The sequence below is a fragment of the Mobula birostris genome, chromosome 2 (genome assembly GCF_030028105.1).
Source record: "Mobula birostris isolate sMobBir1 chromosome 2, sMobBir1.hap1, whole genome shotgun sequence".
In the NCBI taxonomy this organism is placed as follows: Eukaryota; Metazoa; Chordata; class Chondrichthyes; order Myliobatiformes; family Myliobatidae; genus Mobula; species Mobula birostris.
The window spans coordinates 199,407,606-199,479,694 of NC_092371.1; the positions used below are offsets into that span (position 1 = coordinate 199,407,606).

The following is a 72,089-nucleotide window of genomic DNA, read 5'->3' on the forward strand; positions in this document are numbered from 1 at the left end:
TGTTGACGAATTGTGATCACTGTTCCCTAACTGTTCACTCACTGAAAGGTCAGTCACCTGACCAAGTTCATTACCAAACACCACATCCAATACAGCCTCTCCTCTTGTTGGATTGTCTATACATTAATTTAAGAAACCCTCCTGGATATACTTAACAAATTCTGCCCCATCTAAACCTCTTGCACTAAGAAGGTGGCATTTTTTATATGGGAAGTTGAAGTCCCTCATGACAATGATCCTATTATTTTTAACACATTTCCTTAATCTGTTTACGTATCGATTTCTCAATGTCCTGGTGGCTATTGGGAGGTCTGTAGTACAATCCCATCAGTGTGATTGTACCTTTCCTATTCTTGAGTTCTACCCAAAGTGGACTCATTGTCTGAACCCTCTATTACATCTTCTGAGTGCAACTGTGATATTGTCCCTGATTAGTAGTGCAACTCCCTCCCCTCTTTGCCTCCTTTTCTAAAACTTCAAAAAAATGGTATATTTGTCACCCATTCCTGCTCCTCTCTCAACAGTCTCTATTGGCTACATCATCATTCCATGTACTGATCCCTGCCTCCTTCACCCCATCTCCTCAGCCACTCACTCATCTGTGCTGCCATCCCATTCCTACCTGCACTAGCCTGCGGCACAGAGAGTAATCCGAATATTACAACTTCGGAGGTCCTTCTCTTCTGCCTCTTTAAAAATAATTATACAGATGCTACTGGCCAGCTCAAATTTCCAGCAATTTCTATTTCTCATGTCTGCAAAAAAATTCTTGGATACAGATCATTATATGAGCGTATTGCCTCTGTTCTCGATCACTAAATATATTTCATTTTCCGGCACGTTTCATGATATGATCCCGGGTCGTTTTGGATTGGCTGCGTTTCGGATGGTGTTTTAACAGCGCAGGTTGATTTATTGTGAAAGTGGTGGCAACGTACAATCTACCATTTTAAGGATGTATTACATTGCCCACGTTGCGATTTCCACAGTTAACCGCATTCACGTTTCCTCACAGCCCACGTCTGCACAATCTGGCTCACAGCCGTGGTTAGTATAAACTGAGCCGCCTCACCACAGCTCCGTCTGCGCAACACCGGAAATGCAGCCGCTGCCGTGGTAATGCTTCCGGCAGGCGTTACTACTGCTTTGTTGAGGGGGCCGAAGGGTGAGTCAAGGCTGCCCGGAGCCTTTAGTGGTGGACGGATCACATTTAAGTTCCGGCCATTGCCCGGGAGTAGTGAAGCTAATCCAAAGGTGAAGGAGCTTCTATTGTCTCCAAACGCCCGGCTTCCCTTTAGGTCATTTAACGATAGTGGATGGGAGAGGTAAAACAGTGTCTGGGGAGGTGGGGTTTACACCCACCACAACATGCACACAGTGCACGCCACTTACACACACCCTTGCCCTCCTACGTACCCCACTCCCAATCTGCTGGACCAGTGATCCAAGTGAAAAGGCAGACGGTATCTATGGCAAGAGAAACAAAGTTAATGCTTCCCGTTAAAAAACTCAAGTCTACTCACTCACAACGCTGTAACATTTCTCCATTCCGTTCATCTATGCTAAAAGTCTGGTCTCTTAAGAAAATGTTAGGTTGATCATTTTGGGAGGCGGATGAAGATAGAGAAAATAGTAATTATCTGCAGCATAAAAGAACTTGGGGCGTTTTATAGACAAAATACTGAAAGCTTGGACAAGTCCAGCAAAGAGGTATTGGGATATTAGTATTAATTTCAAAGGGTTGCAGTGTAGAAGAAAGGCATCCCTACTGCAATTGTATGAGGCACGAGGGAGACTGCAGTAAACAGCTTTTGTACTTGTTTTTAAGGTTTATTTGCATGATTCTAGATGTGGGGCCAGGGGAGGGATTGACACTGAAGGAAAAATTAAGAAAAAAATGTTCGGAAGTTAGATTGGTAAAATATTGACAGGATGTTTCTCTTCAGAAGGAAGTCCAAAAACAGAGGGCATAATCTCAGAATATGGGGGTGCTCATTTAGTACTGATGTGAGGAAGAATTTCTTTGGAACTTATTGCCACAGAGAATTGTGGGTGTAAAGTCTTTGTATATATGTAAACGTAAGATAGAATTGCAATTATAAGGATATTGTGGAACAGGGAAGAAAGTGGTGGGCAAATCAGATTCACCAAGGTCTTTTTCAGTGACCTACTGTTCCTGCACCTTGTGGTCCTACGGGTGCAGTATTGAGGGCGTGGTGCACTGTCTGAGCTGAACATTAACTAATGACTATAATTCCTCTGGGTCACGTAAATGATCCCATATCCTTACCTAAGTTTATCCCTTAAATACTGTAATGTAGCAGAGCAGTTAAATCACTAGATCTTTAGAGACCCTCATATTAACTAAAACAGGAGAAATAGAATTGAAGTAATTAAATAAATTCAGATTTAAACATTCAGTGTCTATAATGATTGTGTGAAATGCCTGGACAGGATTGCTGTAAAAACCCATATGGTTCGCTAATACCATTCAGGCAAGGAAATCTGGCTGTTGTGTGATTTCAGGCTCTTTAATGTCCTTTCAAATTGTCTAGTGTACAGTTCATCTCAGCAGGCTTTCAGCAGTGACCTGTAAATGCTGCTGATGACCAATGGCATTCACATCTTGTGAATGTGCAAATTAAAATGATCTGGTCACTAATTTCACCACTGTGTGAAGAATCTTGATTATAAAGTCCTAGATTGTAATTCCTGAAAAGGAAAAGTAATTCCTTAGCTTTGGGAATTTTTGAAACAATTAAAAACCATAGGTTCTCAATTTGTAAATGCATACTGGGTTAGAACCAGTGATTTTTTTTAGATCAGGCAAATCAAAGGTTGGAACTGGGATTGTCTTAATGAATGATCTTTACTGGCATCACTTGAGTTTGGAGTTTAGAAAAATAGAGGGCTATGGGTAACGCTAGGTAATTTCTAAAGTAGGTACATGTTCAGCACAGCATTATGGGCGGAAGGGCCTGTATTGTACTGTAGATTTCTATGTTTCTATGTAACTCGCCCTGAGGAATTATTGGAATAAACAATGATTACAACAGCTTTATATTTAGTTTGTTACTTACTTGACAAACATGTATCTGTATAACATCAATGCAGTAAAATATTTCAAGTATTTCAACCAGTACTATCAAAGAAAATTTGCAGCCTAGCCAGACAAGTAACAATTAGGCCAAAGAAACAAAAGCTGTTGAAAAGGTGTGTTTTAAGGATTGTTGAAGAGAAGAGAGAGGTAGAAAAACTTAGGGAAGGAATTCCAGCTTTGGCTTTGGCATCCACCATAGTGGAATAGTTAAAATCTAGGATAAGCCTTGCACTGAAATTGGAGGAGCCCAGAAATATTTGTAGATTTAGTGGGAGGAGGGACCTGGTGGAAAATGAGAGGAGTTTTACAATTGTGGATGTTTAACCTTGAGCCAATTTAAATTGAACCTAGTTTTAGTAATGGCTACAGTTTAGGATGACCACAGAAGATCTGCAGGAAATCCAGAGTAACACACACAAAGCACTGGAGGTCAGGCTTCATCTATGGAAATGAATATAGAGTTGATGTTTTAGGCCAAATCCCTTCTCAGAGGCCGTAAATGAATTAGGAAAGTGATGTTTTGAGGCAACATCAACACAGGAGAGTTTCAGCAGTGGAAAAACCGAGACAGATGGAATTGGAGAGTCTTACAGAGCTGGATGTCTCTAGTATTGGTGATGGAAAGGATGCATAGAGAGCAGAGGTATCAGTGACTGGGATGTGGGTTTGTCACAGAAACCAAAAGATAATGACTGGGTTTATTTATTCATGGGAAGAAATCCATAGCTTACTGGATGCTGGATATTTAAGGAGTAAAGAGTGCTGGTGATCCATGATGTTAAAATGAATTCAATATGAATGTACTGGTGTAAACTAACAATTTCCCACAGTTTGAAGAAAAATATTTCTATTGGAATAATGCAAACGAGCAATGAATTTATTTAATTATTAACATCTTAATCCTGCTGTGTTCACCAGCAACTTTGAGTTGTGTTGCTAACATCTTAATCCAATTGTGATTCTGGACTGGTATCCTGTGCATTAAGAAATCTCAGAAAAATGCAGAGTTGTTCCAAAGTAGTGTCCTGGGGTCAGCGATACTACCAGTTAATTTATGTATTTCTGCTTTTATATGCTTCCAATGAATAGATTTGTGACCAACCTAATATTCCTACTCCACTTTGATTGGTCCTTGCTCAGAAAGTCCTCCAAATCGGTAGGAATGCTGCACTTCAATAAGAATTTGAGACATTTTGGGATCATTTCCTTTGTCTATTTACCAATCTACTCCCATGGAACTGTTTGGAATTGTCTGTTTCTGAAGTTTGATGCCATGCATGTGAATGATGACTGAGTATAATTAGGGACTCGGTGTTAGGATTGTTGATTTGGGAAAGGACACTGGTTTGTTTCGCTTATTTGGCAGTGGATTTGAAGGATTTCACAGAGTCAGCATCAATGTGCTTTAATATCCTTGCTATAGATAGGTACAGACGTGTGCAGGAGAGCAGGATTACTGCTGCCTGGTAGGCTGTAAGCTTTTATCTTCAAACACTTTTCCTTGGACAGCCAAAGGCTATGGTGATGCACTGAATACACTGGTGAAATTCCTCATCTCTATCAGCTTTTGCAACAAAATGGCTTCAGAGATATGGGAAGTAATCCATTTAGTTCAGGCTCCTGTTTGGACGTTAGTTATTGAAGGGTGATGTATACAGTCATGTATACATTCTTTTGTGAATGTTAGCATAAGGATCCTTTTTCTCACATGCTTCAGTGAATCAATGAACAATGATTTAAAGGTCAGTCCTCGTACAATTGCATACGTGCATCAGCTGTGCATTGCTGCTCAACAGTTGTTGTTGGAGTGAACTTGGTTGTGGATTGGAGGCTACATAAGGTGAACAGTTTTGGAAGATACATTTTTTAAATATTCTGACATTGAGGATTTAGGTACAGATCAATATGTATTAGACTTTAACGATTTGTGTTGTTACTGATGCTTAAGGCATAAAGGAATACTTGAGATCACTGGAAGTCACCTAGGACTTTCATTGTAAGAAATTGTGTAACAGAAGAACTCATCAAAAATTTAACAAAATTAGCTTTTCTGTTTTCTTTTTGCTCTTCAAAAAGCAGCTGAAAAATACTATCCCTGTTTAATGTGGCAGAAAGAGTGAGCCTTTCAATTATTTTGCATTTGATTGATTTACATGCTAATTCTATGTGAGAATTTAAAATATCCATTATTTTTAACTTGGGGGAAAAGAATGAATTTCTATTGAAGCTAATCAGCTCGTCTCATTCTGGATTAAATGATGTAGCTTACCTTTTTAGGATAGCTGTATTGAAGAAGTCTTAGGTAAGCAACAGACTGCTGCTTAGTGAAGGTTATACCTTTCTAACTTTCACCTCTGTAAGATAAACATTTTTTTGCTGTTTTTCAGACAGTAACAAATTAATTTGCATTAATCTAAGCATATATATGCCATACTAAGGCCTTTGTGAACAAGATACATTGAAGAAAAACAGTGGTTTATAGAAATATTCATTTGCTTTCTTATAACCTCCAGGATTCTGAAGCTGGTCAGCATGGAGCTTGGAAAAGCAAAATTGCTGCGAACTGGAATTAATGTATTGCATCAAGCTGTTCATCCAATTCATGGGATTGCCTGGACAGATGGAAAACAAGTTGCCCTCACTGCTGTTTACCTAGTCAATGGTGAGGTAAAGTTTGGAGATAGCAATGTTATTGGAAGTTTTGAACATGTGAATGGGCTTCATTGGGGTCCTGTTTGTTATACAGGAACTCTAGCATTGCTCGCTGTTCAGCATAAAAAGCACGTAACCGTATGGCAGTTACAAAACAGCACATTAGAACAAAATAAACTATTCGTTTCCCAAACTTGTGAACTTGGAGAGATTTTTCCGATTCTGCAACAAGGCTGTGTGTGGCATCCAAAACATGATGCCTTGGTAGTGCTAACAAAAAGAGATGCCTCTGTATTGTTTGCGGTACAAATTGATAATCGTAGAGTTAAAGTAGACATCAAAGGTGGTGGCTTGATTAATTGTGCTTGTTGGACTTCAGATGGAAATCGTTTAGTGATTGCCATAGGCAGCACCCTTCATTCTTATATTTGGAATAATACTCAAAAGACTCTTCATGCATGCAATTTTTGCCCTATTTTTGATGTTGGAGGACATATCTGTGCAGTGGAGGCATGTTTGGATTTACAAGTGGTTGTGACAACTGAACTGCCCCTTGATAAAATCTGCAGTCTTAACGCTGGCCTTGCTTTTGATGTTACACCCACATCAGAAACTGGATCTTTAATTTCACAGCCTACGATGCTATCTGTGGCTGAAACCCATTCCATGGATTCAAGAAGAAAATCAGTAGATTCCTCAAGATCATTAACAGAAGAACCAACATTTTCATCATCTGGTCCAGTAGATTTGACACATATTCTAGCAAATCATCGAAAATCAGATCCTAGCCCCCTTATTCACCTACAACGAAGGGATTGCCTTACTGGAAGTGGTCATGATTCTTCACATCTGATTCTTGTAACTTTTGAGAGAAAAGTGACAACAACTAGAAAAGTAAGCATACCTGGGATTCTGGTTCCTGATTTATTATGTTTTGACCCTCATCGATGCACTATTGCTGTATCATCCAATACGTGTAACATGATATTGCTCTACTCAGTAACACCTTCGAGTGTGCCTAATATTCAGCAAATCCATTTGCAAAAGAATGAACGGCCAAAAGGTTTGTGTTTTCTGACTGAAACACTGTTACTGCTTTTAGTTGGGAAGCAGAAATCAAATGATCCTGCTTTTCTCCCAACTTCTAATTCAGATCGTTATTTAATCAGACTTATGACTAAAAAGCTCTTGTTAGATGATTCTTCAGAAAATATGAAGACCTGGCAGCCAGGTATTAATATTTCTGGAATGAAGAAATATTTTGAAAATCTGTCCAAGGAAGAGGGAGTTACGGGAAAAGAATTGTTGTTGCCAGGGAATACCACAATTCAATCTCCAAATAGTAAAAAGCGATTAATAGAAGAAATAAGTAACAACAGCAGTGAGCAGAGCTCAGAAGCAAATACTCCAAAACCAACAGAAGGAGCTGCACTTCATGACTCTGCAATGATTTTGAAAGACTATGAAGCAGAACCTGTAAATAACTCTATAACAATGCATGGATTTGGACCAACAAAGAGAGACTTATGTAGCCCAGTCTTATTTAAGGAGAATCAAAATGAACAATCACACGCAAGAACTTCACTGAGCAACAGTGATAAAGTGAATGATGAAATTAAACAACTATCTATAAAAATGGAAAAGTTGCTTGATAGCTTTAAAGAAATGAAACAGTGCCTTTCTCAAATATCAGATTGTACAAGAAATGGAAAGAAGTCATCATTGTCCTATCCGTCTGATCCATCATTTCTATATGTCGTCTGTCAGGTATTTTATTTTTCACTTTTGGTTATTTGGTGAAAATTGATGCTTTTGCTCTTAATTGGAGAAGTGGTGATTTATTTGACCCGAGTTTAATTGTTCCTGATGGAGAACTTCAGCATTTTAATCTTCATGTGGTATTCTAAAAACAAAGAACACAAATTAATGTGATTGGCAGTGAAAATTTGCCATTGTTAATTGTTGAAAATAATTATATTAAAATGCCTATTTTTGTATTATTTGGTCAGTTGCTTATTTTTTTAATTAACTGAAACTAAACCTTACATTGTAGCTCCTTTTCTCAATAGTAATAACAAAGAAAATCAAGTTTTTAAATTTATATAGTTAGATATGTAATTGAAGACCATTAAAAACTTGTTACAGAACTAAAAATTAACTGGAAGTACGATGGCGTCACGACACAGGTTCGCCGAGGGCTAGAGTGGTTGGACTGGAAGCTGGCTGTGTTTTGCTTGATGCGTGAGTGTGTTTTGGAACCTGTTGAGGGAAAGAGAGTGGGGAAGGAACGGAAATTGCTGGGAGGGGGGTCGTGTGGGTCCGGTAATGGCGGACAAGATAAGAGGCGGGGTTGAGGGAAAGAAAGTGGAGAAGGAGAGGGATAGAGACTTGGGACCAGAGGTAGGCAGCTGGGGAGAGGTGGATTATTGTGAAGGGAGAAATAAAGGGAATGAGGAGGTAGTGAGGGGTCGGATGAATAAAAACCAAGACAAAGGGAATAAAAGAATAAGAAATGATAGTGGAGAAAGCTCTGAAAGTGAGGAAGATGAACAAGCTCAGAGAGGAGGTGTTGTCATAATTAGGTTTAATGAGAAGGCTCAGGGACATATGAAGAAAATTAACCCGTTTGTGCTAACAACAACTCTGACAAATAAGGTAGGGGAAATAGTATTTGCAAAAGTCCTTAATGATGGCAACTTATTGGTAAGATGTGCGAATGAGGAACAACTTGAGAAAGCACTCAAGCTAAAAGAGATAGGAAAATGCAAGGTGGAATACACTGGGAGGGTGGGAGCACAAAACAGTGGTTGTAAAGGAGTGATCACGGGGATACCAATGAGTATAAATATGGAGGAGATAAAGAGGAATATCAAAGGAGGGAAAGTAATGAATGTTCAAAGACTGAAAACAACAAAGGAGGGAGTGAATCAGTATTGATTGAATTTGAAGAAGAAGGAGTGCCAAGGAAGGTGTTCCTGGGTTTCATGAGTTACCCAGTAAGGGTGTATGTGCCAAAGCCACTGAGATACTATAATTGTCAAAGGTTTGGACACATGGCTAAAAACTGTAAAAGGCAGAGGAGATGTGCTAGATGTGGGGGTGATCATGAATATGGAAAGTGCGGAACAGGAGTTCAACCAAAATGCTGCAATTGTGGAGGAGCTCATAATGTTGCATATAGTGGGTGTGCGGTTGTGAGACGGGAGACTAAAATTCAAGAAATAAGAGTGAAAAGAAAGATCACTTATGCAGAAGCTGTAAGAATGTCAAGAGAACAGAATAATGTTCCTAATGAACAGGGAGCAATAGGGATACGAGGGATGCAACAAAGAACAGATGACAGGATTTATGCAGACAAAAAGGCTCTAGTAACATTCATTGCAGGAGTGATTAATAGTACTGCTGAGGTAAAGTCAAAAAGTGACAAAATTCAGCTGGTGGTAAAAGCAGCAGTAAACCATTTAGGGTTAGTAGGACTGACATGGGAGGAAGTGAGGGAGAACCTCAGTAATCAGTCAAGCCAGGAAGTGTCATGTGTTGGTTAATACTAATTATGGTGATTCTTTTACAATGGAATGCAAGGAGCTTACTGGCCAATAGCCAGGAATTCAAGCACTTTATTAAAGAAATGGTTGTAAAACTGGATGTAGTGTGTATTCAGGAAACTTGGTTGAAACCAACTTTAGACTTTGTGGTATATGGGTATACAATGATAAGGAAAGATAGAAATCTAGGGGGAGGAGGGGGTTGTGCTATGTTAATCAAGCAAGGTATACCATATAGGGTACTGGAAAAAGGAGATGATCAGGAATACATAGTGGTGGAAGTGTGGGAGAGAGGGGAGGGAGTGGTTATAGTTAACTACTACAATCCATGTAAAAGGTTGGATTTGGACAGCCTATTAAAGATACAAGGACAAAACAGACATAAAGTAGTGTGGTGTGCAGATTTCAATGCTCATAGCACAATATGGGGGGGATCAGATTACAGATCCAAATGGAAAGGTAATTGAAGATTTGATGGAAGAAAGGGATTTGGTGTGTATGAATGATGGTAGCGGCACAAGGATAGATATAACAACAGGAACTGAGTCAGTGTTAGATATTACGTTAGTGTCTAATACCTTGGCTGGCATTAGTAACTGGGGAGTTTGGACTGCTTCAACAGTAGGCAGTGATCACTACCCAGTTTTGTGTTCAGTGGGTGAAAGAGTTGAAGTAAGACCAGGTGGCGGAACTCCAAAGTGGGTGTTTGAAAAAGCTGATTGGGGTAAGTTCCAGAAGTTGAGTGAAGAAGGGTTGACAAAGATTGATATTTCTGGAAATGTAGATGAATTAAACAGTCAGGTGACTTCAGCAATTATCATGGCAGCAGAAGGATCTATACCTAGGAGTAAAAATAGGATGAATAGAAAACTGGTACCATGGTGGACAGAAGAATGTTGTCAGGCTGTAAAAAACAGAAATAGAGCATTCAGGCTAGTTAAAAGAACCCATAATATGCAGCATTTGGTTCAATATAAGAAAGCACAGGCAGTGGTGAGAAGAACTATACGTCAAGCTAAAAGGGCAAGTTGGAGGAGTTTTTGCGACAAGGTAGGAAGAACAACACCTGTGGGAGAGATATAGGGAATGATTAAGAGGATGGGAGGAGATAGAAGGGAATGGGAATATCCAGTAATGATATCTGAGGAGGAAACTGCAGTCTCCAGTAGGGATAAGGCTGAGATCATGGCCAAGTCATTCGTACTGATACACAGTTCAGAAAATTTGTCTGAAGAAGGGAGAAGAAGAAGGGAAAGAATAATGAACCAACACCCAGGTGTGTTAAGCAGGAGGGAAGGAACAGATGATATAATTGATGATCCATTTACATTAGCAGAAATGGTGAGAGCAATAAAGAGATTGAGACCAACCTCCCCAGGGAAAGATCTGATATGCTCTGTGATGCTAAAAAATCTAGGAGAAGGAGCGCTCTTGAAGTTGCTGCATTTTTTATAACAGAGTGTGGGAGGAGGGAAGATTACCAAGTGCATGGAAAGAAGCAGTAGTAATTCCAATATGGAAGCCTGGCAAGGATCTGTCAAAACCCACTAGCTACAGACCAATTGCATTAACATCAAGTATATGTAAGATAATGGAAAGGATGATAACAGAAAGGTTATCATATGAGCTTGAGAAAAGGGGAATGCTGGCAAGTTATCAGAGTGGATTTAGAAAGGGAAGGAATTCCATGGACTCAGTGATTATGTTAGAGACTGAAATAAGGAAGGCCCAGGCAAATAGAGTGTCAATAGTGGCAGTGTTCTTTGACATTGAAAAAGCCTATGATATGATGTGGAAGGAAGGATTATTAATTAAACTGCACAAGATGGGGGTTGGTGGGAGAGTTTTTAATTGGATTAAAGATTTTTTGTTTGGTAGAAAAATTCAAGTTCGGATTGGATCAGAATTATCAAAACAGTACATAGTGGAAAATGGCACACCTCAAGGTAGTGTGATTAGCCCATTACTTTTCATGATTATGATCAATGATGTCTTCACAAAGGTACCAGTGGATATAGGTAGGTCACTGTTTGCGGATGATGGGGCCTTGTGGAAAAGAGGCAGGAACATGGACCATATAATCAGGAAACTACAAGAAGCAATTGATGAAGTGGTGGAGTGGGGTTATGATTGGGGATGTAGATTTTCAGTAGACAAAACTCAATCTGTATTTTTTACCAGGAAAAGGGTTGAGGTAGGGAAGAAGTTAAGGATGTATGGGGTTGAATTAGAAAGGGTTGCATTATTTAAATTTCTGGGAGTTATATTTGATTCACGATTAACATGGGCAGACCATTTCAGGAAAGTTGAGGAGAAATGTAAAAAAGTAATAAATGTGATGAGATGTTTGACTGGTAGGGAATGGGGAGCAAGTTGTTCAGCTTTGAAGAGAATGTATGTGGCTTTAGTAAGATCTGTATTGGATTATGGAAATATAGTATATGGATCAGCAGCTAGGTCTCTTATAAGGAAACTGGATGTGATTCAGGCTCAGGCCTTGAGAGTGTGCAGTGGGGCTTTTAAAACGTCACCAGTGTCAGCCCTGCAGGTAGAAATGGGAATAATGCCTTTGGAACTAAGAAGGATGCAACTGATGGCAAACTACTGGGCTAACTTGCAGGGGCACAATGATTCTCACCCTACTAAAGGAGTGTTGCAGGAGTGCTGGGAAAATGGGAGGTTTCAGAGGGATACCTTTAGTCGGGTAGGGAATGATATCACGAAAGAATGTGGAGTATTTGATCTGAGGATAAGTCCTTCAGTAGTTTATCCAGTTGTAGCTCCATGGAAGCTTGTATGGCCTGACATAGACTGGCATTTGTTAGAGGTAAAAAGGAAAGAAAGATATAAAACAGATTTGGTAAATGCATTTAACTGTCATGTGATGGAAAAGTATAGTGATTATACTCACATTTATATGGATGGTGCGAAGGAACCTGCAACAGGAGTGACAGGGTTTGGGGTGGTCATACCAGCAAAAGAAATTGGAATCAGCAGAAGAACATCTAATAAGTTAGGAGTGTTTACAGTGGGGATGCTGGCAGTGTTGGTTGCGTTGCAATGGGTGCAGAAAGCCAGACAAGTCAAAGCATTGATATGTTCAGATTCATCCTCCGTTCTAGCAAGTTTAAGGTCTTTTCACACAAACAGTCGGCAAGATGTACTTTATGAAGTCCTTCAGTTAGTTACAAGGATTGCAAATCAGGGAGATCAGGTAAAATTTCTATGGGTTCCAGCACATGTAGGGGTGAAGGGGAATGAGAGGGTGGATGAGTTGGCAAAGAGGGCGTTAAAGAAAGAAAATGTGGAAATGCACATTAGTATCAGTAAAGCAGAGGTTAAGTGTGTAATCTGGGAAAAAGTCAACCAAATGTGGCAAGAAAGATGGGACAGGGAGGGGAAAGGGAGGCATTTATATCAAATACAAAAGAGTGTTGCAGTTACTAGGGTAGGTAATGGAAACAGAAGAGACGAAATTGTGTGGACTAGGTTAAGGCTGGGGCATTGTGCATTAAACAAAACATTGAAAATGATAGGGAAACACCAGACAGGATTGTGTGAGGAATGTCAGGAAGAGGAGTCAGTAGAACATGTAGTTCTGAGTTGCAGGAAGTATGGGATACAGAGAGAGATGATGAGAAATAAATTAAGGGAGTTGGGGATGCAGGAATTCACATTAAAAGGGTTGCTGGGCATGGGTGAGAGAGCACAAGTCCGGGTATTTTTTAGCATTTTTAAGGGGTACAGGGTTTTTTTATAGAATATGACGAATAAACAGGAATAGGATACTAGGATGGTCAAAGATGGGAGGGTGAAGTGTAGGTGTGTGTGTGTGTGTGTGTGTGTGTGTGTGTGTGTGTGATTGGGTGAAGGGATTTAGAATGTATGTCTAGTGCACATTCTGGAGCAGAGGGTGGCGGTAATGCACCATTAAGCTGGATGCCAACCGCCGTGAAACAAGATACAGACACAGAAAAATTAACTGTTTTATTTAGTGGGTTTGTAAAACTAAAGCCATGATAGTACAACATATCAATTTTTATTTTGTGACAGAATTAATAAAATTAGCTTTAAAATTACATGAAATTTTACATGTGAAACATTTTCAAAATTAAATAAAATTGAGCTTCACACTGGAACTCTTAATGATAACACAGAAATCCAAATACAGTACTTATAATTTCATTGTAAACTGTGAACCAAGATAGCCAACTTGCTACCCTTGAAATTTAGGCAGCTGTCTGTGGTCCAGCATTCTTGTCGTAGAAAGGAACCTGAGGCCTGAGAGGGCTGTTTTGCTTAAAATGTAAGCGCCAGCTGATAAGTAGCTATTGAGGTGTTTTTCCAAAGGTCTTGTAGAATATGTTACAGCATATGACTCTTGTAACTGCACTATTTGAATAATCCCTGCAATTCTGACCCCCAATCAATCTCACATAGACTCTTCTTCCAACCATTATTTGTGGTAAATGACAAAATGTTACATTGCTCTGATCATACCATCCAAAAACCACAGAGTTTATTTTTAAAATGATGTGGCATTAAATGAAAAAGAAACCCTCTTTTTCTCACTCTGGAGTATCTACTTACCTTTTCCTTGCAGTGATAACTTGTTAGTCTTTCTGGCAGGTGCATGCAGTAATTAGAAATTTACTTTTAGCAGAATATGGGAAATAAACTACTCAAAGAATCATAGAAATTTATGGAATGGTGATAAACCATTTAGCCCATTGTGTTGAGGCAGACCAAAATTTGACTTCAGGTTATTTCTACTTAAAACATAACAGGAGTACATGATACAAAAGATCAAGAGTATGCCACCTGACCCCTAGAGTCTACTCCTTCATTAAGTCAAGTTATAACTGGTCCACTGTTGGCCTCAAGCTAACTTTCTTGTGCTCTCCCCATACCAATTAACTCCTTTGTAGTTCAAATGTCTGTCAATTGCTGCCAATTTATGGCATTAAATGTTGCCATATATTTTATAGCTGTGCCAATGCAGCCCTCTGTGATATAGAAACCAGTGAATCATGTCCTACCGAGAGAAACTATTCCTCATTATTTCTGTATTAAATTGGTGAATACGTATTCTGAAGCTATGCCCCCTAAAATCACCCTGCTAAAGAAGACATCCTCTTAGCATCCACGCTCTCAATCCTCCTCAGAATCTTTATGAAGTATTTTATGTTGAAAAATAAATTCTGTGTGTTACATTGGCTCTTCAAGCATGTGTCAGTGTGTTGTGTGTTGTTTGTCTCAGGTTTCTACCATGATTGGCCTTGCTATTGTTTGAATGTGAGAGGAAATGTTCACCAAACATTTTTGCACAGTGAAGGAAACCATTAAAAAATCCGGTCTCTATTTATGTAATGTTAGCTCTGTCAAGAAGTACTGGAAGACAGGATTAAAACTCAGACGGTTTACTTTTGTTACATGATTTGCTGGTGTGGGAATAACTAAAATTACCTATAGTTTTTTTTCCATTTAGCTAGGATGGCTATAGTTGAAGGTTTAAGTAGAGTGTCTTTACAATACTTAATGTTTCAAATCATATTTCTTCAGTTTTAAACATATTTTCTTCTGTCTGAACACATCTAATTTCTTGGTGTATTTTTATATATTAAAATTATATGTTGATGTTATAAATTGAAATATGCTTCCACTTTGGGACCTAGTATCATTAACATAGTGGGTAACCATGACAAAAATTAGTTGGAGAATAAAGGTCCCTCTACTTTACAGCTTAAGCAGTCTACCATAAAGACTTCAGCTACTGCCTGACTTTTCTATTTAGTTTCTCACCTGAGCCTGGATAAGTGAAGTTACAACTTAGCTGGTATTATGAACATTTGAATTCGCATATCTGCATCCAACAGGAATTGTATTGAAGTCACTGAAAACTATTTTGCCTAAATTTTCTATAGTCATTAGAGAAAGAAACCTTTAAAATAGAACTCTGAGCTGTAAGAACAATATTTCGTTCCCTATCCTGTTCCCTGTGGAAAATATACTGATTTTAATTATTATTCCATTCTATATGTAAATTGTGAGGTCATATAAAATAACTTAATCACAGCTGATGAAATTCATTTAAAATATTTGATTGAGGATTTATGTCTATAATAAATAACATTGTATTATTATATTTTGAAGAAAAAGTTGCAGGAGAATACAATTGTGGATGAAAAACGAGCTGTTCTCCTTTGTGAAGGCAAGCTTCGTCTAAGTACAGTCCAAGAAGTCTTTAACCTTTTTGTTGTTGAAATGTTTTACGGTAAGTAGTCTTAGTTCGTCAATAGTAAATGTATTATGCCATTTTCAGTAGTGACTAAAATATTTTGATACTATAAACATTGTAAGAGAGAAGTGTTTTGAGCCTGACTTGGGACCATTACCAGAGATATCATCTCAAGCTGAAAATTATGATTAAAAGTATTAACCATGTCCATTATGAAGAAACAAAAGACTGGAAATCTGGAACAATACATACAAAGCTGAAGGAACTCAGCAGATCACACAGCGCCTATGGAAGGAAATGGATCATCATTTCCTGATGAAGGGTCTCAACCTGAAACATTATCCATCCATTTCCCTCCGTAGATATTGAGTTCCGAGGTTTTTGTGTGTAAAATCTCTGATTATTGTTCTATATTACTGTTATGACTGAAGTTCCTGATTTGCTAGATTTGGAAAACTGTTACCTTGGTTTAAAAGGTGGCTTGAAGAGAATTATAAATATTGTGGCAATGAGTGGCATTCTTGCCAGAATATTGTTAGTGTGGGTTGAGGAGTTTCAGCTTGACAACAAGGAAATGTCAAAAGTGCAATTAAAAAATCAAAAGTTTCAATTAATTTGTAATGGTTCCAAATGCTGCATCTTCTTCCTCTGGAAATTTATATATTCATAAGGAAGACAGAAATGTTGGGTATGCAAGGGTAAACTTTTCTCAGTGTCCCTTTCAGCATCCCTTTGTTTATCAACAAATATGCTAGATATGGGGCAGGACTTGGGGAATTACTTCCAACGAATAAGGACTATTGTCCAAGTGTAATGAACAGGAGAAATTACCCAATATACTCCATTCTGACTTTGAATTATGGCATCAAAAATGATTACTGTTTTGAACTACAGTATGTTTGTGATTTGGTCATTTTTTAGACGTGGCATCATCATATTGAGAGAGAGAAGTAAGAGAAGTGATAGCCGTGTTTGAATATGTCAGTCACTGAGTTGTTTTGTTCATATTCTTAATATTAAGCCCTTGATTAGGAGTCAAATATCAACAAACTCATATCATATAGAACTTTTTATTTGTTTGTTTGTTTACTTATTGAGATACGGCATGGTATAGGCCCTTTTGGCCCTTTGAGCTGTGTCATCCTGCAATCCTTGATTCAACCCTAGCCTAATTGCAGGATGATTTACAATGACCAATTAACCTACTAACCTGTTGGACTGTGGGAGGAGACTGGAGCTCCCGGAGAAAACCCATGCATTCCACAGGGAGGATGAACAGGCTCCTTGCGGATGACTTCCAAGTTGAACTCAGAACTCTGAAACCCTGAACTGTAATAGTGTGCTAACCACTACGCTACCATGGCACCTAACGGTTGAAAAATACTATCAAATAACAAACACATTTTAGCTGCTTTGTTCAAGTTATTTATTATTATATAGTTCTGAGTTTTAAAAGTGTCCATCTGGAAAGCCACAGGTCATGAGTCATGTTCAGATCTTTTCCCTGTTTTATATTGAAAATCTCTATTTACCTCAATCATAATGATTTTGCTTAAAAGTTGATTTGTCAGTGAATCATCAGTGAATTTGTGCATGTAGTGTAATTGAACATTGGGACAGAATCAAATACGATAGGGTCTTTTAAGACATTTGTCCCCCAACCACCGGGCCGCAAAGCATGTGCTACCGGCACGCGAGGAAACAATACGATTTGGCGATATGAAACGATATGAGTCAGCTGCACCTTTCCTCATTCCCTGTCACGCCCACTGTTGGAACTTGAACGCACGCACGGTCATTATGCATGGGACATCCAGGTCAGTGCGGGAAGAAGATCAACTCCTCGAGCTTGCAAATGATGGTGGGCTGAAAAGTATGTTTGACATAACATCTCTGCCGGCATTCTCGATCAAAGTCAAGGCTGAATATCCTGAGATAGCCACGAAAGCACTGAAAATGTTGCTTCCATTTCCAACATCATATCTCTGCGAAGCGAGGTTTTCTGCAATGAATGCAACGAAAACTAAATTGCGGATTAGACTGGACATAAGGAACCCCCTTCGAGTATCACTGTCTCCCATCACCCCTCAATGGGATTGTCTTGTTGCAGGGAAACAAGCCCAGGGCTCCCACTGATTCAGCAATATTGATGTGTTGCAATGATTTTATATGTTCATACGGGGAAAATATGCGCTGTGTGTTTTATAGCAAAACGTTACTTAAAATGTTATGATACTATTGACTTATATAAGTGACTTATAATTGACTTATCACTATATTCATGCAAGGAAAATATGCGTTGTGTGTTTAATATTAAATTCGTTAGATAAACTCTTTTAGAAATGAAATTGAGTGTATTAGCCACTTATAGTTGACTTATCACCTATATTCCGGTCATGATTAACACCCCCCCCCCCCACCCCGCCGGTCGGCCGGTCTGCAAGAATATTGTCAATATTAAACCAGTCCGCAGTGCAAAAAAGGTTGGGGACCCCTGTTTTAAGAAACTCCTAGATAGGTACACGGAGCTTAGAAAAATTACCCTAGGTCATTTCTATGGTAAGGATATGTTCAGCACAGCTTTGTGGGCTGAAGGGCCTGTATTGTGCTGTAGGTTTTCTATGTTTCTAAATAAGGTTAAAATGTAGAAGGAAGACAGATTTTGAAATAAAAAAATTAGGATTGGAATCTAAAGATGGATTTTATTATTAAGTTACTTTTAAAATATATTTGTAAAAAGTGGTTAATACAGATATCTGTTCTTTAAATGTTCAATATAACAGCACAATGGTCATACAATAATGGTACTCGGAACAGAAGCCAAAAAATTTGTCTACTATCACAGAAGCCAAAAAATTTGTCTACTATCACAGGAACTTACTGCATTAAGGCTTATCATTGAAACCCGATTATGTCTTAAAGCATGACGTTAATACTCAGTGTTATAAACTCAGCTAGTAGGACAGATGGTCGATCTTATTCATTTACTAATAATACTTTTTCAGCATTTGGATTATCAGTATTCTAATATGATGATCAGATGTTCAAAGAGCTCCATATAGAAATAATACACTGGCAATTTTTAATGACTGGCAAACATAATTTGAAGCAAATCCATTAAATATCATGCAGATTCTCCAAGGGAGCACCATTATCTCGATCTTAATGATTGCCAGTTCTTGCAATTAATTATTACAATCACTACCTCAGCTTGAGGTAGACAAACATTAATTTGTGATCTGGTCCCTTGCCTGCACCAAGACAGCTCTTCTTGTTCATACCTCTTCCTTAGATCCTTCTTTCTGTTACTGTAAATAATTTGTGCTTTTGTTTTCTCGTTTTGCTTTTCTCAGAACCACAAACTCATTGAATGATTTTCATCTCATTTCTTAAAGCCCCCCCGCAGCAGAACACAGTATACTTTTTAAATTTCTGCTACAATGTATGGACCTGTTATGAACTTGGGGCACCACGGTAGTGTAGCAGCGCAATGGGACTACAGCTTGGGGCATCAGAGTTCAGAGTTCAATTGCAGCACTGTCCATAAGGAGTTTGTATGTCCTCCCTGTGAAATGTGTTGGTTTTCTCTGGGTGCTGTGGTTTCCTCCTACAGTCCAAAGACATACCGGTTGGTAGGTTAATTGGCTATTGCAAATTGTGCTGTGATTAGGCTAGGGTTAAAACAGATTGCGGGGTGGTGTGGCCCAAAGAGCCAGAAGGACATGTATCTCAATATATATTTACAGTTTAGCTGGATCGATGCAGGTGAGGTTCTCTACTGATGCGCTATCCGCAAACTCAGAAAGTATTTAATTGCATTCAAAAGAGTTGAAATACTTACAGGCATTAACTATGTGTGAGTCTTTACAAAGAACACGTCAGTAGGTGAATCACAGCCCTGTGCCTTTTTCCCTCATGCTGGTGACAAGATACCACTCCACCCATCTCCTAAATCAAGAGCTGTTCCCCAGAGGAACTTCTAACCAATTCTTCAACAACTGAGAAGTGGTTGATGAGCACTGCATCTTGTACTCTTAAGATGATATGGTGCTCAATATTATTCTATTAAATGTATGTGTGTGTGTTATATTTTATGTTTTATGATATTGTTATATAATTTTGTAAACTAATCTCATTTACTTACTAAAATGTTTAAATCTATATTAATGTGTGTCAGTGCTTTTGGAACATTATACAACATAGGTATATTTATTTGCAGGCTTTATTTGATATGGAGGAGAGGGCCTATGGCTTAATGGATAATGAGGCTGAGGGTACTTTTCAATCCACACGTGCCTCATTTGATAATCTTACTCACATATTAACCCTGCTCACAAGTATTAATATTCAAATAGTTGTATCTAGTTGTAGTCAAGAAATTCAAAGCTGCTTCAGTATATAGCAGGTGAGAAGGTGAGGACCTGGAGAAGAAGGGGTGAGAGCAGAAGTGCAAGAAATAGATAAAATGCAGACAAGGATTCTATACAGAATGGTAGGGGGGAAGCCATGGTTCACGATGAAGAAGGAAATGATAGAATGAAATGGAATTCTTACATGAGGCAGGATGGAAGGAAGTGTAATCAGGTAGCTTTAGGAGTCTGTGAGCTTGACTGGATAGTGCTTTGTTCAGCAAGAGCCAATGTGAAACTAGAGCAACAATACTATTTTGTCAGGGCCCATTGCAGTCTGCAGGTATCAATATTAAATTCAATGCCTACGTCATTTCACCCAATTACAGACATCCCCATTGTACCACACATTGCCCACCCCTATCTTCTTTGTTACTTGCTTTCTCTCCTTCTTAGTTCTGATGAAGATCTTTGACCTGAAACATCCATAGATTGTGCTTGAGCAGCTGAATTTTTACAGCATTTTCTGCTTTTATTTCAGATTTCCAGCATCTCCAGATTTTTTATTTATATTTTCTGCACTTCCTTCGACTGCTTTCTAGACTTAGTTACGAATATCCTACGTCCCATTTTTTTGGTGTTTCATTGTTAATTGTTGTACCAAGCAGTATCACACAGTACATTTTAGATGTACGTGATATTTCGAATAAAGGGATTGTTATCATTTTCCTCATGAACAATATTTATTCTAAATTTTTATTAGGCAGGACTGCGCATACAAACACAAATTAAAGACCGGTTATGGGAACTAGGAGTGTACAGTAAAAAATATCAATAAGCCATAAGACATAGGAGCATAATTACGCCATTTGGTCCATTGAGTCTGATCATGGCTGATTTATTTTCCCTCTGCCTTCTCCTCGTAAACTTGGACTAATGAAGAGCCTATCAGCCTCTGCTGAAAATATACCAGTGGCTTCCACCTCCTTGGTTCCCAGACCACATGCCCAGTGCCCCCCTCTCCCTTTCTGGCCATTACATAAAACTATAGAAAATGAAAATAGGAACTGCACATTCAAAATAGTGACAAATAATTGCAAAAATGTTCAAATTATTATTTAAGGCTAAGAATAAAATTATTTCTTTATTTAATTATAGTACTCCAACTGTATGCAGCTGTCCAGATTTGGCAATCAGTAATGAAATGCTACATGAAGCATCTCTGTTTTATTGTGAAGTGCTGGCAAGCATGTTTCGAAATGTGTTCCGTTTCTGAAAGTTTTCACAAAGTGATCGAAAATAAGCCAAGTTCTTGGTTGTTTTATCAGAGTGTGTTTTCTTCAAATGTTGAAGGAGTCTGGACGGTTTCATTGCCTCATTTGAAGAAACCTTTTCACACAACAAACACATTGGCTGCTGTTGGTTGCTTGGTGCTGTTATAAATCCATATTTCAGATACTCCACACTATACTGTCGACACTTATTTTTTGTTTGGCTGCTTCTGCCATGTTCGTTGTGGATTAATGACCACAATCACCTAATGTTAAGTCCAACTTCCAGCACTGCGATCAATAAAGGTGAAAATTATGACTTCAGATGCTTATAATATGTAATTTATTTCTTAAATTAAGCCTGTAATCTCTCAGTTGCCTGCCTTGCTACTGGGCGCTCCCACCACTGCCCCTTTTATCTTTATTGTCCTCTTAGAAACTCCCTTTGCCCACTTTGGAACCACTGAAGTATACCAAATGACATAGCCTCCACAGCTGTGGCAAAACAAATTCCTCTTTATTCTAAATGGACGTCCTTCCTTTCTGAGGCTATGCCCTCTGGTCCTAGACTCGCACTATCGGAAATATCCTCTGCATATCCAGTCTATCCAGGGTTTTCAATATTCAGTAGGTTTCAGTGCGATCCCTCTCAATCTTCTAAAACACCAGTGAATACAGGCCTAGGGCCATCAAAAGCTCCTCATTGTTAACCTTTTCATTCCCTGAATCATTCGCGTGAACCACTTTGGAAACTCGCCACTGCCAGCACATCCTTTCTTAGATAAGGGGACCAAAATTGCTCACAATACTGCAAATGTCCTCTAGCTAATGCCTTATAAAACTGTCAAAGTATTACTATAAATACCATACTAATTAGTAGTTGCCCAAGTTTGAGGATGGTACCCTCCCCTTCAGCTGTATTTTTCTTTCTTTTTGAACTGAATTCAGCTACTGCATTTTATATGTACAACCAAAATCAGATGGTTTTCAAGGAACATCAGAGCTTGTAAACATTTTTATACTTTATGATCATATTTTCCTTTAAGGACTTACTCCAGTTGTCACAGAGTACTGACTGCAATTATAAAAAAAATGATTGGGTACTGGAGAAGTTATCCAGGATGGAAAGCTAATATAAAATAGTGACGTTTATAGTTTATGCAAATGCTGAAAAAATACACAGCGGGCTGTTGGTCTGAAACGGTCTCTGAAGGTGCTCTCTGATCTGGGGATTATTTCTAATATTTTCTGTTGTTTTTCCAGATTTCCAGCATATTTTGCTTTTGCAAAAAAAAAGCTGACACTAAAATATTGCCTTATGCCAATTCTGCCAAACCTTTCATCCTTTTGCTCTTTTCCTTAGTTATGTTTGTTCCTTCATATTCGTTTATACAGCAAATTATATTAAACACTTCAGTTCTGCTACATTTCTTATCATTGATCCTTCTCTCAGCATTTTCTCCTTGTCCTGTTGTGGTTTGTTTTCTTGCGGTGAAATATTTCTTTATCACTCGTGGATGGTAGCAATTGCCAATTTAAAATTTGGTCGTATTATGGCCACTGATTGCGTAAAATTCCATTACTTCTATTGCAAGCTATTTCAATGGCATTTGCATGAACTAGTCTGCATTTGTTTCTTCTGTTCTTATTCATTACATGCAAATATAAAAATTGTTATTATGGATAATCACAACATCAAGTACACCTTTGACAATTTTGAACAGTTTAGTTAATAGTCTCCAATTGTTCAGACATCCCACCTCTCCCAGGAGTTCCGGGAGTCTGCTGCATATTGATAGCGGCTCCCTGATCCCTGCAAATTATATACAATATCCCGGAAATTGATTTTTTAGAGAGGGAGAGGGAAAAAGAAAGAAAGAAAATGAATGAATCCTGCTTGATCTCTCTTTGTGCTAAGTAGACCTATCAGTTTTCTCTGTGGGTGGGCTTTACAGTCGATCTCTCTCTCTCTCTCTCTCCCTTCCATCGTCCATCAGTTCAGTTACTGCCATCTGTAATGATGCTGAAATCATCCGGACAACTGTCGGTGATGAAGTACAAAAGCCTGGTGAAGAAATTCCCAAGGCTGGCGGTGACAACCTGACTACGCGAGGCTGTCCTATATGGGCGGGGCATGTTGGTGTCTTAAAGGGGATTACAGCGGGGTTTAAATTGGGGCGAAATTCCAAAATCGTCCACTAAGACATCTTTCAAAATGTGCTCGCAGCAAGGAAATTCTTCGGGGTTTTTTTCCTGAAACACTTCCACTTACAGGTACATCAAAGCTCATGATGGGTTGGGTTTAAGCACAGCTGCTTTCAGAAGAAAAAACGATTTAATAAATATCCAGCCCCCTCCGAGGTCTTGTCATTAGGACAGCGAACTGTTTACCTGTGCTGCGCACTTTATATGCATTTTGAATTACATTTTATTAAATAATATGGTAATATATTGTTTTATGTGGTGTGCGTGATATATGTGTTGTGGCTACACCGTGGTCCGGACAGAGGTTATTTCATTTGTGGACAATCAGCCAGATGACAATAAACTTGAACTTGAAGATACAGAACTTCTAAATCACATATTTAAAATCCCCCATTTTGATGTAAAAAAGTAAGTTCTGATCCCGACTATTGCAGGGTGTGTGTGTGTGTGTGTGAGACTACAGACGTATATGCGATCGGACGTTGTCCGAATGGACGTTAAGCGGCGCACACCTGTAATAAGGATACACCTTATGCTTTTATTTCTTTTAGAGACCACAACATATTAGGGAGGCTAAGCGCAGGGAAGGCTGCTCAAGTATTTCACAGTTCTTTTCAGCAGAAAACCAAGGTCTGACAGAGAAGGTCACTAGAGCTGAGGTGTACTTTACATCTTTCATCATTGAGCATAACCTGCCATTCCGGGTGTGTAAGCACACAGGCAAGCTATTCAGGAAAATGTTTCCTGATTCAGAAATAGCAAAAAACTCTGCCTGCTCATCAACCAAGACAGCAGCTATTGTGAACATGGCACATTAAGACAGAATTCAGAAGTCAGCTGTTTCACAAAACACTTGTGAATCTGATGTCTTGCAAAATTAACAAATTCATTGACACAGACTGCTATGAGGTTGAGACCTCCCTGAAATGAGTTTTTGTAGGGTGGGATGTCTGCATTGTTAGATATAGTAAAATATACGAGGCTGTCTGATCGCTTAATTTAAAAAGTCATCACTCAGTCAATTAGTTTTATTTGAGCAGAACTAACCTTCACTGTTTTTCTTTTAACAGATAACTATCATAATTTTTTATCACCATTTTTATCTTAAATAACATCATGATGTTTCCATCTTTTTTGAACTAAACATTTTTGAATGTTGTATTTGCTGCTATGTTTTGGACAAATCACGAAGTGTAATTCTTATAAGACCGTAAGACCATAAAATATAGGAGCGGAATTAGGCCACTTGGCCCATTGAGTCTGCTCCGCCATTTCATCCTGGCTGATCCTCTCAGCTCCATTCTCCTGTCTTCTTCTCGTACCCCTTCATGCCTTGACAAATCAAGAATCTATCAACCTCTGCCTTAAATATTTGTTAAGATTTGGCCTCCACAGCTTCCTGTGCCAACAAATTCCACAGATTCACCTCTCGCTGGTTAAAGAAATTCCTCCTCATCTCTGTTCTAAAAGGACACCTCTCTATTCTGAGGCAGCGTCCTCTGGCCCTAGCCTCTCCCACCATAGGAAACATTGTCTCTACATCCACTCTGTCAAGGCCTTTCACCATTCTATAGGTTTCAATTAGGTCACTCTTCATTCTTCTGAATTCCAGTGAATACAGACCCAGAGCCATCAAACACTCTTCATTTGACAAACCATTTTCGTGAACCTCCTTTGAACCCTTTCCAGTGTCAGCACATCCTTTCTACGATAAGGGTCCTGGAACTGCTCACAATACTCTCTGTGAGGCCTCACCAGTGCATTATAAAGCCTCAAAATTACATCCTTACTTTTATATTCTCGTCCTCTTTAAATGAATTTGCCTTCCTCATCATCAACTCAATCTGCAAAATAATCTTTAGGGGATCCTGTACAAGGACTCCCAAGTCCCTTGCCCCTCAGATTTTTGAATTTTCTCTACATTTAATCTACTCTTTTATTTCTTCTACCAAACTGTATTCCATCTGCTACTTCTTTGCCCGTTCTCCTAATCTGTCTAAACCTTCTGTAGTCTCTCTGCTTACTCAAACTACCTGCCCGTCCACCTATCTTTGTATATTCTGCAAATTTTGCAACAATGCCATCAATTCCATCATCCAAGTCATTAACATATAACATTAAAATAATCGGTCCCAACACAGACCCCTGTAAACACCACTAATCACCAGCAGCCAACCAGAAAAGGCTCCCATTATTCCCACTTTTTCCTGCTGCCAATCAGCCACTACTTTATCCATGCTAAAATCTTTCCTGTAATACCATGGGCTTTTAATTTGTTAAGCAGCCTCATGTGTGGCGTCTTTTCAAAGGCCTTCTGAAAATGCAAGTACACAACATCAGCCAATTCTCCTTTGTCTATCCTGCTTTTTATTTCTTCAAAGAATTCCAACAGATTTATTAGGCAATGTTTTCCCTTGAGAAAACCATGCTGATTACGGCCTTTTTTATCACGTGCCTCCAAGTACCCTGAAACCACATCTTCCCAACTGCTGAAGTCAGATTAACCAGTCTATAATTTTCTTTCTTCTGCTTCTCTCACTTCTTGAAGAGTGGAGCGACATTTGCTTATTTTCCAGTCTTACAGAACCATTTTAGAATCTAGTGATTATTGCAAGGTCATTACTAATACCTCCACAATCTCTTCAGCCACCTCTTTCAGAACCCTGGAGTGTACATCATCTGATTTATCTACCTTCAGACCTTTCAGTTTCCCAAGTGCTTTCTCCTTAAAAATGGCAACTTCACACACTTCTGACCCCTGACACCTAGAACTTCCACCATTCTGCTAGTGTCTTCCACAGTGAAGACTGATGCAAAAGTCCTGACAAAGGGTCTCGGCCCGAAATGTTGACTGTACCTCTTCCTAGAGATGCTGCCTGGCCTGCTGTATTCACCAGCAACTTTTATGTGTGTTGCAAAATGCTTATTCAGTTTGCCTGCCATTTCCTTGTCCCCCATTACTACCTCTCTATCATTGTTTTCCAGTGGTCTGATATCCATCCTTACCTCTCTTTTACACATTATGTGTCTGAACAAACTTTTTGTATCCTCCTTAATATTATTGGCTAGCTACTTTTGTATTCCATCTTTACCTTTATGACTTTTTTAGTTACCTTCTGTTGGTGTATAAAAGCTTCCCAATCCTCTAACTTCCCACTAATTTTTGCTCTATTATATGCCTTCTCTTTGGCTTTTATGTTGGCTTTGACTTCTCTTGTTAACCATGGTTGTGTCATCTTGCCTTGAATACTTCCTTTTTGGGATGTAAATATCCTGTGCCTTCTGAATTGCTTTCAGAAATTTCAGCAATTGCTGCTCTGCCTTCATCCCTGCCAGTGTTCTCTTCCAATCAATTTTGGCCAACTCCTCTCTCAAGTTTCTGTAATTCCCTATTCTCCACTGTAACACTGATACATCTGAATTCAGCTTCTCTTTCTCAAATTTCAGGGTGAATTCGATCATATAATTACTTGCCCCTAAGGCTTCTTTTACCTAAAGTTTTCTAATCAATTCCATTTCATTACACAACACCCAATCCAGAATAGCTGGTGCCCTAGTGGGCTCAACTACGAGCTGCTCTAAAAAGTTATGTTATAGGCATTCTAGAAATTCCACCTTTTGGGATCCAGCACCAACCTAATTTTCCCTATCTACCTGCATTTGTCTTTTTGCTTCAAGATCCACTATTTTATTTCCTGTCTTTTCAGAGTTTGAGAATTCTTATAAGAGCTCCTTAAGTGTTACTTATTTCTGTTCAAGACATTTTAACTCCTGTCTTAAATCCAGTCTCTTGTTTTTCTTGTTGCCTTACCATTCCATGCCCACCCATCAAATTGTGCATTTTGTAACTCTGTATTTTAAATCCCACTCAAAATGTAACTTATTGAAAAGAAAAGTAAATAGTTCTGCTTGATTCATATGTCCTAGTAGTTTGATCTTAGTCATATCCTAGCAATTCAGAGATATTTTGACATCTTACTCATACAGCTGCAAAAAACAATCTCCCTAATTGTAGTTTGATGGTTTTTGTAACCTTGAAGGTAAAGCAGAAATGACTTTGCTGAAGGTATTTTGAGTTCTTAAGAATTGTCATTTTTGATAAATTCCACTGTACTTGGCAGATCCACTTTAGTAAGAAGAATGAATCAATAAAAATCATATTTATTGGGCAGTGGTCAGTTATCAGAAATTGCTGTGGAATATGATTGAAGTTAATTCCCCTTTGCTTTTCCTCACATTCACCTCAAACTTGACATTCTGCAGCTCAGGAGATTGTATCTAATCATTTTTATTCCCACAACTAAAACAAATTATTTAATCTCTAATAAATAGCCTTACTGCAGAATATTCATTGAAGGCAATGAATGGTCAGAGTTTAATTGTTTCCATCAGAATAAAAATACTTATTAAAGTAGACTCAGTGACCAGAGAAGTATTAAGTGGCATCTTAGCTGCTGTTTATACAGTCTGGGAAGGTCTGAGATTCACCAGCACTTTGTGATGATTTAGCTGATCTCAACTGGGCTATCAAAAGCGATGCTATAATTAGTGATGGTTCACATTCCACACACTCCTTTTCCCTTGCCTGTGGCCAGACGTCAATGGCAGACACTGCCATCCTCTGTTACCCTCTTTGCAATATTTTTCACTTGTTCTAACATATCAAATATTTGGTATTTTTGGTACTTTGAAATACCTATGTTGATCATAGGGAAGCTTAGCTATATATTGAAATATGAACAAGCTTCATTCCTGATTTATTGCTAATGTAGTAGTTTTGCTGGCCTTAATGAATCCATTTAGGACTGATGCTACAGGTTATTAGTAATAGTATAATATAATGTTATTTACTTACTTCCTAAATTAAAATCTATCTATATTTTCAAGCTAAATTTAGAATGTTATTTGACCATCAATTACAAAGTCAGGATGTTCATATTTGATCTACACATGGTTTAAATATTACAGTGAACCCTATATAATGTTATTTTGCTCTCTTTAGCTTTGCTGATACATTTACAAAATTTATATATATATATGTGGGCTTTCTATAGATGTGATCCTTGGCATAGGTGGAAAAAGGATAGACATTAATGGTTTAATATTTGAGGATTGATAATCAGTTGTCTTATTTATTTATCCAAATAACCCTAGCTGAATTACTCCTATATGGATTGCTATGGTAATGCAGGTTATGTGTTTAATTTTCATCCAGTTACTCTCGATGTTACAGTTAAATGTGATTAGCAAAGTGAACAAGTTTCGAGGTGTGATAAAGTATTTCATTTTTTGAATTTCTGTGATGATTACAATATTCCCACTGCTCTCCATATCAGGATTTAGGTATAGCAGTGTTAGGCTAATTAATATAAATATGGGAATGTAACGAGTACTAGATGAATGTTTACTCCATTAATACATGTACCTTTGAAGAAATTACAATTTTAGTACAAATTCTTTATAATTGATGGACAGATAACTTTCTAAAACTTTGCATGAAAATATAGACTGATTTTGATTTTAAAAAGTTAAAATAAGTAAATAATATTATATTATGATATTACTAATAATCTGTAGTATGAGTTCCTAAATGATGAAGTCATGGATTCATTAAGGCCAGCAACACTTGACTACATTAACAATAAATCAGGAATGAAACGTTCAGATTTTACTATATTGGTAAGCTTCCCAGTGGTTTAACAGCTGCAGTTATGATATAATTCCATCTTCTAAAATGATTATTGCTGGAAAGTTTGAATACGTCATTACTTCATAGAGATGACTGATTTGATAGAAATTCCTTGAATTCATTGTGAAATTGAAAGTGTTAGAACAATATAGTTGGTTCTGTTGAGTTTTGGTTATACAAAGTGTGCATTAGACTTTTAGTTTAAAAAACTAGTTTGAAGTTTCTGAAAAGATTGAATTAAACAATTTTATATTCATTAGGATAAAGAATATTTGTATTTGGCATTCATTTTTAATTATGGTTACATAGAGCATGTACATTTTGTAACTTCATTTTAGTTGTGTTTTGAATATCAAGTAGTAACCTTCTTATTTTTACTTGTAGGTTCTAATTGGATTGTTCTAACTGCAGATAGTGATGGATTTGCTCCATTAACATTCAAACCCAAACAGGAAATCATGATTCGTGAAGGGAAGCAAACAGTAGAACCTCTAGAGTTTCCTCCTCCTCCATCTCCAAGCGGCAGTATCAATTTGGACTGTCACAGAAGTACAACATAATCTTCACTTGCACAAATTTAATTATTAACATTATTATTTTTAACTCAAATGTGATATTCATAAATGAGTGGACAAATAAAGTATTGGAGTCTATTTTAATCAAGAGCATATAGATTTTCAGGTGAATTTCATTCTGCTGGGGACTTCATTAGGAAAACTGCACAGCTGCACCACAGCTTTTCAAGTTTGTTGCACAATATGCATAAATCATAGCCTTTTGGTTTCTTAAACTCATCTGCTTACCATTTCTCCATGTCCTTTTAAATATGCTTAGCTAATTGAGCTAGCATTTATTGCAAGGAGGTAATCATCCTTTGTATCAAAAATGTTCCTTAGCTCTTCTTCAGACTGAAGCACTTAACACCGATTTTATGTTTCTTCCCCCCAATTAGTGAAGTTTCTCTATATTCTAAAAATTACTTCCAGTAAACTAAAAAAAACTTCAATCAAAGCATCCCTTTACATAAGAACATAAGAAATAGGAGCAGGAGTAGGCCATCTGGCTCATCGAGCCTGCCCTGCCATTCAATAAGATGGCTGATTTGTCCGTAAACTCAGCTCCATCTACCTGCCTTTTCCCCATAACGCTTAATTCCCCTACTATGTAAAAATCTATCTAACTGTATCTTAAATATTTTTAGTGAAGAAGCCTCATCTGCTTCCCTGGGCAGAGAATGACACAGATTCACCACTCTCTGGGAAAAACAGTTTCTCTTCATCTCTGCCCTAAATCTTCTCCCCTGAATCTTGAGGCAATGTCCCCTAGTTCTAGTCTCACCTACCAATAGAACATAGAACAGTACAGGCCCTTCGGCCCACAATGTTGTGCTGACCCTTAAACCCTGCCTCCCATATAACGCCCCACCTTAAATTCCTCCATATGTCTAGTAGTCTCTTAAATTTCACTAGTGTATCTCCCTCCACCACTGACTCAGGCAGTGCATTCCACGCATCAACCACTCTCTGAGTAAAAAACCTTCCTCTAATATCCCCCTTGAATTTCCCACCCCTTCCCTTAAAGCCATGTCCTCTTGTATTGAGTAGTGGTGCCCTGGGGAAGAGGCGCAGGCTGTCCACACTTATCTGTTCCTCTTAATATCTTGTATATCTCTATCATGTCTCCTGTCTCTCCAAAGAGTAAAGCCCTAGCTCCCTCAATCTCTGATCATAATGCATACTCTCTAAACCAGGCAGCATCCTGGTCGATCTCCTCTGTACTCTTTCCAATGCTTCCACATCCTTCCTATAGTGAGGCGACCAGAACTGGACACAGTACTCCAAGTGTGACCTAACCAGAGTTTTATAGAGCTGCATCATTACCCCGCAACTCATAAACTCTATCCCTCAACTTATGAAAGCTGACACTCCATAAGCTTTCTTAACTACCCTATCCACCTGTGAGGCAACTTTCAGAGATCTGCCAACCCACCCTTCTACCCCCACATCCAGGTCATTGATAAAAATCACGAAAAGTAGAGGTCCCAGAACCAGTCCTTGTGGGACATCACTAGTCACAACCCTCCAATCTGAATGTACTCCCTCCACCACAACCGTCTGCTTTCTGCAGGCAAGCCAATTCTGAATCCACCTGGCCAAACTTCCCTGAATCCCATGCCTTCTGACTTTCTGAATAAGCCTACCATGTGGAACCTTGTCAAATGCCTTACTAAAATCCATGTAGATCACATCCACTGCACTACCCTCATCTATATGCCTGGTCACCTCCTCAAAGAACTCTATCAGGCTTGTTAGACACGATCTGCCCTTCACAAAGCCATGCTGACTGTCCCTGATCAGACCATGATTCTCTAAATGCCCATAGATCCTATCTCTAAGAATCTTTTCCAGCAGCTTTCCCACCACAGACATAAGGCTCACTGGTCTATGATTACCCGGACTATCCCTACTACCATTTTTGAACAAAGGGACAACATTCGGAACCAATGGAAACAACTTTTCTACTTCTATCTTATCTTTTACTTCAACCTGACTATAGTATATTTTAATAAACAGACTAGGTGTATGTGTAATAAATATGAACATTTTGCTGCATATTTTGGATCTTTAAGTTTTTTTTATTTCACTATTTAACCTGCTCTGATATGGATGACCCCAAATTTTCCTCAAATCTATCTTTCTTCTCATTTAATCAACATTGTCTACATACATAACTTGAATGGGGAGAAAACTAACCAGGGCCCAGAAATGTCAGGTCCTATCTGAATTTGAGAATGTTTATATAAAAGGCTTTTGTCTTCCTCTATATAGTTCAGAGGTAGAAGAGGAAACAGGATGAGTTGCTGAGATTACCTGTTCCTGGGTTTCTGAGTCTCTAATTAGAGATTGAGGCAAGATTGACAGCAAGAATATTCAGTGAAAGAAGCTGTAGCAGTTCTCTGCTTGGTAGAAGGAGGCTTCATATGGGATTTTGGCTAAGGATGGTGTACCCCCACCACCGCTGTCCTCCTTCCCCACCCTAGGTCTCTTTATAACTAGTCACTGAACAACATTTTGGAAGAAATGTCATGATGTCACAGTGCCAGTAGAATTGTAAAAATTGTGTATGAAAGAATCTAAAACTATTGCGATAATAGAAACTGTGAAAATAAAGAATTGGTTATCTTAATGTTTAAGAGATCAAAAATGTTTTGCATTTAATAAACGTTCATGGTTTTAGGAGATAGAATCTCACTTAATTGCAGAAAATCACAAAGAAGAGAAAATCTGCAGATGCTGGAAATCTTGCCTGGTCTGCTGAGTTCCTTCAGCATTTTGTATGTGTTAATTGCAGAAAATATCCTGTTCTGTAAAAGGAAGTTTTCCTTTTCATCTTTGAAAATAGCATTGTATTTTAGTTGTTTAGATTAATTTATTCAAACTTGCTTGAATGTTTAATCAGTTTATGTCTTGTTACTATCATTACACTTCTTATATGAATTCCTTAGATTTTGAAGAAGTAACAACTTAGTGGAATGCAATGTTTATCTGTTGCCAACACTGATTTTTCTAAACTACTACTGCATTATTTAAAAAATGGTTGGGCATTTCATCCACCTGCATAACTCTAGACATTATTTCTTGAAAAAGAAAAATCTGAAGATTATTCACAGCCCAAAATTTCATGTCTATTTATCGAATAGACAGATTACATACTTGGCAAATGCTAAAGCTGAAAAATTACAGTTCACCTGTAGTATTTCTAATCAAAGCTGCTGATATTTTTTGTAGTAACTAGATAATTGGTTTGGAATCACCAGATAGTGCTCAATCAGGCAGCATTGGGCCCAATAATCCAAAAACCACAATTGGGCTACAATGATTGAATTCCTAATTTGTCTAATTCTGGTTATGGTGTTTGAAACGAATATTCTGTTTGTGAGCAGTTATATTTAACAGGAGTAAAGAACATAATCTCAATTTCAGTTTCACGCAAACATGAGGAAATCTGCAGATGCTGGAAATTCAAGCACCACACACAAAATGCTGGTGGAACGCAGCAGCCAGGCAGCATCTATAGGAAGAAGTACAGTCGACGTTTCGGGCCGAGACCCTTCATCAGGACTAACTGATAGAAGAGATAGTAAGAGATTTGAAAGTGGGAGATGGAGGGGGAGATCCAAAATGATAGGAGAAGACAGGAGGGAGCGGGATGAAGCTAAGAGCTGGAAAGTTTATTGGCAAAAGGGATACAAAGCTGGAGAAGGGAGGGGATCATGGGACGGGAGGCCTAGAGAGAAAGAAAGGGAGAGGGGAGAACCAGAGGAAGATGGAGAGCAGGCAAGGAGTTATTGTGAGAGGGACACCGAGAGAGAGAGAAAAGGAAAAATTATAAATAAATAAGGGATGGGGTAAGAAGGGGAGGATGCTCTCCATCTTCCTCTGGTGCTCCCCTCCCCCTTTCTTTGTTCTTAGGCCTCCCGTCCCATGATCCTCTCCTTCTCCAGCCTTGTATCCCTTTTACCAATCAACTTTCCAGCACTTAGCTCTATTTCTCCCCCTCCTGTCTTCTCCTATCATTTCAGATCTCCCCCTCCATCTCCCACTTCCAAATCTCTTACTATCTCTTCTTTCAGACAGTCCTGACAGAGGGTCTCGGCCCAAAATATTGACTGTACTTCTTCTTATAGATGCTGCCTGGCCTGCTGCGTTCCTCCAGCATTTTGTGTGTGTCAATTTCAGTTTCTTTGATTTGTGTATAATGATCTGAAATAAGGAGGCTGTGATTGTAGCAGTTTGGTTTTATCATTGTCAGATGAAACGAGAAAGGTATGGTTTTATAGAAGTTTTTTTATTTTTATTAGATCAAATGCATTTCTTGGCATTCTAATAAGCCAAGATATTAAATTACTGAAAAAATATGGCATAATAAGTTTGTTTCAATCAAACATTATTTACATTATTCATATAAGACTTCTGGTTATTCTGTAGCACAGTGTAGCCACAATTTCTGAGCTAGCATAGATGTATTTCCATCATTTATAATGGTCTTAATATTGCTGTGGATATTTGGATAGGTAAATTCTATGGATCCTCTCATTTTTGTTAGAAAATAATCCAGAACATTATCCAATCTAAAGCTTTTGAAGTTATTCTACCTTTCCTGTGTAATTTTATGTGGAAATGCTACACCAGTGCAGTAGATTTTATAAGTAATAAATAGCAGAATTTGTACCAAAATTTTTCATCTACTTTTGAATTAAGTACTTAAGTGATCTCACAAGCAGTTTAAAATCAGTCAATTGAACATGTACTTTTGATAGTGATGTTAGTTTTAAATGGAATAGAGATAATGTGTTTTTGTCCAGCAAGACTGTAGAGCTATCATCTTGTTTATTGTTTGATGCTCTATTGCTATTGATAATGGCATTCAATAATTGGATTAGTGTCTACTCCAAAGAAATCCAATTATTGAATAGTCCAGGGTGATCTGAAAAGACACCTTAAACTTGCATTTGCTTTCTTTTGCTCCCCTGTCAACCTTGGTCAGAATCAGAATCAGGTTTATTATTACCATCATGTGTCATGAACAGTTAGAAATTCTGGAGAACAATGTTACTTTATTTCTCATGTAAAACACCAGTCATAAGGAATGGTGTAATGGGTTCTTGCTAACAGCAGGGATACTTACAGCCACCATCTTAAACCAAGAAATTACAAGGGTCTTGGGTCGTTTTAAATAAGTTGTCACAATATTAAAGACAAAATATGTTGTTGCTGAAGCATTTTTGGGCTACATGAGAAGATTGTTCTTAGGCTTTTGAAAAAACAGAATAACAATTTTTTTTTAGCTTTTCTTCATGTTTATTTATTTAAAATGAATTTATTTTGCATTTATTAGATTACATTTGTATTACTCCAATGCAAATAAACATCTTTTCAGAAATTATCTGTAAAGTTTGTTTTTTGAGTATATTAGTCTGACAGTATTTAAAATATATTGAAAACTTAACACGAATAATTTTATACACTTGTTATACATAACTTTGATTCAAGCCTTGACAGTAGTTTTTACTGAGTGAATTAAGGTGAATTTATATGTTCTGTTTGATCAATATTTCTTTAACTGAAGAAATAGTCAATCTGTAAAGATATGATGCCCACATTTCAAGATTTATCTGTAATTTTGTAATTGATCAACATTCTTTTAGCTCATTGATTTTTATCTAAGATGCGCCATCCTTCTGGATTCAAATTCAGGAGCTATGTTCAATAAAGACTTTTTTGATGGCTCAATGTTGAAATTTAATAGCAGGAAAAGAATCAAGTATTATTAACTTGTATGTTATATACAATATCTGTACTTTAGAAACAGTAATATAATAATTGTGTCAATTATTTAGCAATCCCAAAGCCTGGGCTATGAAAATTGTCTAATTAAGTGAAATAACTGAAAGAGAAAGCCGTATAGCCATTGACGTAATGGAAATTCCCCTTACAGAATTCACCAATTATTACCTAAAAATTAGAGCAACAGAATAAAATTCACTTGCTGAAATCATGTGAAAATTTGCATTTTTTAAACTCATAATTCAGGATGTGTGTACAGATGGCACTGCCTTGCATTACGAAAAATTGCATACAAACCATTTTCTAGAAACTCATCCCCTTCATAATGTGGGAGTCACCTGTAACTGGCATACCCTTCATATGTATCTTCTATGAGAATTACTATAGGAATCCTTCAAGAGTGCTGCCAAAATTGATAACTTTATAATAATGATAAAAAAAAAACAGTAGCAAGATTGGGGACAACCTCAAGTTGCCTTTTAGGTTACAAACTATCCTGATGTAGTTAAGTGCCATCATAATGGAACACCCTACCTAGAAGTATTGTTGAAGAATTTTTATACAAAGACTTGCTGCAATTCAAGTTGGATCAAAGGCACCTGAAAATGGGCAATAAATGCTTCTCTTATCATTATTATTATTATTGTTATCCACATTTAAAGAATTTACAAATGGTAAAAATGTGCTCAAGGTGGCATATTTTTAATCCTATTGTAGCTTTTCATAATGATAAAAGAAAAAATGTTACCATATTGAAATGTTACTTAGTTTATTATTAAGACAAAACAACATTAGACCATTTGCCCCATCGAGTCTGCTCTACCATTTGATCATGGCTGTTTTATTTTCCATTTCAACCTCATTCTCCTGCCTTCTCTCAATAACCTTTAATATTCTTACTCATTAAGTACCTGTCAACCTCCTCTTTAAATACACCCAATGTCTGGGCCTCCACAGATGTCTGTAGCAATGAATTCCACAGCACCCTCTGGCTAAAAAAATTCCTCCTCTGTTCTAAAGGGATGTGCTTCTATGACGTTCTTCTATTATGAGTGTGTGCCCTCTGGTTCTAGACTCTCACTATAGGAAAGATCCTCTGTGTCCTTTATCTAGGCATTAGAATATTCAGTAGGTTTAATGCAATCCCACTCTCATTCTTCTAAGCACCAGTGAGTACAGGTCCAGAGAGATCAAATGCTCTTCCTATGTTAACCCTTTCATTCCCAGGATCGTTCTTGTAACCTCCTCTGGATCCTCTTCAATACCAGTATATCTTTTCTTAGATATGGAATCTAAAGTTGTTCATAATAATACAAATGTGGTCTAACTAATGCAAGCCTCAGCACTATACCTTTGCTTTTATTCCGGTCAAAATGACACCATGGCGCCAAAATGGCTCCCACGGTCGGCATCTTCCAGATATCAAATGAAAATGTCTCTTTTTACTTATTTTATGTTTGTTTTAAACCTTAAATGTGTTTCTGGGACATTAGAGCTTGCGATTTACAGTTTGGAGATCATTTGAGTAATCCACGCTTTGCTGTCTCTGAGAAGATTCCAAGAAGCTAGCGGGTACTTGGACGGCCTCGATGTGAAGTAACTTCGAGATGGGGCGCGAGCCAATATTTGACTCAATTTTGCTATTTAAAGCATCCATTAATCACTGATTAAAGCATCAAGGAAGAGTGAAATATCAAGGCAAATACAGGTGAGCGAGAGTCTCAGCGCCGACTGCCAGCCTTTAGATCGCTGCCAGAGAAGTAATCTGTGAGCAGCCTATCACTGTGTGGCTCGCAGTAAGTAGGCGGGTAGGCCTCTCAGCTTCGAGTGGTGTCCCTGTCTTTTGATGAATTTCGGTGATATTGTACGATGGTATTGTGGTTCTGCATTTATGGATTGGACTATTGCATTTAGGGACTGTGGACTTTTTCAGACTTATGGTTTTTATATTTTGTGTTTATAACCACCTGTTCCTTTTCTGTTTTGTTGTGCGAGGAGAGGGTGTTTGGGGGTTCCTTTCCTGTTTCTTTTTGTGCAGAGGAGGGTTTTTTTTTGGGGGGGTCTATATTCCTGTTTCATTTTGTGTGGGGGAGTGGGGGCTGTTGATCAGGATGTCATTGTTTATTGTACGAGTGGTGGGTTTGATGTTTCTCCCTGAACAATTTTCATGTTCTTTCTTTGTTTAGTGGCTATCTGGAGAATACAACTGTCAGAGTTGTATAGGGAGACATGCTTTGATAATAAATGAACATTTGAACCTTATGTACTGGTGCTCTTGAAATGAGTGCTATCAGTGCATTTATCTATCTTACTACTGACTCAAATTGCAAATTAATCTTTAGGGAATCCTGCAGTAAGGCTTCCAGATCCCTTTGCACTGATATCTGAATTCACTCTCCAATTAGAAAATAGCCCAGGCCTTTATTTCTCTGAAAGTGTATGACCGTACACCTCCCAACGCAAACTTCTTGCTTCCTCAACATTCTCTGCCCCTCCACCTGTCTCTATATCTGCAAACCTGGTCACAATGCCATCAATTCGTTCAATCAGATTATTAAGATATAATATGAAAGGTAGCAGAATCAACACTGGCTCTTGTGGAACGCCACTAGTCACTGGCAGACAACCAGAAAAGGTCCCCTTCATTCCCACTTTTGGCTTTCCGCCAGTTAGTCAATCTTCTATTCGTGCAAGTATCCTCACAAACAAGAGAAAATCGGCAGATGCTAGAAATCCAAGCAACACACAAAAATGCTGGAGGAACTCAACATGCCAAGCAGCATCTATGGGAAAAAGTAAACAGTTGAGTAATCAGGACTGATGAGGTTCTTGGCCTGAAATGTCGACTATACTCTTTCCCATAGATGCTGCTTCACCTGCCGAGTTCCTCCAGCACCTTGTGTGTGTTGCTTGCTAATATCTTCATTGTATTACCTTGGGCATTAGCAGCCTCTTGTGCCTTGTTAAAGTCCTTGTGAAGATCCAAGTAAACAACTTTCACTGACTCTCCTTTGTCTCTCCTGCCTGTTATTTCCTCAAAGCTGCCGTCTCCCTCTGTCAATCTACAAGAATGTTGACTGGAATGTGTTAGCTTATTTATAGTCAATGCTGCCTTTTGATATTCTGCTAAGCAGCCAAATAGCTACACTGCAATATTTGTAAGTGATACTATGTACATCTAAAAAGCGAAACAACTAATTTTCATAGGTACAGTAAAAACCTATGTGAACAATCAAGTCTTCTCAATGATAGATGCTTGCAAAATTTATGTTACTGTACCTTGCAAGTCCACATGTTACAACCTATACATTCATTCTTTTAACGTTGTCATGGTAAAGGATTGGAATGCAGTAAAACTCCAATAATCTGGATGTGATATTGAGAAACCCTAATGGTTTACATCTGGTTCACTCATTAGTCTGGATTGTGAAATGGCGTGCTGGAGCACAATCAAGGTGTGATTGAAGTCAGGGTTTAGATTCCTTCTGTATATCCTGCTCCCTGCTTCACTGGAACTTTTATTATACTGTCAAACAATGTGCAAAATTAGTGAAATAAAAATAGGTGTGGGTAACAATAAAATGATCTTATTGACATCACCTGGAATCAGAGGTAATCACTGGTGCCTTTTAAAAAGGCATTAGTTTGAGCAGCTGAACTTGTCTGTTTGCCTCATTCTTTTCTTTCACCAGAACCAAAAGTGAACAATGGGAATTTCAGATGGTGAACCAGATGTCAAGCCATGGGAATTCTGAATAGTTAGTGGATTCTCCAATTAATCTGAAAATAATGTGGAATATATGAAGAGATGTTATGCTGTGAAAAGTTCACGAATTACTTCTTTGGACAATAGGTGAAGAAATTTATATCACCTTAAGAAATTACCAAGATTGAGATAAAGAAATTAATTTTTAGTTCATGCCTTTCTCAGCCAATGGCCTGACAATTCAATCAATGAATTACCTTTGAAGTGCAATTATTGTAACCTAAGCAAACAGCAGCTAATATGCACACACAAACATTCTGCATACACCAGTAAAGTAAATGATCAATAAAGCTACGTATATTGCAATGTTGGCTATGGTATATATGTTGATGTAGACAGCAGGTGAGCTCCATGGATCCTCCTGAAGTACAACAGGATTGTTTTATGGTCATCTGAACTGGCAGGCAAGTTATCATTTGAGTTTACAAATTCCACCTTTAACAACTTAGACTGAGCTCTTCACTGTAGTGGTAGAGTCTAAAATCAGTATGTTCTGACTTGACCACAGCTTCTACTATGGAGCTAAACTGAAATTCACTAGAAGTTGCTTGTACAGAACTCCGAGTGTCCTTTTACAGCAAAGTTATTTTGTTGGATTAGAATGCAATGCAAAATGTAGTCCTCCCTAAAAATGGACTCTGACTGAAACAGACTTTTCTGATACTTTGCACAACTGTATCCTTACAAAATGTTTTTTTAGATTAGATTATGAGGACACTCAGTCCTCGTTTATCGTCATTTAGAAATGCATGCATTAAAAAATGATACAATGTTCCTCCAGAATGATATCACACAAAAAAAAGGCCAAACCAAGACTAAAACTGACAAAACCACATAATTATAACATATAGTTACAACAATGCAAAGCAATACCATAATTTGATAAAGAGCAGACCATGGGCACGGTAAAAAAAAGTCTCAAGTCCCTATTGACTCACCATCTAACGCAGGCGGCAGAAGGGAGAAACTCTCCCTGCCATGAACCTCCAAGCGCTGACAACTTGCTGATGCATTGGAAGCACCCGACCACAGCCGACTCTGAGTCCGTCCAAAAACTTTGAGCCTCTGACCAGCCCCTCCAATACAGCCTCTCCGAGCACCATCCTCTGCCGAGCACTTGGACCCCGCCCCGGCCGCCGATCAACGAGCAAACCCAAGGATTCGGGGCCTTCTGCTCTGGAGATTCAGGACCATTAAGTAGCAACAGCAGTTTGCTATATTTTTGGAGTATTTCATTAATTTATGTACATGTCCCCCGCATTGGCCCAGCAATTAATCATGCTGCTTTTGTATTCTGCTTCACATGGTAGGGACTCTCCTGCCTCACATGGTAGGGACTCTCCTGCCTTATGAAATTCCTTACTCTAGAACCACAACTCTATAAAATGGTTGGATTGTTGTAACTAAGTACAGGCAGGCAAACCTCAAAAGTTGAACTTTGAACACAAGTACATGTATGCACAGATGCAATAAAAACTTTACTTACAGCAGTCTCACAGACACATAGTATCATTAAGCAGTATTCACAATAAAAATACAAACATAAATTACAGAAGAAGAACATGACTTAGAACAAAAAGAAAGCAAAGTCCATTGCAGTCCAAAGTGGTCATAGTGTTGTCATATGAAGGCAATATTAGGATTGTGCAGATTGATTCAAGAACTGAGGAGTTGAAGGGAAGTAGCTGTTCTTGAACCTGGTAGTGTGGGACTTTAGGCTTCTATACTCCTGCCAGTTGGTAGCTGGGAGAAGATGGCATGGCAGTGGGGATCTTTGATGATAGTTGTTGTCTTGTTGAGGCAATGACTCACATCAATACTTCTGGTGGTGGGAAGCAGTGTGCCAATGATGTATAGAGCTGACTCCACTGCTCTCGACAGCTCCTTGCATTCCTGCCCATTGGAATTATATTGGAATTATTCATAATGTTAGCAGTTTCCAACATGACTGCAATTTCCAGGTAATCTTCATTACTTCAAATTACAAAGTGAGACTCAAATTGTTTATCTGCTCGTATCCAGAACCAAGGATGAATTATATTTTCTGCTGAGCCCTTGCCCTGAGCAATTTTGCATGTTTCTGGATTACAAATCAGAATACCTTATCAATACCGAGTAGGACAGAGTTTTGTACAAGGAAAGTGTTATTAGGATAATGAATAAAAGTTTGAAACAGAGCTGCTGTAGTTAAAACTTTTCTTGTCAACCTAGAACAAAGGTACTCATCAAAATTAAATTATTCTCTTCTGCATTTAAACGTTAATAAGTTAAGTACATAGTGAACTTACACATTGTGCTTTTATGAACATATTGGATCTTTTCATTCAATGCTTGTACATTTTGTTCAAAGACTTAAATCTTTCACTTTTGATGAATCATTCACACGTCAGCTTTATTCCAACAAATTATGCTATGGTGTTGATTTTCCATTACTTAAACAAACATAATCTTCTTTTCAAAGGTCAGGATGTTTCTGTAATTACTGAACTATAAACACAGCAGACTATGTTTTCTTCATGTTTATTTGAAAAAGTGTAATGCTACTTAATCTATTTCAGTCAATACACAGTAGCTGGTTCAGAAAGCTTTACCAGCTGTTAAAGTAATATCTGCGTAGTACAAGTTTGATCCTGTATTCCATCAGGATCCAACAATTCTGATATGTGCAATGTCCTTCATTTTATTTCTTCACCAGTTTCATCCTAAGATGTTATTTTCTCCATATGACGCACATTAAAAAAAAATCAGCACCACATGTTTGGATGTTGAGCATATAAATGTTTTAAGAACTTTATCCTGTTTCACACCCATTATTAAACTGGAACCTGATGATGTGAATGGAATTACCGAAAAAGACAAAATTATTTATATTGTGCAGGCATCTACAGATGTTAAAAGGTTTTATCCCTGTAAAATGTTTCTGCTTGTATTAAGCTCAGGATGGAATGGCTGCTCTGAAAATTTAGGTTGTACACTGAATTTGCACTGATTCAGTTGAATGTTTCTTGGTGCCACTTTAAAGTGGGTTTTTTTTTGGCTAGAAATTTGAATATGGAATCATCCAAATCGATGAAAATCCACTGAAATAGAAAGGAAGTAACCTAAACAACATTTTACACCTTTTCTGTAGGGTTCTACAGAATATCTTCAGAATTTATGATGGATAAGTGGAAAAAAAACTTGTGAAAACAATATTTCTAAATACATTGACATAAGCAATCACAGAATAATTCTGTAATTTATAGCCTGACATTGCAACCAACATGACATGTCACCTGCTAGCATTGTTCTCTTTAGCTCTCTGTTGAAAGAGCACCGACTTGAAACATTAAGTTTGTGTTTCTTTCTCTATATTTGCTGCCTGAATTGCTGAGAATCACCTATATTTTATGTTTTTATTTGAAATGATTGGTTCTGCTAACCTTGCCTACCACCATGCAAGTTTTAAGTATTTTCAAAATTCCTTTTCAGGTGTTTCCCGGTTGAAAGGGCCAAAGTTCTCCAATTCATCTTCACAACTGGGACCTCCAATAGCTGGGGCTGGCTCCACTTCTTGCAGCAATTCTTCCAGTATTCGAACATCTCTCTCGTTTCTAGGCAACCTAAGCTAGATACAGTGAGTGTGAATGTTCCATTATGAGGTTTGGTCACTATAAACATTAATTCACATACTGCTCCTTTAGTTACAGAGTTGAACAGCCTCTCACCTTTGCTGATCAGAGCTTTCTGTCATTTGAGTATGTTTAGTGCCAGATGTAAAATGACTTCCTCAGTCTCTTTTGGCTTTACTATTCAAGACCATGCATGCAGCACATTACATTTGATTGCATTAAATTGAATCTGTCACTGTTCTACTCACTTAAGTACTTTGTCAAACATGTACTGTCATGTCTTAGACTCCACAGCTCCTCCTGTTTTTGGTTCAACTGTAACCTTGACAGGCATCTACAGGTTCTGTGAGGGGAATAAGCTTGCTCAGCCAAAGGCATCTTCCTGTTCACAAAAAAAGTAACTTTATTTTCAAGCTACATTCATTTGCTTCAAGAAAAAAAATAACAATTTAATGTATTTTCTATATGAATTGTTAGAAGTTGAGATGGCTGATTTTGAACCGCTCCCACTGTTTGTATTATTATTCGTAAGCAGCCTGGAATGAGTTGCCGTTAGTAGGGGCCAGGTCCTAGTGGCAGATGTGATTCTTAAAGGTTCACTGCAGTGCTTTAAAGGGATTGTATTTCTTGCCAGCAAATAAAGAATTAGCCAGGCAGGAATATAGTAATAAAGAACGGTGAGCCTATTGCATAAATTTGCCAATCATCTCTGAATGCAATTACTGAGATACTTTCCTGAAACCACAGCAAATGATAGTTGGAGGTGAACTCAGGAGGGGACAGATAAGCCTAAACATGTATCCAACATACATTGACAAAGGGACATAACATCAAAATCTTAATAATTTTAGAAAAATATGGTCACAGTGAGACAGAGATCTGACGTAAGAGACTGAAGATGCTGTGATCTGAAGCAAAAAGTAACATGCTGAATAAATTAATTCAGCTGAACAGCATCTGTGAAGGCAAAAGGATAGTGCTTTAGGACTGAGAGTGGGAAGGGAAGAGGTGAGGGAGAGGGCTCAGACAAAGGTTGGTGGGTGATAGGTGGAAACAGGAGAAAAGAAAAAGAAAATTTTAGATAAGATGGAACTAGGTGGGGGGGGAAGGAAGGTGGAAGTGCAGGATCAGAGGCTGGAGGATGATAGGTGGAAGCAGATACTGCAGGGATAATAGGCAGATGGTAAAACCAGTCAGCATTTCCCCGCGGCAAGTAAATAAACAAAATATGCACACCTTCAATCTATTAATTAATTAATTAGTTTATTTAGCAATACAACACAGGAATAGGCCCTGCCATCCCAACGAGCATGGGTCTCCCAATTACACCTATATGACCAATCAACTTACCAACCTGTAGGTCATTGGAATGTGGGAGGGAACCAGAGCACCCGGAGGAAGTCCATATGGACACGGGAAGGAGCACAGTTGGGAAAGAGTATTGTTCACTTTAAGAGGTGAGCCCTAAAGTAAAGCTATAGCAAATTCTAACTCTGCAAAAACATATGCATGTGTTGTAACAAATATAAAACATCTCAGTGGTCCTTATCTGCTTCCACTCTTTACTTTGTTCTCACCTCCTGGTGTGTGACTTATTCCCACAGCCCTCTAACTCAGAAGCAAGTATGAAACAACTGGAGTTTATATTCCAGCATTAAAACCACACTAAGACTTAAGGCTTCTTCAACAATACAATGCTTTTCACATTGGGTGTTTCAAATAGATGAGGATGCATGGGAAGGACAATCATTAATCTCAAATGAGGGAGTATTGACAGAATGAGAAAATTGTTTTCCTGTTTAACAGAAAAATATTTGTGAAACAAAGGAAGTGATATGGTAATTTTCATAGAGGGTACAACTTCACTGTTAGAATTGAAGAATATTGGTGTTAGGCAAGGGAAACGTACAATTCAGGGTAATATTCATTTTGCTCTGACAGGTGGTAAACAGTCAGCAAAGATCACCTACTTTTGTTGCACAGAACTCCTTCATCTGTCACATCCATGTGATTCATGTTGTGAGACAAATTAGACCATAAGACATAGGAGCAGAATTAGGCCCTCTGGCCCATGGGGTCTGCTCCACCATTCAACCATGGCTGATCCTTTTTTCTTTTCCTTCTCAACTCCAATTCCTGGCCTTCTCCCCGTAATCTTTGATGCCATGTCCAGTCAAGAACCTATCAACCTCTGCCTTAAGTACACCCAATGACCTGGCCTCCACAGCTGCCTGTGGCAACAAATTCCACAAATTCACCACCCTTTGGCTAAAGAAATTTCTCCACATCTTTGTTTTGAAAGGGCACCCCTCTGTCCTGAGGCTGTGCCCTCTTGTCCTAGACTCTCCCACCATGAGAAACATCCTTTCCACATTTACTCTGTCAAGGCCTTTCAATGTTCGAAAGGTTTCAATGAGATCCCCCCTCATCCTTCTGAATTCCAGCAAGTACAGACCCAGAGCAATCAAACGTTCCCCATATGATCACCCTTTCATTCCTGGAATCATCCTTGTGAACCTCCTCTGGACCCTCTCCAATGCCAGCACATCTTTTCTAAGATGAGGGCCCAAAACTGTTCACAATACTTAAGGTGAGGCCTCACCAGTGCCTTATAAAGCCTCAGATTCACATCTTTGCTCTTGTATTCTAGACCTCTTGAAATGAATGCTAACATGATATTTGCCTTCCTTACCACCGACTCAACCTGCAAATTCTACAGAGGTTTACCAAATCACCATTAGAACTCTAATGGTAAAGGTAGGAATATCCTGTGTTAAACTGACAAATAGAAGGTCAAACTTATCATGGACCCATATTTCCCAGTGCTGGCTATCTCTTCACCCACCATAGCCTCCTGTGCCATCTCTACTGATTGCTGAGATACCCATCCACAAACCAAGAGGCAAATACAAAGAAGGCAGTAGTCAATGAATGACCTTATTACTTATGGTCTCCATCATCATTCCTACAGGAACATTAGATATGAGCCAGACCAATATTGTCCTTATCAACAATTTAAGTTTAATTAGCACCTTTAGTAGAACAAAACACCCAAAGTGCTTTACAGGAGATCAATCAAATAAAAAACAGACCATAAAAAGAAATTAGGACAAGTGACCCACACTTGGTCAAAACTGTAATTACTTGAAGGAGAAAAGAGCTCTAGAAATGTTTACAAATGGAAAGTTCACCTCACCCTTTTTTCATCTGTCCTAGCGAGGAAAACCATCCCAATAACGTCTGCTAGTAAAATGTATATGACATCAACACACTTTGCCCTAGTTCCAATCCATTACTTTCCATTAGTAATTTGCTGGTACTGTACCTGCTACATTTTCCCGCAATATGATTTCCTATCAATCTGAGGATAAATAAGATTTTAACTATTTAACTTCTACCAATCTACAGTGTCACAGCCTGCCCACTCCCTGCTTTTTCCTCAGCATATTTACATCTTTATCTTTTTCCACTTTTATTGTTAAATCCATCAATCTGAAGCATCACCTCTTTCCCTTAATGACCTCTGAGTAGTTTCAGCATTTGAACTTTAATTTCAGATTTCCAATTTCTGTGGTATTTTCCTTTTGTAACATTTTGACAGAAATTTGGAGCCTCTGTCAACTGCAATGATGGAAAATGCATTACCTCCCAGGAAGTACATAATGGCTCCATAATAGCTGAATGATAATACTTCCCTAGTATAAAACCCACCCTCTGCGCCAGTGACTGTACAAGATATTAGTCTAGCATTACAATCTATAAAGCCCTTTCTCAGTGCATTACTGATCATTCAGTGTAAGTTGTTAGACAATTGGAAGCACCAGTAATAGCTAATCAAATAAAAGGATCCATCTCAACAACAAAATAGTTACTCATCACCACAGCAGCTTTATATGCAGTATTACGCACCCTAATGTGTTCAATGATTGACGAGGGTGATTTCAGAACTTAGAACTGCATGTAATGAAGCAGAATTGCAGAGATGGGCTTGTTTTCATTATATTGAAAGAGTTTGAAGAATTATGATGGAGTACAGATCTTTAAAATGCTGAAATAATGTTGATGCCACCAGGATAGAACTAGGAGATAATTTACATGAGGTGCTTAAGGTGATGAGTATCACTCAGTACTCCTAAAATAATTGCCTCACTGTTCTGTGATCTCATGATCTGTAAAATGGCTGAACAATTATAAATTTAATATTATTTCACACCTCATGCTTTTCCTTGTGCATCAATATAGAAGCAGAATTAGGCCATCTAACCCATCAGGTCTGCTCTGCTATTTAATCAAGGTTGATTTATTTTCCCTCTCAAATGCATCTCCCTACCTTCTCCCTGTATGTTTTGATGCCCCTTACTAATCAAAAACCTATGAACCTCTGCTTTATTTATTTATTTTTATTATTTTTTTTGAAGCTCATCAAACAGTTCCGGTAAGATGTATTTCAGACACTGTATATCTATAATCATAAAATCATATTTGTCACAAATCTCCACATAATATTTATGAGGTATACACTTAGAAAGGAGAGGAAAGAACCATTGAAAGAAGAAAACTATGTACAAAGTAGGGAGTGACTTTTTTTTACAACATATTCATTGACTTGTGAGAATAAAATCAGGCCTATGAGGTGTTATGTAGTTAAACCATTTTTCCCAGTATGAATCAAATTGTTCCAACTTATGATTAACAGATGCTGTTATCTTCTCCATTTTTTAAATGTCCATTGTAATTTCCATCCATACAGTTAAAGTTGGGCTCTCCTGTGATAACCATTTCCTGGTAACCAATGACTTACCCTCCATAGCTGTATGTGGCAATAAATTCCATAGATTCACCACCCTCTGACTAAAGATATTCCTCCCCATCTCTGTTCTAAAGGCACGATCTTCTATTCAGAGGTCTATGCCTTCCGGTCTTAGATTACCCCACAGTTGGAAATATCAACTCCATGCTTACTCTGTCAAGGCCTTTCAATATTTGGTAGGTTTCAATGAGATCCCCCTCATTCTTCTAAACTCCATAGAGTACAAGCACAGAGCCATTAAATATTCATCATAGGTTAACCCTTTTCAATCCTGGGATCATTCTCATAAACCTCCTCTGGACCCTCTACAATGTCAATATATCCTTTCTTAGATATGGGGCCCGAAACTACTCACAATACTCCAAATGTGGTCTGACCAGCACTTTTTAAAAGTCTTAGCATTACATCCTTGCTTTCATATTCTAGTCCTCCTAAAATGAATGATAACTTTGCATTTGCCTTCTTCACCGTTAACTCAACATACAAGTTAACCTTTAAGGAATACTGCACAAAGCATTCCATGTCTCTTTGTACCTCAGATTTCTGAATTCTCATCCCATTTGGAAAATACCCTACATCTTTATTCCTTCTACCAAAATACATTACCAAATACATCTCTACTGTATTCCATCTTCCACCTCTTTGTCCATTTTCCTTCTGCAAACTCCCTGTTTCCTCAACACTATCTGCCCCTCAAACTACCTTTAGAACATCTGCAAGCCTGACCACAAATCTATCAATTCCATCATATAATGTGAAAAGTAGCGGACCCAACAATGACCCCTGCAGAACACTGCTAGTAACTGGAGGCAAGCAGGAAAGGTCATCTTTATTCCCACTCTTTGCCTTTTGTCAGTCAGCCAGTCTTCCATTCATGCTAGTGTTTCTCCTGTAATACCATGGACTCTTGTTTTGCAGCCTTATGTGCGACACCTTGTCAAGGGCCTTCTGAAAATCCAAGTAAGCAATGTCAACATACTTTGTCTATTCTACCTGTTATGTCCTCAAAGAATTCCAACAAATTTGTCAGGCAAGATTTCACCTTAAAGGAACCATGCTGGTTTTGGCTTGTTTTATCATGTGCCTACAAGTACCCTGAAACCTCATCCTTAATAGTGGACTCCAACATCTTGCCAACCACTGAAGTCAGGCTAACTGGTTTATAATTTCCTGTCCTTTGCCCCCTCCCTTCTTAAACATTTTGTGATTTTCCAGTCTAGAATCTAGTGATTCTTTGAAAGATCACCACTAATGCCTCTACAATCTCCTCCACTACCTCTTTCAGAACTTTGGGGTGTAGTCCATCTAGTCCAGGTGACTTGTCCACCTTCAGACCTTCCAGTTTCCCAGGCACCTTTTCCTTAGTGATACACTCACTTCTGCCTCCTGATACTTTAGAATTTCTGGCATGCTTCCACTCCACAGTGAATGCTGCTGCAAAATACTTATTCAGTTCATCTACCATTTCCTGGTCCCCATTGCTACCTCTCCAGTGTCATTTTCCTGCAGTTCAACATCCACTTTTGCCTCTCTTTTAGCTTAAATTCATATTTTATCTTCTTTCTCCTAATTGCTTTATAAGTTTCCTCATATTGTTTTAAAAGCTTCCTAATCCCCTAGCTTCCCATTTTTTTTTGCAATATTGTATGCCCTCTCCTTTGTTTTTATGCTGTCTTTAACTTCCCTTGTCAGCCATGGTTGCCTTGTCCTCTCTTTAGAATGCTTCCTCTTCTTTAGAACGAACTGAACTGTGTCTTCTGAATTACTCCGAGAGACTCCAGACATTGCTGCTCTACTACCAAACCTGCTAGTGCCCCATTCTAATCAGCTTTGGCCAGCTTCTCTCTCATGCCTTTGCAGTTACCTTTATGCAACTGTAATAACAATACATCCAATTTTATCTCCCTCTCAAAATGCAGAGTGAGTCTATCATATAAGACCATAAGGTATAGGAACAGAATGAGGCCATTTGACCCATTGTGTCTGCTAGAAACATAGAAAATCGGTGCAGGAGTAGGCCATTTGGCCCTTCGAACCTGCACCACCATTCAGTACGATCATGGCTGATCATCCAACTCAGAACCCTATACTTGCCTTCTCTCCATACCCCCTGATCCCTTTAGCCACAAGGGCCATATCTAACTCCCTCTTAAATATTGCCAATGAACTGACCTCAACTGTTTCCTGTGGCAGAGAATTCCACAGATTCACCACTCTCTCTGTGAAGAAGTTTTTCCTCATCTCAGTCCTAAAAGGCTTCCCCTTTATCCTCAAACTGTGACCCCTCATTCTGGACTTCCCCAACATCGGGAACAATCTTCCTGCATCTAGCCTGTCCAATCCCTTTAGAAGTTTATACATTTTAATCAGATCCCCCCTCAATCTTCTAAATTCCAGAGAGTATGAGCCTAGTCGATCCAGTCTTTCATCATATGAAAGTCCTGCCATCCCAGGAATCAATCTGGTGAACCTTCTTTGTACTCCCTCTATGGCAAGAATGTCTTTCCTCAGATTAGGGGACCAAAACTGCACACAATACTCCAGGTGTGGTCCCACTAAGACCTTGTACAACTGCAGTAGTGCCTCCCTGCTCCTGTACTTGAATCCTCTTGCTATGAATGCCAGCATACCATTTGCCTTTTTCACCACCTGCTGTACCTGCATGCCCACTTTCAATGACTGGTGTACAATGACACCCAGGTCTTGTTGCACCTCCCCTTTTCCTAATCGGCCATTCAGATAATAATTCCTGTTTTTGCTACCAAAGTGGATAACCTCACATTTACCCACATTAAATTGCATCTGCCATGAATTTGCCCACTCACCTAACCTATCCAAGTCACCCTGCACCCTCTTAGCATCTTCCTCACAGCTAACACTGCCGCCCAGCTTTGTGTCATCTGCAAACTTGGAGATGCTGCATTTAATTCCCTTGTCTGAGTCATTAATATATATTGTAAACAACTGGGGTCCCAGCACTGAGCTTTGCGGTACCCCACTAGTCACTGCCTGCCATTCTGAAAAGGTCCCGTTTATTCCCACTCCTTGCTTCCTGTTTATTCCAAACTTTGCTTTAAGTTTGCACACTAATCTTCTGTGTGGGACCTTGTCAAAAGCCTTTTGAAAATCCAAATATACCACATTCACTGGTTCTCCCCGATCCACTCCACTAGTTAACTCCTCAAAAAATTCTATGAGATTCGTCAGACATGATTTTTCTTTCACAAATCCATGCTGACTTTGTCCGATGATTTCACCGCTTTCCAAATGTGCCGTTATCACATCTTTGATAACTGACTCTAGCATTTTCCCCACCACCGATGTCAGGCTTACTGCTCTATAATTCCCTGCTCCCTCCTTTTTTTAAAAAGCGGGGTTACATTAGCCACCCTCCAATCCTCAGGAACTAATCCAGAATCTAAAGAATTTTGAAAAATTATCACTAATGTATCCACTATTTCTTGGGCTACTTCCTTAAGCTCTTTAATTGCTCTACAGTTTCATTATGGCTGACCCATTTCCCTCTTAGCCCTAATCTCACGTCGTTTGCTTGACTTATCAAGAATCAATTAACCTCTGCCTTAAATATAACCAATGACTTGGCTTCCACAGGTGCTTTCTAAAGATTCTACAGATTCACTACACTCTGGCTAAAAAAAAGAATTCCTCCTCATCTCCATTGTAAATGGATATCTCTGTATTCTGAGGCCATGTCCTCTGGTCCTAGATCCCCCCCACCACAGGAAGCATCCTCTCCACATCCACTCTATTGAGGGCTATCAACATTCAATAAGTTTCAATGAGATCCCCTCTCATTCTTCTAAATTCCAGTGAGTAGAGGCCTCGAACTATCAAACACTCTTCATATGACAAGCCTTTCAATCCTGGGTTCATTTTCGTGAACCTCCTTTGAACCCTCTCCAATGTCAGCACATATTTTCTTATATAAGAGCCCCAAAAGTGTTCACAATAATCCAAATGAGACCTCACCAGTGCCTTATAAAGCCTCAACATTACATCCTTGCTTTTATATTCTAGTTCTCTCAAAATAAATGCTAACAGTGCATTTGCCTTCCTCACCACCGACTCAATCAGCAAATTAACCTTTAGGGAATCCTAAAGGACTCCCAAGTCCCTTTGTTTTTGAATTTTCCCTCCATTTAGAAAATAGTCTATACTTCCCAGCACTATATTCCATCTGCCACTTCTTTGCTCATTCTCCTAATCTGACTAAGTCCTTCTGTAGCCTCTTTACTTCCTCAAAAATACCTGCCCTCCACCTATCTTCCTATTATCTGCGAATTTGGCTATGAAGCCATCAATTTCATCATCCAGATCATTGACATACATTGTAAAAAGAAGCTGTCCCAACACAGACTCCTGTGGAGCACCACTGTGGCAGCCAAACTGAAGGTGCTCCTTTTATTCCCACTCTTTGCCTCCTGCTCTATCCATGCTAGTATCTTTCCTGTAATTCCATGAGAACTTAAGTTGTTAAGAAGCCTCATGTGTGGTACCTTGTCAAAGGCCTTCTGAAAATCCAAGTACATAACATTCTCTGATTCTCCTTTGTCTATCCTGCTTGTTATTTCCTCAAAGAATTCCAATAGATTCATCAAGCAAGATGTTCTCATAAGGAAACCATGCTGACTTCAGCCTATTTTTTCATGTGCCTCTGTCAGTACCTCCAGCTGAACTTTGTCTTTTTGTCTTTCCCCCCAGCTGTCATTCTGTGTTTTTTATATTGCCATGTGCACTTGTTTGTTTTCATGCCCCATGTGCTCCTGTTCCTACCTCTGCTCTACTCCAGCCCCCGTATCACTGATTACTCCACCTCTCACTGGTTTCCCACTATTACGTGTATTGCTGCCACCTGTGTCTCATTACCTATCATTAGCATCTCTGGTTATTGCTCAGTGTAATTTAGTCCTGTGTTTTCACCTGTGTTTTGCCACATTATGCCAGTGAGTTTTCCTGAGCCTTTCCAGCATTCATATCTGAACTCTGTCCTTCTGAATATTGACTCTACCTGTTTGCTGACCGTGATTTCGCCTGTTTATCTTGATTGTTCTGGTTTTTGACTCTGCCTGTTTCCTGATTCTGATTTTTGGATTTCTCTGGATTTTTTGATCTCCACCTGAACTTTGACGCCAACTTTGCTGCCCCTCTGGATTTGTTACTCAATAAATATCACAATGTGCACACACAAAATATTCTGCAGATGCTGGGGTCAAAGCAACACTCACAACAAGCTGGAGGAATTCAGCAGGTCGGGCAGCGTCCGTGGAAACGATCAGTCAACGTTTCGGGCCTGATGAAGGGTTCTGGCTCAAAACGTTGACTGATCGTTTCCATGGATGCTGCCCGACCTGCTGAATTCCTCCAGCGTGTTGTGAGTGTCACAGTGTGCACAGTACTTGGTCTGCGATTGGGTCCCTGGTCCAGTGCCATGACATACCTCTAAGAAACCACGTCCTTAAAAATCAACTCTAACATCTTCCCAACCATGAGGTCAGACAAACTGGCCTAAAGTTCATTTTCTTCTGCCCCTCTCCTTCTTGAAGAATGGAGTAGCATTTGCAATTTTCCAGACCTCCAGAACTATGCCAGAATCTATTGATTATTAAAAGATCATTACTACTGCTTCCACAATCTCTTCAGCCACCCCCTTCAGAACACTGGGGTGTAGACCATCGGGTCCAGCTGATTTATCTGCCTGGATCATATTATGATCACTTCCTGCTAAGGGTTCCTTTACCTTAGCTAACTAATCAAATCTGGTGTATTGCATAACATCCAATCCAGAATTGTCTTTTCTCTCATGGGCTGAACCTAAAAAGCCATTTCATGTGCATTCTACAAATTCCATCTCTAGGTATCCAGCACCAACTTAATTTTCCCAATCCAAATATATATTGAAATTCCCCCATACTCATCTTAACATTAACCTTTTTACATGCCTTTTCTATCTTCCATTGTAATTTGTACTGCGTTCTGGCAACTGTTTAGAATTCCCATCATGGTCTTTTAATCCTCGCAGTTTCTTAAATCTACCCACAAGGAATCAGAATCAGGTTTTTTATCACCGGCATGTGACATGAAATTTGTTACCTTAGCAGCGGCAGTTCAATGCAATACATAATCTAGCAGAGAAAAAATAATAATAAATAAAATGCAAATAAAAATAACAATAAACAAGTAAATCAATTACATTTATTGAATAGATTTTTTAAAACGTACAAAAACAGAAATACTCTATATTTTTTTAAAAAGTGAGGTGGTCTCCAAAGATTCAATGTCCATTTGGGAATCGGATGGCAGAGGGGAAGAAGCTGTTCCTGAATCACTGAGTGTGTGCCTTCAGGCTTCTGTACTTCCTACCTGATAGTAATGGTGAGAAAAGGGCATGCCCTGGGTGCTGGAGGTACTTAATAATGGACACTGCCTTTCTGAGACACCGCTCCCTAAAGATGTCCTGGGTACTTTGTAGGTTAGTGCCCAAGATGGAACCGACTAGATTTATAACCGTCTTCAGCTTCTGTAGTCCCTCCATACCAGACAGTGATACAATCTGTCAGAATGCTCTCCACAGTACAACTATAGGGGTTTTTGAGTTCTGCATCTTCTGATCCTGTGTCACCTCTTTCAAATGAATTAATTTAATTTTTTTACCAAAAGCCACCCCAACCCCTCTGCCCACCTGCCTGTCCTTCTGATACAATGAATAGCTTGGATGTTAAGCTTCCTGCAGTGATCTTCTTTCAATCACAACTATGTTGCCCGCAATGTCATACCTGTGCTACAAGACTGTCTGAGGCCTGGTGAAGGATCTCAGCCCAAAACGTCAATTCTATTCCTTTCTGTAGATGCTCCCTGACTTGCCGATTCCTCCAGCATTTTGTGTGTGTTACTACCTTATTTTATATACTATGCGCATTCACCACCCTGCTTTCCAATTTTGTCTCTATCAACTCCTGCCTGAGAAGCAACTTGGATCCATTTGAATTTGCCTACCGGCGCAACAGATCCACAGCTGAGATGCCATCTCACTGGCTCTTCACTCAACCCTGAACTATCTGGATAGCAAAGCTGCATACGTCAGGATGCTCTTTATCGACTACAGCTTGGCATTCAATAGCATCTTTCCCTCAAAACTAATCAATAAGCTTCAAGACCTTGCCCTCAATACCTCCAGTGAAATTGGATGCTCAATTTCTTGCAAACCTAGTCAGTTCAGATTTGCACAACATCTCCTCCCTGATATCCATCAGCACAGCAGCACCACAAGGCAGTGTAGTTAACCCCTTTGCTCTACTTGTTTTAAACTTATGACTACGTGGCTAAGCACAGCTCCAATGCCATATTTACTGCAAGTCTGTTGATGACACCACTGTCATAGGCCAAATCAAAGGTGGTAATGAAACAACATACAAGAGGGAGGTTGAAAATCTGGCTGAGTGGTGCCACAACAACAACATCTCACTCAATGGCTGCAAAACCTAGGACTTCAGGAGGAGGAAACCAGAAGTCCATGAGCCAGTCCTCATCAAGGGATCAGAGGTGGAGAGAGTCAGCAACTTTAAATTCCTCAGTGTTATCATTTCCGAAGACCTGTTCTGGGCTCAGCACATAAGTGCAATTGCGAAGAATTGCAAATTTTGGAGTATTGCATTGCATGTGGTGCAGACACAATAAAGATTTTTATAATGATAGATAAGGTGAGCAGGATCTTTCCCCAGGGCAGAAACGTCAAACACTAGAGGACAAATTTTTAAGGTCAGAGGGTGAAGTTTCAAGGTGACATGAGAGGTTTTTTTTTTATATATACAGCAAGTTGTAGGAGTGTGCAATAGGTTTTCAGGGGTCGTAGTGAAATCAGGCAGTTTGGTTGAGTTTAAGAGGACTTTAGATAGATACAGGAATATCAAGAGCAAAGAGGAATATGGATGATACACAGAAGGAGGACATATAATATAAATTGGCATCAAGACTGTCACAACATCATGGACTGAATGGCATGTCCTGTGCTGTACTGTTTCTTGTTCTATGTATTTTCAACAGATTTCCCGAGGTGTTATCATTTAGATTGAAATTAATTATCAATGTATCATTTCTGTTATCAGGGGAGCTATAGTAAATCAGGAAATTATTTATATGTGATTTCCTGAGCAGTTTGAGGGTCCTGTGCTTTACTTTTAGTTAAATTATATGTGCTGTCTCCTCGTTCTGTTGTATCCTGTACCTCATGCTAGGATTTAAAATGAAGTTCCATGCTGGGCATTTTTTAGCTTTTGCCATTTCAGTGTCAGCATGTACAACTAAGCAAGATACGGAAGCTGCCCTGAAATTTTCAAAATCTACGGCTCTCAGCTGTCAAAGTGACAATCTGACAGACTATTAAAGTAACTGCCTTCCATTTCAGGCATTACAGGATGTATGTGTAGCAAGAATGGTTGGCTGTGAACACTGTAATTTGCTTCCACGGCTTGAAAAAAGATTAAAGTGACACATACATCTGCTATTTTTCTCATCTTATGAGCTGGCAGGCAATTCTGAAAACTCTGACTTTAAAAGGTTGTGACAATAAAACTTGAAAGCTGATCAAATACTGACTCCTGCAACACTGAAAACCAAAAGTTATCAGATGATTTATTCCTATATAAGGATTTCTTGTAAACTAGGTTGGAGGAACCAGAAGCATTTAAAACAAAGCTGAAATTCTAATTAAAATGGTAACAAGATGTTATTTGAAAAAGTCCCTGTGTAGAGTCAAACAGAACTGAAATATTTGATCTCTTTGCTATCTGGCTTACGTATGTTCATGGAAATGATTTTTGTCTTTTGAAGGATCTTAAAGAAATGCATATGAAAAGTATTTTTCAGCATTCTCGTAATTCAGAAAGAAAAAAGAACAATATTTTTCCTTTGTGATTATCTGCTAAACAAAAACAAGCCATTGGGGTATATTTTTGAATGATGTACTAAAATACTGACAAGTGTTGAGACTTTTGTTTCTTCTACTTTTACCAGTTAGGCCTAATTGCAAGAAAGAATTACAATGCATATTTTCCAAATTCCTAAGGAAATATTCAAAGTAAATTTATTATCAAAATATGTATATGTTACAATATAGAGATGCATTTTATTGCAGGCATTTACAGGGAAAAAAAACAAAGCAATTTTACAAAAAAAACTACATAAACAAAAAGACTAACAAATACAATTGTGCAAAAGCAGACAAACAGTACAAATAAAAATAATACTAAGAACATGATTTGTAAAGAGTCCTTGAAAGAGAGTGTCTGTGTTGTAAACTCAATTCAGAGTAGTGGCAAATGAAGTTGTCCACACCAGTTCAGGAGGCTGATGGCTGTAGTGTAATAGTTGTTCCTGAATCTGGTGGTATGGTCTAATGGTATTGAGTTCCCTGTCTGCAAAGCCCTAAGCTCAAAAGGAGATTTTAAGCCCTATTGATATAGGTATATACAGGCACCCTCATTATATACTGTATACATCTACTCTTTAAGGTCTAGCTTACTTCCCTGTCTCGTCTCTGCAATAAGGTCTATCTACCAATGCCCACTGCTTGAGTGGTGGATCTCCCCTCCCTACCATTGAGGAGATACTTTCACTAATGAAGTATTTTAAACACAGTTTATTTTATTTTTAATGTTAAGTGTTTAATTTTAGACAAATAGTTCTTAACACACATTTAACACTCACAGAGGATTTCTGATTTACAAAAGATTTCCAAACACAGATACAATTCTTATGAACTAAAAGAACATGCCAAGGAGTTGGAGACAAATAAGTCGTCCATCCCAGAAACGGAAGGCCGACAATCAATCCCAATGCTCATACCGTCTTCCTACTGGATGATATTACCTGCATATGATGTTTTCCAGATACCTTCTCACGGATGGTCTATAAGTTTCTGGCGACAATGGGGCAAATGACTAAGCTGTAGTTGCCTGTAGGCCAATTAACAGAGTCCCATTGTCTTCATTCATTTGGCTAATGCAAACAGGGAGTCTCATGGTCACTTCACTTGGCAAACCACATCTAATAGCAGACAGCACCCCTCCCTTCATCCTTCACTGCTGTGGGCAAGCACCGCATGCTCTGCAATAATGTTTGCAAAGCTGTGCTTTTAACTTCAGACTGATTTCTTCTTGCAATTTACATTAAGAACTGAAGACTGATTCTTGTTTACAACAAGAAGCTGAGCAAGGAATATTTGTTAGTAGTTTAACTTTGTCACAAACAACTCTGACCCTTTAGAAAGGACATGCTGCTGCAATAGAAAGCTGAGGTCAGCATTAAGCCACTCAGGCCCCAGAAAATAAATATCCACCACAGTAGGAACTAAGGCTTCTGTACTTCCTGTCCAATGGTGAGGTAGTAAGGTAAGGGCATGGCTTGGATCAGGATCAGGATCACAGTCAAGTTTAGTATCACCAGTATATGTGTGAAATGAGTTAACTTCGTGGCAGCAGTACAATGTAATAATTAGTGCGCAAACTTAAAACAGATGGTATTGAGGGTATGTTATTGATGTGGATAGAGAATTGGTTGGCAGACAAGAAGTAAAGAGTGGGAATAAATGGGGCCTTTTCAGAATGGCAGGCAGTGACTAGTGGGGTACCGCAAGGCTCAGTGCTGGGACCCCAGTTGTTTACAATGTATATTAATGACTTAGACGAGGGAATTAAATGCAGCATCTCCAAATCTGCGGATGACACAAAGCTGGGCGGCAGTGTTAGCTGTGAGGAGCATGCTAAGAGGATGCAAGGTGACTTGGATAGGTTAGGTGAGCGGGCAAATTCATGGCAGATGCAATTTAATGTGGATAAATGTGTGGTTATCCACTTTGATGGCAAGAACAGGAAAACAGATTATTATCTGAATGGTGGCTGATTAGGAAAAGGGGAGGTGCAACGAGACCTGGGTGTCATTATACACCAGTCATTGAAAGTGGGCATGCAGGTACAGCAGGCAGTGAAAAAGGCGAATGGTATGCTGGCATTCATAGCAAGAGGATTCGAGTACAGGAGCAGGGAGGTACTTCTGCAGTTGTACAAGGCCTTGGTGAGACCACACCTGGAGTATTGTGTGCAGTTTCGGTCTCCTAATCTGAGGAAAGACATTCTTGCCATAGAGAGAGTACAAAGAAGGTTCACCAGATTGATTCCTGGGATGGCAAGACTTTCATATGATGAAAGAATGGATCGACTAGGCTTATACTCGTTGGAATTTAGAAGATTGAGGGGGGATCTTATTGAAACATATAAAATTCTAAAGGGATTGGACAGGCTAGATGCAGGAAGATTGTTCCTGATGTTGGGGAAGTTCAGAACGAGGGGTCACAGTTTGAGGATAAAGGGGAAGCCTTTTAGGACCAAGATGAGGAAAAACTTCTTCACACAGAGAGTGGTGAATCTGTGGAATTCTCTGCCAGAGGAAACAGCTGAGGCCAGTTCATTGGCTATATTTAAGAGGAAGTTAGATATGGCCCTTGTAACTAAAGGGATCAGAAGGTATGGAGAGAAGGCAGGTACAGGGTTCTGAGTTGGATGATCAGCCATGATCATACTGAATGGTGGTGCAGGGCCAAATGGACTACTCCTGCACCTATTTTCTATATTTCTAATAGAGAAAAAACTATGAATTACAGTAACAATATATAATAGTTAAATTAAGTAATTAGTGGAAAAAATAGGAAATAAAAAAGTAGTGCGATAGAGTTCATGGGTTCAATGTCCATTCAGATAATCAGATAGTAGAGGGGGATAAACGTGTTCCTGAATCATTGCGTGTGTGCCTTCAGGCTTCTGTTCCTCTGTCCTGATGGTAGCAATGAGAAGAGGGCATGTCCTGGGTGGTAGGGTCTTTAATGATGGATGCCACGTTTCTGAGGCACTGCTCCTTGAAGATGTCCTGGACACTACAGAGGCTAGTGCCCATGATCGAGCTGACTGTTTACAACTCTCTGCAGCTTACTTCGATGCTGTGCGGTAGCACCCCTCCACCCCAATACCAGATGGTGATGCAGCCAGTTAGAATGCTCTCCACAATGCATCTGTAGAAATTTGTGAGTGTTTTTTAATGACATTTGAAACCTCCTCAAACCCCAAATGAAATATAGCTGATGTGGTGCCTTCTTTATATCTGCACCATTATGTTGCTATAAGGATTAGATCCTCAGATAAATTGACACACAGGAACTTGAAATTGCTCACTGTTTCCACTTCTGATCCCTCTATGACTGGTGTGTTTTCCCTCATCTTACCCTTTCTGAAGTCCACAATCAGATCTTTGATCTTACTGATGTTGAGAGCAAGGTTGTTGTTGCAACACCACACAACCTTCGATGGTGGAAATTCTGATGATGATGCTGCTTTCTTGTTGAAATGCTCAATGTAAGTGCACTTAGTGGTGGAGAGGACTTCTCCACTGATGGACTGGGGTGTACCCATCACTTTGTATAGCCTTTCCTGTTCCTGGGCATTAATCCATTTGATACTGTTTAGAGTTGTATTTTGTAGATGCATCATCTTAGTAGAATGAAAAGGTGGAGTAATTGAATAAATGTTTAGCAAACCTCCTCTGACTGTACAGGAGATATTATTGAAAGTATTTGTGTATATATAAGAGTGAAACCATTTGAAGGTAGACCAATGAGGCTGGAAGAAGGGGGGAGGATGCAAGTGGAAGGTAACGAGACCAATGTCAAATGTCGAGAAAAATAATAAAATCCTGTCACAGTCACAGAAAAAGAAATTCAGAGATTTTGAAAGAAAATATTCAAAATAGCACAATATTTTGGAAGAGATTGAGGTTCCATGAGGTTGTTGGTTTGAAGGCTGTGATATAAAATACAATTTAATTTTCGCATTGGAATAAGGGATATCTATTAGAGATAAGTAGTACAGAACAGAATCAGGTTTAATATTGCCAGCATATGTCATGAAATTTGTTGTTATGTGGCAGCAGTACATCGCAATACATAGTAATAAAACTATAAATTACAGTAAGTATGGATTTTTTTGTGTTGGTGCGTGGCCAAGTGGTTAAGGCGTCGGTCTAGTGATCTGAAGGTCACTAGTTCGAGCCTCAGCTGAGGCAGCGTGTTGTGTCCTTGAGCAAGGCACTTAACCACACATTGCTCTATGATGACACTGGTGCCAAGCTGTATGGATCCTAGTGCCCTTCCCTTGGAGAACATCGGTGACGTGGAGAGGGGAGACTTGCAGCATGGGCAACTGCCGGTCTTTCATACAACCTTGCCCAGGCCTGCGCCCTGGAAACCTTCCAAGGCGCAAATCCATGTCTCACGAGACTAACAGATGCCTATAAAAAATACTTATTTTTTAAAAAGTTAAATTAAATAAGATGCAAAAGGAGAAAAAGAAAGTAGTGAGGTAATGTTCATGAGTTCAATGTCCATTTAGAAATCTGAAAGTAGAGGGGAAGAAGCTGTTCCTGAATCATTGGGTATGTGCCTTCAAGCTTCTCACTAATGGTAATAAATGAGAAGAGGGATGTCCTGGGTTATGGAGGTCCTTAATAATCTATGCAGCCTTTTTGAGGCACCACTCCTTGAAGATGTCCTGGATACTGGTGAAGCTAGTGCCCAAGATGGAGGTGACTGAGTTCACAACTTTCTGTAGCTTATTTTGATCCAGTGCAGTGACAATCCCCCCATCCCTACTATACTAAATGGTGATGCAGCCAGTTACCATGCTCTCCATGGTACATCTCTAGAAATTTGCTAGTGTATTTAGTGACATGCCAAATGTCCTCAAATGCCTTATGAAATTTAGCTGCGGTCGTGCCTTCTTTGTAATTGCATCAATATGTTGGGCCCAGGTTAGATCCTCAGAGATGTTGACACACAGGAACTTGAAATTGCTCACCCTGTCGGTAAAACATATACCTCGTGATTTTGCAAATTATGAAAAAAGTTAATCATTCAATATTTTTCTTTCAGTATTATTGTATCTTGAGATAAAGAAGTAATTTCGTTAGCAAAAACAACAGGAATTCTGCAGATGCTGGAAATTCAAGCAACACACATCAAAGTTGCTGGTGAACGCAGCAGGCCAGGCAGCATCTCTAGGAAGAGGTACAGTCGATGTTTCAGGCCGAGACCCTTCGTCAGGACTAACTGAAGGAAGAGTTAGTAAGAAATTTGAAAGTTGGAGGGGGAGGGGGAGATCCAAAATGATAGGAGAAGACAGGAGGGGGAGGGATGGAGCCAAGAGCTGGACAGGTGATTGGCAAAAGGGATACGAGAGGATCATGGGACAGGAGGCATGGGAAGAAAGACGGGGGGGTGGGGGAACCCAGAGGATGGGCAAGGGGTATATTCAGAGCCTCCAAACTGATGGCATGAACATCGACTTCTCTAACTTCCGCTAATGCCCCACCTCCCCCTCGTACCCCATCTGTTATTTATTTTTATACACACATTCTTTCTCTCACTCTCCCTTTTCTCCCTCTGTCCCTCTGAATATACCCCTTGCCCATCCTCTGGGTCCCCCCCACCCCCCGTCTTTCTTCCCGGACTTCCTGTCCCATGATCCTCTCGTACCCCTTTTGCCAATCACCTGTCCAGCTCTTGGTTCCATCCCTCCCCCTCCTGTCTTCTCCTATCATTTTGGATCTCCCCCCCCCCCCCACTTTCAATTTGGAATTATGTTATACGTTGGTTTGAAAGCTTATTAACCCGAAGAAATGCAAGCTTCCCTTGTTATTGGATTGTCCATGAAACTTCCTGGTTGACATGGGCCCACAGCAGAAATCTGCCTTTTGACATAATGAGCTTTTGTAACATAGTTTTGGTTCATCAGACAGGTCAGGCAGAGAGAGAGAGAGGGAGAAAAGGATAGATATTCAAAACAAAGGAGTACTCCAAGACTCTGGATGAAGAGCTAGGTTTGTAATGTACTGGGGGTGATGTGATGAGCCAGATAATCATCATTTGTGCCGTAAGAGTCTATGATTTCACACTGCTGTCAGTCAATGAACAAGATGTTCTAAATCCTCAAACAATGTTGAATAAGGATAGTTATGGGTTTGGCAAGTCACCAAAAATGTGTCTGTCAGAGCTTAAACTTCTTAAACAAAACTTTTTGTATGTATGATTCTTGGTTTCTCTAGTGACAGAAAGCACTGTGTTTAGCCTATTGTCAACCAATACTCTGATGTTTTGCCACTCCAAAACGGAAAACTAACTGGAGGAAAAACAAGGGAGTCTGGAATGTGAGTATAAGTTTGTTTTTACTTAAAGCGAGGCATGAACGTATGATGTGGTGGTGTGATGACATATGACATTTACATACTCTTGCATATAACCCGTAATGAAGTGATTAAATGAACTAGAATGTTTAATCAAACCATATATTTACAATGCTATTCAAATATTAAATACACAACACAACATTTAATTGGTGTGGTGGATTTCTTACACTTGTGAGGTAGCATCTTTCCTGACAAGAGGTGTCAGTCTATTTGGCAGGTGAGACTTGTGCCTGTGAGCCAATCTCAGGTTCTGGGGCCTCCTCCACGGTGTGTGTAGGAGTTAACTCTGGGACTACAGGAAGTAGTTCTGACAGCTCTGGATACTTTTCTCCTGGATTTGTTGGAATCCCAAACTGTGCATGGCAAGCTCCAGAGGACAGAAATATAGAAAACCTACAGCACAATATAGGCCCTTCGGCCCACAAAGTTGTGCAGAACATGTCCCTACCTTAGACATTACTAGGCTTATCTATAGCCCCCTATTTTTCTAAGCTTCATGTACCTATCCAAAAGTCTCTTAAAAGACCCTATTCTATCTGTCTCCACCACTCATCACTCTCTAAGTAAAAAAAACTTACCCCTGACATCTCCTCTGTACTTACTCCGCAGCACCTTAAACCTGTGTCCTCTTGTGGCAACCATTTCAGCCCTGGGAAAAAGCCTCTGACTATCCACACGATCAATGCCTCGCATCATCTTATGCACCTCTATCAGGTCACCTCTCATCCTCCGTCACTCCAAGGAGAAAAGGCCGAGTTCACTCAACCTATTCTCATAAGGCATGCTCCCCAATCCAGGCAACATCCTTGTAAATCTCCTCTGCACCCTTTCTATGGCTTCCACATCCTTCCTGTAGCGAAGCCACCAGAACTAAGCACAGTACTCCAAGTGGGGTCTGATCAGGGTCCTATATAGCTGCAACATTACCTCTCATCTCCTAAATTTAGTTCCACAATTGATGAAGGCCAATAAACCGTCTGCCTTCTTAACCACAGAGTCAATCTGCACAGCTGCTTTGAGCGTCCTATGGACTCGGACCCCAAGATCCCTCTGATCCTCCACATTGCCAAGAGTCTTACCATTAATACTATATTCTGCCATCATATTTGACCTACCAAAATGAACCACTTCACACTTCTCTGGGTTGAACTCCATCTGCCACTTCTCAGCCCAGTTTTGCATCCTTATCAATGTCCCGATGTAACCTCTGACAGCCCTCCACACTATCCACAACACCTCCAACCTTTGTGTCATTAGCAAACTTACTAATCCATCCCTCCACTTCCTCATCCAGGTCATTTATAAAAATCACGAGGAGTAAGGGTCCCATAACAGATCCCTGAGGCACTCCACTGGTGACCGACCTCCATGCAGAACATGACCCGTCTACAACCACTCTTTGCCTTCTATGGGCAAGCCACTTCTGGATCCACAAAGCAATGTCCCCTTGGATCCCATTCCTCCTTACTTTCTCAATAAGCCTTGCATGGGGTACCTTATCAAATGCCTTGCTGAAATCCATATACACTACATCTACTACTCTTCCTTCATCAATGTGTTTAGTCACATCCTCAAAAAAATTCAATCAGGCTCGTAAGGCACGACCTGCCCTTGACAAAGCCATGCTGGCTATTCCTAATCATATTATACCTCTCCAAATTTTCATAAATCTTGCCTCTGAGGATCTTCTCCATCAACTTACCAATCACTGAGGTAGGACTTACTGGTCTGTAATTTCCTGGGCTATCTCTACTCCCTTTTTTGAATAAAGGAACAACATCCGCAACCCTCCAATCCTCTGGAACCTCTCCCATCCCCACTAATGATTCAAAAATCATTGCCAGAGGCTCAGCAATCTTCGCCCTCACCTCCCAAAGTAGGCTGGGGTACATCTCATCCGGTCCCGGCGACTTATCCAACTTGATGTTTTCCAAAAGCTCCAGCACATCCTCTTTCTTAATATCTACATGCTCAAGCTTTTCAGTCCGATGCAAATCATCACTACAATCACCAAGATCCTTTTCCATAGTGAATACTGAAGTAAAGTATTCATTAAGTACCTCTGCTATCTCCTCCGGTTCCATACATACTTTCCCACTGTCACACTTGATAGGTCCTATTCTTTCACGTTTTATCCTCTTGTTCTTCACATGCTTGTAGAATGCCTTGGATTTTCCTTAATCCTACCTGCCAAGGCCTTCTCATGGCCCCTTCTGGCTCTCCTAATTTCCTTCTTAAGCTCCTTCCTATTCGCTTTATAATCTTCTAGATCTCTAACATTACCTTGCTCACTGAACCTTTTGTAAGCTTTTCTTTTCTTCTTGACTAGATTTATTACAGCCTTTGTACACAACGGTTCCTGTACCCTACCATAACTCCCCTGTCTCATTGAAACGTACCTATGCAGAACTCAACATAAATATGCCCTGAACATTTGCCACATTTCTTCCGTACCTTTCCCTGAGAACATCTGTTTCGAATTTAAGCCTCCAATTTCTTGCCTGATAGCCTCATAACTCCCCTTACTTCAATTAAACGCTTTTCTAACTTGTCTGTTTCTATCTCCCTCCAATACTATTGTAAAGGAGATAGAATTATGATCACTATCTCCAAAATGCTCTCCCACTGAGAGATCTGATACCTGACCAGGTTCATTTCCCAATACCAAATCAAGTACAGTCTCTCCTCTTGTAGGCTTATCTACATATTGTGTCAAGAAACCTTCCTGAACACACCTAACAAACTCCACCCCATCTAAACCCCTTGCTCTAGGGAGATGCCAATCGATATTTGGTAAATTAAAATCTCCCTTCACGACAACTCTGTTATTATTACACCTTTCCAGGATCTGTTTCCCTCTCTGCTCCTTGATATCCCTGTCACTATTGGGCGGCCTATAAAAAACACCCAGTAAAGTTATTGACCCCTTCCTGTTCCGAACCTGCACCCACAGAGACTCCTTAGATAATCCCTCCATGGCGTCCACCTTTTCTGCAGCCATGACACTATCTCTGATCAACAGTGCCACGCCCCCATCTCTTTTGCCTCCCTCCCTGTCCTTTAAGAAACATCTAAAACCCGGTACTTGAAGTAACCATTCCAATCCCTGAGCCATCCAAGTCTCCGTAATGGCCACCACATCATAGGTCCAAGTACTGATCCACGCTCTAATCTGATCCACTTTGTTCACAACACTCCTTGCGTTAAAATAGATGCATCTCAAACCTTCAGTCTGAGCCCGTCCCTTCTCTTTCACCTGCCTATCCTCCCTCTTGCACTGTCTACAAGCTTTCTCTATTTGTGAGCCAACCTCCTCTTCCCCAGTCTCTTCAGTTCGGTTCCCACCCCCCAACAATTCTATTTTAAGCTCTCCCCAGTAGCCTTAGCAAACCTCCCTGCCACATGGATAATGTGGATCATACTAAGTGTCTGACATCACTATTTCCTTTACCTTTTGGAAAGCCATCTCACACTGCTTCATCCGTTCCCATCTCTTCCCAATCTGTAGTAATGAGTTCAAGGGGTGGAAAACAATAGCCAGTTTTGGCAGGAGCCTGCTATAGTAGTTGACAAATCGTAAAAAAGCCACAAATGTGACACAGCCTTGGGGCATCCACCACTGCTTGAATTTTCTCAGCAAACTCGTGTAAATTTTTGAGTGTCAATGGAGTGACCATAGTTAGTGATGTCTGATCTAAAGAATTCACACTTGTTGCGTCATGCACTGAGACCATAATCTTCTAATCTTTTTAACACTATTTTGAGATTTTGGAGATGCTCCTTGTCATCTTTACCAGTAACAATGACATTATCCAGGTAATGCTGAGTGCCTGGGCAGCCTTGCAGCACCTGGTACTTAACTTTCTGTCAGAGTGCAGGTGCAGATGTCACTCCAAAAATAAGCCTATTGTAGTATAAAGCTCTTTGTGCATGTTTATGATGAGAAACACTTTGAACTCTTCTTCCATCTCTGTGTGTAGGTAGGCCTCAGCTAAGTCCTCTTTGCTGGTGGTTTCCCTCCAGAAAGGTTTGCAAAGACATCCTCTCTTCTGGGTAGAAGATATTGATCTACTTTCAGTACTGGGTTGATGGTGACCTTAAGATCACCACAGACCCTGACAAACCCATTCTTCTTGGCCACTGGCTTTGCCCATGGGCTCTACTCAACCTTGGAAATAACTCCTTTAGCCTCCATTCGATCTAGCTCTCTGGCTACTTTATCATGGATGATATAAGGAACCGGATGGTCTTTCTAAAACTGGGTGTTGCATTTTAAGGTAACACTATTTTACCCTTGATATGTTTCAGTTTTCCAATGCCATCAATGAATACTACTGTGGCATCATCCAGTGTCTCCCTTTATTCACTTTCAGTTGACTCTATCGTAAAAGATGCAGCATGCAATTAGTGGTTGGATCTCCAATCAAATTGTAGTTGGAGTAAATGACATAGCTGTAGTTGTTTGCTTTAATGTAAGCCGATTAACATAGCCCTATTGTCTGTCTTTTTTCATTTGGCTAATGCAAACACAAAGTCTCATGGTCACTTCACTTTGCAACCTACATCACCTTTCATAGAAACATAGAGAACCTACAGCACAATACAGCCCCTTCAGCCCACAAAGCTGTGCCAAAATTGTACTTGCTTTAGAATCTTCCTCGTGTTACCCATAGCCCTCTATTTTTCTAAGCTCCATGTATCTTTTCAGGAATCTCTTAAAAGACCCTATTGTATCCGCCTCCACCACCGTCGCCAGCAGCCAATTTCATGCACTCACCACTCTCTGCAGGGGAAAAAAGCCTCACCCCTGACATCTCTTCTGTACCTACTTCCAAGCTCCTTAAAACTGTGTCCCCTCCCCTACTGCTCAGGATGACTAGCCTGAGGTCTGTTACACTGTATGCAAAGCTGTACTTTTCACTTCAAACTGATACTGCTAGCAATTTACATTAAGAACTGAAGACTGGCTCCTGTTTGCAACAAGAAGTGGAGCAAGGAAGTTTTACTTTGTCACTAACAACTTAGACTCTTTGGAAAGGCCACACTGCTGCAGTAGATAGCTGAGATCAGCATTAAGCCCCTCAAACCCTGGAAATAAATACCCACCACAGTGGAAACTAAGGCTTCTGAACTTCCTGCCTTAGGGAGAAGTAGGGAGAAGAGGGGACGGCTTGGATGTGGAGTTTTTGATGATGCTGCTTTCCTGTGGAAATGCTCCATATAAATGTACTCAATGGTGGAGAGGACTTTTCCAGTGATAGATTGATGTGTATCCATCACTTTCTATAACTTTTTCCATTTCTGGGCATTAGTGCATCCATAACATTCCATACTGTTTAGAGTTGCATTTTGCAGATGAATCATCTTGGTGGAATAGAAATGTAGAGTTATTGGATAAATGTTTAGCTGACCTCCTCTGAATGTACAGGAGACATTATTGAAAGTATTTGTATCTAAAGATGCAAGTGGAAGGTGACGGAATCAATGTCAAATGTCGAGAAACAATAATACAATCCTGTCAGTCACAAAAAATATAATTCATAGGTACCATTGCAGTCCACCAAGAACCAGAATGAAAGATATGGATCTGAAAACAAATCCAAAGGCATTGAATGAAAGTGTTCAAAATGGCACAGTATTTTGGAGAAGATTGAGGTTCCATTAGCTTGTTAGTTTGAGGCTGTGATATAATATACAATAGTACATGATACAATTTAATTTTCACATTGGAATAAGGGATATCAATTAGAGACAATTTCTTTATAGGTAATTAGTACAGAACAGAATCAAATTTAATATCATTGGCATATGTTGTGAAATTTGTTGTTATGTGGCAGCAGCATATTGCAGTGTGGGCACGTGGCCAAGTGGTTAAGGCATTCAACTAGCAACCTGAAGGTCGTGAGTTCGAGCCCCAGCCGAGGCAGTGTGTTGTGTCCTTGAGCAAGGTACTTAACCACACAGTGCTCTGCGACGACACTGGTGCCAAGCTGTATCGGCCCTTGCCCTTCTCTTGGACAACATCGGTGGCGTGGAGAGGGGAGACTTGCAGCATGGGCAACTGCTGGTCTTCCATACAACCTTGCCCAGGCCTGTGCCCTGGAAAGTGAAGACTTTCCAGGCGCAGATCCATGGTCTCACAACACTAACGGATGCCTCTCTAATATTGTAATGAGGATATATATCCTCATATATTGTAATATCCTTATATATTGTAATGAGCATATTGAGGATGTAACTAGTAGAGTGGATAGGGGAGAACCAGTGGATGTGGTATATTTGGATTTTCAGAAGGCTTTTGACAAAGTCCCACACAGGAGATTAGTGTGCAAACTTAAAGCACACGGTATTGGGGGTAAGGTATTGGTGTGGGTGGAGAGTTGGTTAGCAGACAGGAAGCAAAGAGTGGGAATAAACGGGACCTTTTCAGAATGGCAGGCGGTGACTAGTGGGGTACCGCAAGACTCAGTGCTGGGACCCCAGTTGTTTACAATATATATTAATGACTTGGATGAGGGAATTAAATGCAGCATCTCCAAGTTTGCGGATGACACGAAGCTGGGCGGCAGTGTTAGCTGTGAGGAGGATGCTAAGAGGGTGCAGGGTGACTTGGATAGGTTGGGTGAGTGGGCAAATTCATGGCAGATGCAAATTAATGTGGATAAATGTGAAGTTATCCACTTTGGTGGCAAAAATAGGAAAACAGATTATTATCTGAATGGTGGCCGATTAGGAAAAGGGGAGGTGCAACGAGACCTGGGTGTCATTATACACCAGTCATTGAAAGTGGGCATGCAGGTACAGCAGGCGGTGAAAAAGGCGAATGGTATGCTGGCATTTATAGCGAGAGGATTTGAGTACAGGAGCAGGGAGGTACTACTGCAGTTGTACAAGGCCTTGGTGAGACCACACCTGGAGTATTGTGTGCAGTTTTGGTCCCCTAATCTGAGGAAAGACATCCTTGCCATAGAGGGAGTACAAAGATGGTTCACCAGATTGATTCCTGGGATGGCAGGACTTTCATATGCAGAAAGACTGGATGAACTGGGCTTGTACACGTTGGAATTTAGAAGATTGAGGGGGGATCTGATTGAAACGTATAAGTTCCTAAAGGGATTGGACAGGCTAGATGCAGGAAGATTGTTCCCGATGTTGGGGAAGTCCAGAACGAGGGGCCACAGTTTGAGGATAGAGGGGAAGCCTTTTAGGACCGAGATTAGGAAAAACTTCTTCACACAGAAAGTGGTGAATCTGTGGAATTCTCTGCCTCAGGAAACAGTTGAGGCCAGTTCTTTGGCTATATTTAAGAGGGAGTTAGATATGGCCCTTGTGGCTACGGGGGTCAGAGGGTATGGAGGGAAGGCTGGGGCGGGGTTCTGAGTTGGATGATCAGCCATGATCATAATAAATGGTGGTGCAGGCTCGAAGGGCCGAATGGCCTACTCCTGCACCTATTTTCTATGTTTCTATGTTTCTATAATAATAAAACTGAAAATGACAGCAAGTATATATTTTTTAAAAAGTTAAATTAAATAAGTACTGAAAATAGGAAAAAAAAGTAGTGAGGTGGTGTTCATGAGTTCAATGTCCATTTAGAAATCTGATGGCAAAGGGGAAGAAGTGGTTTCTGAATCATTGACTATGTGTTTTCAGGCTCCCATACCTTCTACCTGATGGTAGCAAAGAGAAGAGGGCATGTCCTGGGTGGTGGGGGTCCTTAATGATGGACACGCCTTTTTGAGGCACCATCCCTTGAACATGTTCGAGATGCTGGGGAGGCTAGTGCCCATGATTGAGATGGCTGGGTTTACAACTTTCTGCAGCTTATTTCGATCAAGTGCAGTGCCCCTCTCCCGAAATACCAGATAGTGATGTTACCAGTTAGAATGTTCCCCACAGTACATCTGCAAAAATTTGCGAGTGCCTTTGGTGACATACCAAATCTCCTGAAACTCCTAATGAAATAGAGCTGCTGTCATGCCTTCTTTGTAACTGCATTGATATGTTGGGCCCACAATAGATCTTCAGAGATGCTGACATCCAGGAACTTGAAATTGCTCACCCATCTGAGTAATAATTTTGAAAATTATGAAAAGAAACTCACTCAATAATTTCCCTTCAGCATTATTGTATCCAGAGATAAAGGAGTAATTTTGTTAGGGAAAAAACCCATTCTGGGCAGCAAGATTTGGCAAACTATAGAAGTCTGAAATATGGCTGCATTTTCAAATTTAATATAGTTAACAATCCAAGTGATAGCATTTTTATCTAATCAGAAATATCCCACTCACAGTCATTGTGCACTGCCTACATACTTATGGTCCTACATTAATGCTAATATAAAATATTACCATAACTGCTGCTACTGTGTATTTAACATTGCTCTTTGAAATCTGGTTATCTTTTAGTATTAGAGATTTTGGAATTATGTTATGCATTGGTTTGAAAGCTTACTAACCTGAAGGAATGCAAGCCTCCTTTGTTATTGGATTGTATGTGAAACTTCCTGGTGGACATGGGCCCACAGCAGAAATCTGCCTTTTGATGTAATGAGCTTTTGTAACATAGTTTTGGTTCATCAAAGAGATCAGGCAGAGACAGAGAGGGAGAAAAGGATAGATATTCAAAACAAAGGAGTAGTCCAGGACTTTGGATGAGAGCTGTGTTTGTAACACACTGGGAGTGATGTGATGAAGTTCAAAGTTCAATGTAAAATTTATTATTGGAGTACATGTATGTCACCACATACAACTTTGAGATTCTTTTACTGTGGGCATACTCAGCAAGTATATAGGATAAACAGGATCAATGAACAACAAACTGTACAACTGCAAATACAAATAAAAAGCAAAAAATAACAGGAGTATGAAATAACAAGATAAAGAGTGTTTAAAGTGAGACCATTGCTTCTAGAAACACCAAAATAAAATGAGTATAGTTATCCCCTTTTGTTCAAGAGCCTGACGGTTGAGGGATAGTAACTGTGCATGAATCTGGTGGTGTGAGTTCTGAAGGACTTGTTCCTCCTACATGATGACAGCAGTGAGAAAAGAGCAAGGCTTGGGTGGAGAGGATCTTTGATGAAGGATGCTGCTTTTCTACAGCAATATTTCACGTAGAAGTGCTCAATGCTTGGAAGGGTTTTACCTGTGATGTGGTATGAATCCACTACCTTTTTGTAGAATTTCCCACTCAAAGGCATT

At 39.4% G+C, this 72,089-nt stretch overlaps 1 protein-coding gene across 3 annotated transcripts; it reads left to right on the forward strand.

Annotated features, from left to right (window-relative positions):
- The first annotated feature begins 1,106 nt into the window (after nucleotides 1-1,106).
- Nucleotides 1,107-33,122, forward strand: wdcp (WD repeat and coiled coil containing). Of its 3 annotated transcripts, none has more exons than XM_072251302.1 (4): nucleotides 1,107-1,165; nucleotides 5,614-7,519; nucleotides 15,451-15,571; nucleotides 29,434-33,122. In XM_072251302.1, the coding sequence occupies exons 2-4, from the start codon at nucleotides 5,633-5,635 to the stop codon at nucleotides 29,607-29,609; spliced, it is 2,184 nt and encodes a 727-aa protein (XP_072107403.1). In that variant the 5' UTR covers nucleotides 1,107-1,165; nucleotides 5,614-5,632; the 3' UTR covers nucleotides 29,610-33,122. The 3 variants fall into 3 exon arrangements, with proteins under 3 accessions (XP_072107403.1, XP_072107404.1, XP_072107405.1); XM_072251303.1 differs by lacking the exon at nucleotides 1,107-1,165 and adding an exon at nucleotides 1,194-1,254; XM_072251304.1 differs by lacking the exon at nucleotides 1,107-1,165 and adding an exon at nucleotides 4,902-4,940.
- The last annotated feature ends 38,967 nt before the right edge of the window (nucleotides 33,123-72,089 follow it).

Coding starts and splice junctions, on each gene's coding strand:
- wdcp (XM_072251302.1), top strand. CDS start 5,633: ATGGAGCTTGGAAAAGCAAAATTGCTGCGAACTGGAATTAATGTATTG. Junction 7,520..15,450: donor TTCTATATGTCGTCTGTCAG/GTATTTTATTTT, acceptor TATATTTTGAAG/AAAAAGTTGCAGGAGAATAC. Junction 15,572..29,433: donor TGTTGTTGAAATGTTTTACG/GTAAGTAGTCTT, acceptor TTTTACTTGTAG/GTTCTAATTGGATTGTTCTA.